The sequence below is a fragment of the Liolophura sinensis genome, chromosome 6, assembly GCF_032854445.1.
Source record: "Liolophura sinensis isolate JHLJ2023 chromosome 6, CUHK_Ljap_v2, whole genome shotgun sequence".
NCBI lineage: Eukaryota > Metazoa > Mollusca > Polyplacophora > Chitonida > Chitonidae > Liolophura > Liolophura sinensis.
In genome coordinates this window covers 41,247,748-41,319,836 of record NC_088300.1, presented here as the reverse complement: position 1 = coordinate 41,319,836, position 72,089 = coordinate 41,247,748, and the positions used below count along the sequence as shown (strand labels likewise).

Sequence of the window (72,089 nt, the reverse complement as noted above, 5' to 3'; positions counted from 1 at the left end):
ATTTCCTCAAAACAGGCACTTAAGTGACATTTTTATTCTCGATATAAATGGTGGCAAATGCCTCATTTTGTGATCAGATGTTGAAAAACAGATTAAACAGGAAAATCCCGCGCATTGCGTATAACTCAAGGATTGAATTTAATTATTGGTTGTTACATGTTATTATACTTTTGGTTATATTGAGGGATCTAAGTTGAAACAATATCAGTTTTGTGCTGAATAGGGCCAGCTGCGTTAGCGGCCAAGGGTGGAGAGTCTACCGACCGGATAAACACGGTCAGTCTGACAACGGGCATGACTCCATGTATTAACAGTGTCTTATAAACATCCTATAAGCTATCCCCGCACCGTAGAGTTGCGCGTCCCTATTTTTCATGTGTTGTGTAACCATTTCTTTTCCTTCTCTTATTTTATTGATTAGATGTTTGGATGGTCGGGTAATCATAAGTGTATAAGGGCACAACGAGCGGCTTGCTTACAAGGACATAAATTGGGATTCAAAATGGGGTTCCGTCTTGTCAGGCTTGGTGATCGGGGTAGGAAGTGGAATTCTTCGAGACCGACGGTAAAGCAGAAGTTACGGTATCCAGCGCCCGGGGTATTTTATTTAACTATTGGGTTCAAATGATTTTATTGGTATGAAATGTGAAGACCTATGCAGGCCCATTCAACAGGATCTCATGTATTTTGCAGCATTGATGCCACATTATGTTTCAGTATGGTCTGATATATTTCCTCGTTTGTTCTGGTTTGGACCTAACAACCAGAAAGCTGTTGAGAACATTCGCAGGAGGGTCAATAGAGTAGGTGCTGCCACAACTCTAAAGTGTGATGACAGGGTCATCAAACATGCGGAAATCTCTTGTGCAGATGTCAGTTTGTACCGCTTTGACTGTAAGCGGTTGTCAGCTCTCGGAAATAAAATTTTTCTTACCGCAACAACATGGGTTTGTGTGACCGGTTCAGTGTGTGATGTGTGCTCCATGTTTTTTCGACAGAAATGTATGGTTCCACAGGTATGGTTCCACAGTATGGGTTTGTGGTGGACCGGTTCAGTGTGTGATGTTTGCTCCATGTTTTCCCGACAAACATGTATGGTTCCACAATATGGGTTTGTGTGGACCGGTTCAGTGTGTGATGTTTGCTCCATGTCTTTTCGACAGACATGTATGGTTCCACAATATGGGTTTGTGTGACCGGTTCAGTGTGTGATGTTTGCTCCATGTTTTCCCGTCAGACATGTATGGTCCCACAACATGGGTTTGTGTGACCGGTTCAGTGTGTGATGTTTGCTCAATGTTTTTTCGACAGACATGTGTTGTCCCACAACATGGGGTTCGTGTAGACGGGTTCAGTGTGTGATGTTTGCTCCATGTTTTTTCAACAGACATGTATGGTCCCACAACATGGGTTTGTGTGAACCGGTTCAGTGTGTGATGTTTGCTCCATGTTTTTTCGACAGACATGTATGGTCCCACAAAATGGGTTTGTGTGGACCGGTTCAGTGTGTGATGTTTGGTCCATGTTTTTTCGACAGACATGTATGGTTCCACAATATGGGTTTGTGTGGACCGGTTCAGTGTGTGATGTTTGCTCCATGTTTTTTCGACAGACATGTATGGTTCCACAAAATGGGTTTGTGTGGACCGGTTCAGTGTGTGATGTTTGCTCCATGTTTTTTCGACAGACATGTATGGTTCCACAAAATGGGTTTGTGTGGACCGGTTCAGCGTGTGATGTTTGCTCCATATTTTCCCGAAACATGAGTTTGTGTGAACCGGTTCGGTGTGTCATGTTTGCTCCATGTTTCCTTTTAGTCAGAAAGTTATCAGGTCTACACGTGCTTAGTCAGTATGATATCAACTCTACATGTGCTTAGTCAGTATATCAGGTCTCCACGTGCTTAGTCAGTATGATTTCAGGTTTCCATGTGCTTAGTCAGTGTGATACCAGGTCTCCACGTGCTTAGTCAGTATGATTTCAGGTTTCCATGTGCTTAGTCAGTGTGATATCAGGTCTCCACGTGCTTAGTCAGTATGATATCAGGTCTACATGTGCTTAGTCAGTATGATATCAGGTCTACATGTGCTTAGTCAGTATGATATCAGGTCTACATGTGCTTAGTCAGTATGATGTCAAGTCTACACGTGCTTAGTCAGTATGATATCAAGTCTACATGTGCTTAGTCAGTATGATATCAAGTCTACATGTGCTTAGTCAGTATGATATCAGGTCTCCGTGTGCTTAGCCAGTATGATATCGGGCCTACACGTCCTTAGTCAGTATGATATCAAGTCTACATGTGCTAAGTCAGTATGATATCAGGTCTACACGTGGTTAGTCAGTATGACATCAGGTCTACACGTGGTTGGTCAGTATGATATCAAGCCTACATGTGCTTAGTCAGTATGATGTCAAGCCTACCCGTGCTTAGTCAGTATGATATCAAGTCTACATGTGCTTAGTCAGTATGATATCAGGTCTCCGTGTGCTTAGCCAGTATGATATCGGGCCTACACGTCCTTAGTCAGTATGATATCAAGTCTACATGTGCTTAGTCAGTATGATATCAGGTCTACACATGGTTAGTCAGTATGATATCAGGTCTACACGTGGTTAGTCAGTATGATATCAGGTCTACATGTGCTTAGTCAGTATGATGTCAACTCTACATGTGCTTAGTCAGTATGATATCAAGTCTACATGTGCTTAGTCAGTATGATATCAGGTCTCCGTGTGCTTAGCCAGTATGATATCGGGTCTACACGTGCTTAGTCAGTATGATATCAGGTCTACACGTGGTTAGTCAGTATGATATCAGGTCTACATGTGGTTAGTCAGTATGATATCAGGTCTACATGTGCTTAGTCAGTATGATGTCAAGTCTACATGTGCTTAGTCAGTATGATGTCAAGTCTACACGTGCTTAGTCAGTATGATATCAAGTCTACATGTGCTTAGTCAGTATGATATCAGGTCTCCGTGTGCTTAGCCAGTATGGTATCGGGTCTACACGTGGTTAGTCAGTATGATATCAAGTCTACATGTGCTTAGTCAGTATGATATCAGGTCTACACGTGCTTAGTCAGTATGATATCAGGTCCACAAGTGCTAAGTCAGTATGATATCAAATCTACATGTGCTAAGTGAGTTTGATATCAGGTCTACACGTGCTTAGTCGTTATGATATCAGGTCTACATGTGCTTAGTCAGTATGATATCAGGTCTACATGTGCTAAGTGAGTTTGATATCAGGTCTACACGTGCTTAATCAGTATGATATCAGGTTTACATGTACTTTAGTCAGTACGATATCAGGTCAACATGTGCTTAGTCAGTAAAACATCATGTCTACATGTACTTTACGAGTCTGATATCAGGTCTACATGTACTTAGTCAGTAGGATATCAGGTCTACATGTACTTAGTCAGTAGGGTATCAGGTCTACATGTACTTAGTCAGTAGAATATCAGGTCTACATGTACTTAGTCAGTAGAATATCAGGTCTTCATGTACTTAGTCAGTAGAACATCAGTATGCATGTACTTAGTCAGTAGAATATCAGGTCTACATGTACTTAGTCTGTAGAACATCAGGTCTACATGTACTTAGTCAGTAGAATATCAGGTCTACATGTACTTAGTCAGTAGAACATCAGGTCTACATGTACTTAGTCAGTAGAACATCAGGTCTACATGTACTTAGTCAGTAGAACATCAGGTCTACATGTACTTAGTCAGTGTCCTTGACTAATTCTCCGCACTAATTTTACTTTTGTCCAGATTTGTACATAGGCCTATACACATTCGTATAAGCTAGTTACTCCGCATTAATTTTCCTTTTGTCCAGATTTGTACATAGGCCTATACACATTCCCATAAGCTAGTTACTCCGCATTATAGGTTTGTTCACCTTAAAGATTACCTGAGAAATGTATGCTTGTCGGATCTCGAAGATATAAAACTGCATCGTCAGGGTCCCTGACTAGTTAAAATTATAGACATATCGTCTAAAAGCGGAGGAAAAACAAACACATTAAGTATGGCCATCCACGTCGTGAGTTCGCTGCCAGGGTCGAGCTCCGACTGAAATAATTTTTGTTATAGCCACGTTGGGAACATCGTGGAACACAAATGTGGTAAATTTTATCTGTGGACCCGTTTAATCCAGGTCCACAAAATGACCACAACTGTGCGTGTGTAACGTAAGCACTTATCCGATAAATCAAGGGAATCTTACTTCCAGATTACATATACGTGATCGGGAAGGTCTCCTGTGGATGGTTGTGGGTTTCCCCCAGGCTCTATCCGGTTTCCCTCCGCAACATCGACGTAAAACACCAATAAAATAAATAAATCTATACTTCCAAATCGTACTTGATCACATTTACCATAGAAACACCTCGACACATTTATCAGATTTATAGCTGTTCATTTTTTCACTAATAAATGATAGCCATCTGAACAGCACCAATGGTTCCGAACAGAATAATTCACCTTATCGTGACGAAGACCTGCCTTCAAACAGTCCAAAGTCGTTATCGTATCATTAGCAGAGACCAAAGCGACATATGGCGAGGTCGTTAGAATATCATTAGAGGAGACCAAAGGGACATATGGCGAGGTCGTTAGAATATCATTAGAAGAGACCAAAGGGACATATGCCAAAGACACAGTGAAACAGCATTAAAAATTCAGAGAGACAAGGAAGAAGACTTTGTGGCCAGATTGTTTTGGTAAGGACAACTGTACGAAGCCCAACTCGAATAGCACTACATAATTAATACGGAAATGTCAATAAATAGGATTAAAATAGGTGTTTACTATAGGACAGAAATAAATTGGAAGCTTCTCCTGGTTGGAGGTGCGGTGGATGGTTTGTTTAAGGCACTCTGGCTTCATCCACCCATAAAATTGACCGTTGTACAAGTGAAACATTCTCGAGTACTGAGTTAAACATTTATTTTCTTTATCATTTTGTGCATTCTCTTAATCAAAACCAGAGCAACGACGACAGTGTGGCATCTGACAAATGGTCACACGTATGCGATGAAATACGATCTCTGGTCAAGCCATCTCAGGTTTTTATTCCAGATGTTTATGTAAATGCTTAAATAGTGGCAAGTTACAAGGTTGCTGGCAGACCTTCCCACATACAGCTGGAGAGAAAGCCAGCCTGAGCTGTACTTGAACTCACAGCGACCGCATTGGTGAGAGGCTTGGGTCATTACGCTGCGCTAACGCGCTAACCACCTGAGTCACGGAGATTTGTATCGATGTTAATTGCAATACATTAGACGCCACTGGTCTAGAATTACTGCATTGTTGCTCTGTGCAATCTGGTTGAAAATATGACGGATAAGTACTGTCCACACACCTAGCCAGGACCTCACTACACAAGCCATGTCTGTGTCCCTACTCATGATATAACCTACATTCACCACTTATCTACGCCTGCATTTTATTTAGATTTCGAAGTCCCAAAAATTTACTTTCTAACTTTAGGCTGTTAATGTACTTTATCAGAGCGTGCGAACTCAACCCGCTGTTATCTTCGCATTTGGTTTCTTTGAATATGGCGACCACCAAATTGTCCCCTGTTTTAGTGATCGTGTTCGCGTCCTTGCTGTGTTTAGCCATCAACAGGCTGACATCCGGGTTTCTCGTGGACCGTCTAGACGGAAGTAAGGAAAACCTAACCTTAGATTTATTTTCTTTCAGTTGTAGGCATATTTAGCAGATGTAAGACAAACCCAATGCGGTCACTGCCTTTCTTGCACGACTTGGCAGTAACAAGGAACGTATCCCGCCTGAAATGATTCGGGTCAAATCTGGCCATTCCTGATTAGTCGACAAACTGGTAACCTAGTATGCCTACTCTTATATTACAAGAGATCAACACTGGTTAATCCAGACTGCACATGAAAAGGTAGACCTACCCCACTGACTGTATGCCTCAACTCAAAACCTATAAGCCTTCAGGATAATGAAAAGTATCTGCATATAGGGCTTACATGAGGAACATAAAACAAAACAGGTGGTTCATCAATACAAGTACATGAGGCGTAGCATATTGCCCAGCAATTGTTCGCAATGGTCACCCAGGTCCACGTTATGATCTGCGACTCTTACAGGAAAAGGCATCTAAAAAGTATGCATTACTAAATACATCACTTAAAACCAAACATAAGGATACTTTCATTTATTTCATTTTTGCACATTTTCGTGAAAAGAGATAAAGATGGTAAACCATTTGAACTCTGTGGTCGGCTTTATGGATCATTCTATCAGAGTATCGGAATACAAAAAAAAAAGACGTCACAGGGAGATTTTTTCAACTCTAATCGCGACAGTGAATGTTGGAATTACTCAACTTACCCAAGAGTAAAAGATTACTGAAATAATGTTCCCAAAAATTCCTTCTTTCTGGTGAACGTCAGGAAATAAAGGCGGTGTGACGTCAGAGTTCCTTGATACTGTCAGTATGGCTTATAAAGCCAACAATAGAATTCAAATATTTGAAAGCCTTTCAACACTCTCCAAAGAAATCTGAAAAAAAAAAAATAAAGTATTTTTACTCCTAGTTTTCAGTTGTCTGTATGATGAATCTTACTTGATACTTTTGCTTTCTTTCATTTTAACTTGTCGCCTATTGTTACGACCCAAACTGTCTGTATTATAAAGAGATGGCTTGTTCGAAATACACGACAGTTTAGCCGCACAAAAAAGTAACCAAAACCAGCAGATTTTATTTTACAACAATTTATTAGGTTTAACAAGAACAGATAACAAGACTTATACAAATACTAAAGTACTTACATGTACAACGGTGTCAAGTCCAAACGGACGCATATACTCCACAATGCTTAAAAATGTACAGAGGCAATATTCACAAGAGGGAAAATCCACAGTATAACTGAGTATATCACGAAATATACACAAAATTCCACAGACAGGGTCCGTGTACTAATAAGCACTGTGTACACAAGAGCAAAAATTAAATATACAAGTTCAAACTGAACAAGTGCTCGGTGGAGATATGATATAACAAAGCCAGAGGCTATAAAGACACCAAAATTCAGCACAAAAGGCCTACTAAAGTAACACACAGCGAAAGCATCCAAAACTCTCAATAATTTTCCTTTCTCCTCCTTTGACCTGCTTTCATAGGTCTTATATAGACTGGTGGAATTTTCTAGAATAAGAAAATTCTTGAACACTTCTTGTAAACAAACAGGCCCCGAACTGAGCGTATTCTGGAACATTCTAAGGCAGAGGCAGACAGCAGGCCCTGAAATCAGCATATGTAAACAGTGGCAAGCTAAATTTAGAAGCTGACGGCAGTTGTTCACATTACACCTATATATTCAGCTGTCTGTAAAATCAATGATATTCGCTACCGTGCACAGTACACAACTGCGGACTGTGGGGCATGCATATCCATGAAAACAAAATGCAGACTATTTATTCTAACTCATAATGATAAACTAAAACAGACAAAAAAAAGTTTTCGACGCCGAGAATTAATTCATTGCCTCGAGTGGCATCATAATTATTCAAAAACAAATGGCTTGCTTAACAAGAGTATTGTGAAAGTTTAATGTTGATGAAATTTACTACGTGGCGCTAAGAGCCATGCATCAACCTATGTCAAGCTATGTTGTTTATATTTTGTTTCCACAGCTACTGTGAAGTACATAGAACCCAGTATCTGTGTTGACAGAACACCAAAGCTGTGCGCTGTGGCTAAGAAAGCTCATCAGTGTAACAATACCTTTGTCCGCGAAAACTGCTGTGTTGCCTCGTGTCCGCTGTGCGCAGACGTGGAGGAGGGATGTGACGAGGTAAAAACTTCCGGTCTTTGCACAGTGCCGGACTTCGCACTGGCCTGTTGTAAAACCTGTCAGAAGAACACCACCCATACCACTCCCGCTGTCGGCGCTTGGCCATGGGATTGAGACTTAGAATAATGGTTGGTAGATTGATAGCCAATGACTTATTAATAAAGCATTGTTTTTGTGTGTGTGTGTTTTTTTCTTTTATTGTTTTGTGTTTTCTTCTGGAGATCTTTTAGGCTGATTTCCTTTCTGATTCGGTTGATTTATTGATTGAATGGAAAGAGGGCATGTCACGAAAAGCTTACATATTCTGTGCTTATGTAGCGGTCATTCCGAGAGTCGCTCATCACTCAGCTGATCGCACCTCTCACCAATACTGGCGCCGTGAGACCGCCAGTCCAGCTCGTGCTGGCTTCCTCTCCAGTCCTAATTGGGAAGGTCTTCCAGTAACCTGCGGGTTTCCTCGGCGCTCTGCCCGGTTTCCAACATAATGCTGGTTGCCTTCGTACAAGTGAAATATGCTTGAGTACGACGTAAAACACCAATCCAATAAATCAAATAAATGATGCTGGTAGTAGAAATGGTAGGACAGAAATGGTACGCTGTTGCACGCTTGACACCTGTTCCAGCGCTAATCCATAGTAAAGTTTCATGCTGTATTACACAAAGCTAAACAGTTTTTCTTTTTGTTTGTTTTTTTTTTCTTTGGCACTTACGTGAAAACCACAACTTGACTTCTCTGAAAACGTCTCAGAAATGTTTTTTTTTTTTTATTGGGGGGTGGGGGGGGGCTCAAATTGTGTAGTTTTTAAGAGTCCGTTTGCGCCATTTTAATTGGCTAGTCCAAGCCTAATTTACATACCGCATATGATAAGAAAACGTTTTAATTCCCACCCAACCATAGTCACTCCACCGAGGAGAAAACTTTTACCATGAGGAGAAAACCTTTACACTGAGTTGAAAATCTTTACTCATGCCTGCAGGTGTAGGATTTCCACTGAGTTTGTAAATTTTCTCAAAAGAAAAGAAAAACAAAGAAAGAAACGTACCAGTAGTTTACTTTCGTATATACATGTGTAGTTCTTGTCAGGATGCTATCGATTTCAGAAGGCGCTAAACAAGGGAGACAACTTAATGGATGAGATTATGTAACTATTTAACCATGTAACTTATCTCCCTTAAAACATGGGGGCGTTCTTTTTTTTTTTTTATAGCATACGTTTTGTTGCTATTTGCAGGAAAAAAATATAAAATAATTTTTTTTCGAATAAAATTGATGTAAATATCATGTAAGCCAATTTTGCACGAAGTCATATTTTGGCCTATCATTTAAATATATTTCTATCTGCCCGAACCTAAACAAATTTTCAAGATGGTGCTGGAAAGTACTATGGTCTGGTATGTGATTTAAAAGTGACTTTTTACAAAGCAATCCTTGACACAATTTATGTAGGATGTTACAAAAAGAAAAATAATATTTTATGTAGTTAGTCTTGGAGGTGGTTAATTTGAATGTGTGTGCCAGGGAACAAAGGAAACTGGCTGTGTGTAGCCCATGACTAAGCACGATAACAACAACAACGCCAGCATGAAGTGACAGTTAATGTCCACATGCCAACCCGTTAGGCTGCTAGGCGTATGGATTTCCTGAATTATGAGTCAGATGATGTAAAGTGCAGCATGTAGGTAAAAATGAAAGGTGATGTAAACGGGGAAGAGTTGTTGAAGACTTCGTCAAAATATTGTTTAAAATCGATTACGAGGTAAAAAGCTAACTGTGGACTTTTAGATGGACTCGGTGTGCTATTTTAATATTTTGACATCCATCGTAACACTGAATACATCACCACCTCTCAAACAAATCACCACACATCTGCGCACTCCAACTCCATAGGTCCGATTTCAGTGAAGACTGTGCTGACAGCACTCTAACTTACCTGCACTTAAACATGTTCATGTTTATGCCTTTTTGGTTTAAATTAGAGAGATTGAAGTTGTTCTTGCAAATGGCATGGGAAATAAAATACTTTTTAGAGAATTTCAATGTCAAAACTCATTTGCATTTTATATCCAGAAGGTAGGTCAGGTGAGATTTTAAAATGGCTGTCTCGCGGTACCACCGAAGTGCTAGTAATTAGTGTGACCATAAGGCAGTGAGTGAATTAGTTCCATTGGTATGGATAGTAAATTCAGATGATGGTATTAGAGATTCAAATGCACCGAGAAAGTGAGTTGTACAGGAGTAAGTGGATGGGCCTGGGAGATGAAAAATAAACTCTTTTCGGAAATGTTACGATGGTTCGATCAGAGTTGGATGGGAGCTGTCCATGACTACGCGAGGTCCTGTGAGAGTAGTCATCCAGGGCTAGGCGTTAAAGAACTTTCAGCATCAGAATATGACTAGTAAAGATTTTAAGGTAGAAATTCTTTCTGGAAATGTAATCAGAATGTGTTTAGCCTTAAAATGTGATAAGTTCAGTATTCTGTGGTGCTTTGAACTTAGGAATCTGCAAAATCGCCATTTCGTCCATTTAACGCCATGTTATTTATCACATCCTGCTCCGTGTAAGGAATCCAGATGCACAGAACTATGAAATGAACATGGGGGTCAGATAGGAAAATAGTTAGAAATTTATAGTTAAAAACAATCGTACTGAGATATGTTCCTAGTTCTTATGTATGACTAGTATTGATTACAATAAATACAGAAAACACAGACTCTGATATCAGAATCTGAGCATGCTGTTAACTAGTCCAATTTTTCTGACTTGAATATAGCAGATATTGTAATAAGCCAGTAGACATCCCTCAGTTCTAGTCAGAAGTCGATGTGAGAGTTTTCAAACAATGTTGCCAACCATAAATTACTCACTTTGTCCTTGTTTCACCAAAGTTCAAACGCTAGTCTGTTTTATTCTCTTCTTTTCTGCAGTCTTCTTTTTCCCTGGCAAGTCCATTTTGGACAGTATTTTGAGGAACAAAGTATTCAGCACCTCTCCTCCGTTCATGCTTTCACTTTTACTTTTGTGTACATGAACTGCTTACGTCACATGCATCATAAACCTGGAAATTCTAAAATTGTGCAAAATGGCGCAACTTCTGACTGGAACAGCAGCATACATGTACCATTATGCTCATCACAGAATCTGTGGCACGAAAGTTAGTCACAAAATGCTGTCAAGCTGTCAACATAAAAACTCAGTCTAGGGCATTTTTCTCCCACATGTAGCCTGTTGGACTTAACCAAGCCAAAGTACATAGCTCTGTCAGACATCTGCAGAGGAGAAATAGAAAGTTCATGGACTATTGGTAGCTGTTGTATTTTTGGGCCGTCACAAATGTCATGTAAGCTAAAACCTTACTATTGTAACCTACAGTGTGTTACAGAAGCTGGACGTTTTGATGATAATTCTGGTAATTCTGTGATGTGGTACATATCATGCTCTAAAGTGGTTCTCTTAAGTCCGCATGTATTCAGTCTTGACGTGATATGAAAAGGATGAGTATGTATCAAAAAATAATGCTGCCGCTTTTTTTTTTTTTTTTTTTTTTGCAGTGTGGACAACAGCGATTACATGAGAAATGGAGACTTCATTCCAACACGGCTCCAAGCTCAGCAAGATGCAGTCAGTCTTGTGTGTCATTCAAAGGCGAGGTCAAATCCAGAAAATAATGTTGGTTTGGTAGTGATGTCCAGGTAATGTAACCTGTATTGATGAGTACTCTGATGACAATGTAGCAGTTGGAGCTATACCACTAATCATTTCAGTAGAAGTCTTAAAAGCTGATATTTGGCTGATAATTTATTTATTTATTTATTTGATTGGTGTTTTATGCTGTACTCAAGAGTATTTCACTTGTACCATGGCAGCCAGCATTATTTTGGGAGCAAACTGGGCACAGCCCTGGGGAAACCCACAACCATCCACAGGTTTGCTGCAGACCTTCTCACGTATGGCTGGAGGGGAAGTCAGCATGAGCTGTCTTGAACTTACAGCTACCACATTGATGAGAGGCTTCTAGGTAATTACACTGTGCTAGCGCGCTAACCAACTGAGCCACGAAGGCCCCCCAGGCTGATAATAGTTGCTTTGATAAATTTTTGATGTAAAATACTGTTAAACATGTATATGAACAAGTGTTTATGGTATGGTCTACGTGATGCACACTATTTTTTCCTGTTGTTAAGGAAAGTGTTTGCCCCATTAGTCATACTGTTAAATGTATTCTGCAGTAAATTAGACTTGAGTAACTGTGAATGTATATTAATTTGTAGTGTGGAAGTACTTGCTACACTAACCTCAGAAGTTGGAAGAATTCTCTCCAAATTACATCAAGTTCAACCCAAGGGAGAAATTGCCTTTATAACAGCTGTACGAGTGGCACATGTAAGTTATGTCACCTTCATTATTCTTATGTGCATCATACATGATGTGTATCTACTTTACTCTATAGGTATTCCAAGAGAGCATGGTTTTGATTTAGACATATGAAATGATCTCTGTCAGTAAGCACATAGCATTCCGTGCTGTGGTCTGCGCCTTAGCAGCACAAATGTTATTACTCTTTCACAATGTGCAAGAGTCACTGTACAAAATCATGTAATTCTTCAACTGGCATGTAACTTATAGACCCCAGGGTTGTAATTTTTGTCCTTATCTGGTGATGTTTGTTTCCTCAGCTTGCCCTGAAGCACAGACAAGGTCGTAATCACAAACTGAGGATTGTGGTGTTTGTTGGCAGTCCAGTAGAGGATGATGAGAAAGAGGTGAGTACAAGCATTAGTGAGTAGATAGCATCTTGTGTATTTTCTTGTCTTTAATTACTCAATGTACTTAACAAAAGTGGTGGGAAGGTCTGCCAGAGCCCTGCAGATGGTTGTGGTTTTCCCCATGTCCAGTTTCCCCCCACAATAATGCTGGCCACCGCCCTGTAAGTGAAATACATAAATTACAAAAAGTGACAACAAGTCTGTTACAGGAACAGCTTTTTTTCTTATTTCAAGTTAGTCAACTTCAACTTCAAATACATGAAAATTCCTGAACAATTTGGAAAGGCAAAATTTGCATCATTGTCAACTTTTTTGTTTACAGTTGGTTAAATTAGCAAAGAAATTGAAGAAAGAAAAAGTGAATGTGGATGTTGTCAATTTTGGAGAAGAGGTAAGACCGTAGTTTTAAGTTTGTTTGAAGAGCATTCAATCACAGTTATATGAAAACCTTTTGAATGTAAACAAATCAGTTTTGTTAAAAATTGTGATAGTGTAAAGCTTTGGTGAACGTCATGTCTACATTGAACAAGTACATTAACAACAAATTAAAAACTGTTGTGCCTTTTTCAGAGTGGCAGGTGGATGTGTTCTCTTTGGTAATTGTTAAATTTACCCATGTATTTTACAGGGTGTGAACACAGACAAGTTGACAACATTTATCAATACTATCAATGGGAAAGAAGGGACAAGGTAAAGTCACCTTGCTGGTATCCTTTTGGGTCTTGACATTTATAAACTGACAAATCCTTGACTGAATCCATCAATTATCTTGACAGACTTGATGACTTTCAGAATTTTTGTCTGGAATGTCAAAAGTTTATTTAAAAAATCATTTAGGCAAAATAATCCTCATTGTAACTCTTAAAACAGTTCAACGATTCGAAGAAATATAAATATGTAAACTAAGATTAGCTTTTTTGCACCTTTGTGAATTCCCCATAAACTTTCCAATTAATAGCATCTGTAATTTAAGTAAACAGCCTCTCTCAAAGTTGTTTACCATTCCCAAAATGTGTTCTGCAGCCTTTGTAAATTTAGACTGTACAACATGTTTTTGAATCATGTGTATATACGGTAAATGACCTAAAGTTTTGCCCTAGAAAGTGTATCCCAGGATTCATTGCGTTGATACTGACTGAGCGCCGCGGGAGAGCATAAGGGGTGATCTAGGGCTTATACTAACATTTCAGGAATGTAATAAACAAGCTGACGCTTCAGTGAGCAGTTAGTCTATGCTCCTACCACCATCAGTTCATGTTTTCCTCAGTATAATCATAATAATACAGCTTGATTGTTTTATTATCGTTATTTTGTGATAAATGGGAATTTGGGAGAAAACTCTGTGCAGATAAAGCATGACTACCTTTACATATGTGGGGTGTCATGTCAAATTTGGATTTTTAAACTGCAGCGCTCTCTGTAAACAAAGCTGTAGCGGAATTTAGCAAACCACGAATACATACTTATAAACTAGGCCTTCCAGCAGACGAGATGAGGATGTCTCATTGCGATCAAAGCAACACCTACACACATGCGTTTGCACCATTTCTTGTTTGTTCTAGTGTAATTTGACAGACGGTCAACATCCGCTCCGCCCATTTCTTGTTTGTTCTGGTGTAATTTGACAGACTGTCAACATCCGCTCCGCCCATTTCTTGTTTGTTCTGGTGTAATTTGACAGACTGTCAACATCCGCTCCGCCCATTTCGTAAACATGAATAGGGGCCTCCGTGGCTCAGTCGGTTAGCGCGCTAGCGCAGCGTAATGACCCAGGAGCCTCTCACCAATGCGGTCACTGTGAGTTCAAGTCCTGCTCATGCTGGCTTCCTCTCCGCCCGTAAGTGGGAAGGTCTGCCAGCAACCTGCGGATGGTCGTGGGTTTCCCCCGGGCTGTGCCCGGTTTCCACCCACCATAATGCTGGCCGCCGTCATATAAGTGAAATATTCTTGAGTGCGGCGTAAAACACCAATCAAAAAAAAATAAATAAATAAACATGAATACCTGAATTACTTAATACTTAATTGAGTCCCCTCAGATGAGATTTTAGTCATACAAATTGGTTTTATCTACATGTAGATAGATGCAAGCCACTTACAATCACAGAACTGGAAATTTTCACATGTCTACCATTCGATTACATGATTTTTGCTGGTAGGTAAAACAGTAATTTTATCTGTCGCTGGCGACACGTAAATCAGGTCTGGGCAAAACTGTATACAGGAAATCATAAAACATTTTGTTTATAAAGCCAGTGACTGTTGTGCGAACTGCTAATGTGATAACAACTGTCTCCGGACTCACACACAGTGCTAGGGAAAAGGGGTAAAACTAAATTGTGCTAGTTTTCGAAAACCTCGTGTGGAGTATGGTTTCTATGTTTAATGGAGATTCCTGATATGAAAACACAGAAAAAGGAACTCTTCTGCAACTCTTCTGAACGTTCTCCTGTTATATGTCTGACAATGTATCTGTGTTGTGTATTACAGCAGTAACCTTGTCACAGTATCCCCAGGCCCCATGCTGTCAGACGCTCTCCTTAGTTCACCTGTGGTCATGGGGGAAGATGGCACAGGAGTTGTGGCTGGAATGGGAGGTAGCTTTGAATTTGGTGTGGACCCCAATGAAGATCCAGAACTAGCACTGGTAAGGGAGCCATATATATGTTACTGACATGTAGGTAGCTATATGTAAATGTGGTTTACTTCTGTGCAGACCAGCCCGGATAGCACAGTTGGTAGAGCGTCCGCTTCGGGACCGGTAGATCCAGGATCAATCCTTGATCGAGTCACACCTAAGACTTTAAAAGAGGAAGTTGTAACTTCCTCGCTTGGCGTTCAGCATGAAGGGGATAGTGCAACGACTGGTTGACCCGTATCAGTATAATGGCTCGGGTGGAGCGGCTTACTTGCCTTCGGTAAGTCGTCTCAGTGAAGCAGCACTAAATAAAAGAGCAGTGGAAATCCGTCCTGCAACAAGGAGGCACATTACACGTACATGCACCCTAATGATTCCTTTCTCGTCATATGACTGAAAAATTGTTGAGTACGACGTTAAACCCCAAGCACGCACACTTACTTCTGTGCAAGATAACAACTGTTGCATGAGCTTGTAAGTTTGGGACTTTAAGGCTCCTCTGGCCATGTCTGTTGAAGACTTCAACAGAATTTAACAAATGATGAAAAATGACCAGCCCACAAGGCTGATTTTAGAAACTAAACCTTCAGTGTTGTTGTTGTCAGGCCCTGCGCGTATCGATGGAGGAACAGCGAGCACGGCAGGAGGAAGAGGCCAGGAAGGTGGCTGCCTCCACAGCAGAGACGACACCGGCTGCTACTGGAGGTATGTATTCCTCGTTAGCAAATGTAAACCATGTTGAACATGCAGCTCTTTTACATATTCGTTTAAAATGCAATCAGCTGAATTTATTATCCACACGCATAGTTTGTTTTTGGGCTTTTATATTAGCAATATTGATCATTTTAAGGACTTTTCATTTGAAGAGAGCTGTTAAGTTTGAAGAGCTGTACAGTCTAGAGATCAGTGTCTAAGAGCTGTACAGTCTAGAGATCAATGTCTAAGAGCTGTACAGTCTAGAGATCATGTTTAACAGCTGTACAGCATGAAGATGTCATGTAAAGAGCTGTACATTCTGAAGAGCATGAAAAAAATGGAAATAAATAAGTCTGAGTTGTTATTCCATTGCAGACAAATTAACATTGTCTGATTCACGCCCTGTCGTCAGTTATCATTTATAAAGTGTAGGTGTTCTTGCTGATTAAGTTTACTTTTAGCTTCTGACATCTCCTCTAACATGTTTTGGTAGTAATAAAAGTTAGTCATCTGTGTTAGGGCTCTGAGTTAGTCACATCATACAGCTCTGTCAAAGAATTTGTTAAATCTTTCCTGGAAGCACACAGTATGATAGCAAAACTATTGAAATTTACACCACATAAGAATTAATAGCTTGTAGGCAACGAATAACACACAATATCTTAAGCCTGTCTGTCATGTTTTTAGGAACAGTTGAAGAGGAGTCTCTGGAACAAGCTATAGCAATGTCCTTGAACCCAGAGGCAGAGAAGATGGAGGGTGTCAAAGATTATTCTGAAATGACCGAGGAAGAGCAGATAGCTTTGGCCTTACAGATGTCCATGCAGACGCCAGGTACTACTGGAATACCCACAGGCACAGTAACATGGTTTGCTGGTCAGACTTTGCAGACATTTAGGTCTCAAATTGAGATTTATGTCAAACATTTTGGATACAAATGTGGAATAATGAACTTTGGCAACCCATACATAGTTACCTCCCCTCTTCCAACGTAACAACCCTGCATGCGCGATGTTTTTTGAGGAATTATGGCTTCAAGGACAGTGTAAGAGTTGCAGCAGTGATTTGAAATTTCACATAGACATTTGTTTCATTGTTGTACCACACGATCAAATATTGTCAAACCAGTTGTAAAAAATTGCATTAACACTTTAGCCAGGTTTATGTCTGATGTTGTCCTTTGATAAACAGATCTACTGGGACTTACCACCAAACTGTACTGCTAATGCAATGGATGTATTCTGAATAAAGTTAAAGATCTAGTATCATCCCTAATTTGTACATGTATTCTTGTTTAACATGACTAGCGGAGGAATCAAGTGGAGCCACTCCTATGGAGACAGACGAGGAAAAGAAACCGAAGGAAGAGAAGAAGGTAAACCACAACAGTTATTCACTGCCTTAGTGGAGGCCACCTGCATTTATAGTGCACAGTCTGTCAGGATATTTACAAAGGAAGGGTCACGGCAGTCATCAAGTAACATAAATGCATAGCTGTGGATTCATTTTAGTCACAGCTTCATGAATCTTCATTGAAACTGTTGTCACTGTTTTTAAGGTCTAAACGATAGCAATTGGTGCACACACCACTATCATTCTGCTGAGTATTAACTGGTACATTGCTCTGAGGCATTGAACTTGTACTTGCTAGAGACTTCCGGTTCTTTAGCCATGGTGAAATCCAGACTCAGTTCCTGCAGTTGAAACTTGCATCAGGAGATAGGGGACCTCTGTGGCTCAGTTGGTTAGCGCGCTAGTGCGGAATAATGACCGAGGAGCCTCTCACCAATGCGGTTGCTGTAAGTTCAAGACCAGCTAATGCAGGCTTTCTCTACGGCTGTATGTGGGAAGGTCTGTCATCAACTTGCGGGTGGTCATGGGTTTCCCCTGGGCTCTGCCTGGTTGCCTCCCACCATAATGCTGTCCACCATCGTATATGTGAAATATTCTTGAGTATGGCATAAAACACCAGTCAAATAAATAAATAAATAAAATACATCAGGAGATTGGTCTTGTACCTTAGGCCATCATGAAAGACATGTTCCTTTGGTGTTGCTCATCTGACTCTCCAGAAAAAATTTTTGGGGATTTTGATGATTTTTTTTTCCTCTCCATATTTATTTCTTCAAAATCCCTACTTTTTTTAAACCTAGAGTAAAATTTACAAAGAAAAAAAACAAAAGAGGAATTCCCCACCTGCGGAGTCTAAACGATCTAAACGATCTAAACGAGTTCCCCACCTGTCAGATGTCATCCATCTGACATTGACTCAGTTGCAGCCTTGAATGTAGCTCTTACTGGTTTGGCTACGGCTTTAAATCAGGATGTTTGGCACGTAGCTGGCAAAGGGCCTTGGTTCTCTGTAGGTACCCAGATTTTCTTTTATCCATCAACCTGACAGTCACATAATTGAAAATGTCACGAGTATGTTAAATTTACGTGTCCTGTGTTTCTGTTTCAGCCTGAAGAGGAAGATTTCCTAAATGACCCAGCCTTTTTACAGAGTGTATTGAGTAATCTCCCTGGGGTGGACCCCCAAAGTGAGGCTATCCGCAATGCCATGAGCTCCCTCACAGACAAAAAAGACGATAACAAAAAAGATGACAAGTCAAAAGATAAAAAGTAATGATTTGTAAAATATTCATCACCAGTTTGCCATGTTTGTTACTTTATTATCTTCATCAGCTACAGTGGGCATGAGTAGAGCTTGCACTCCAGTGTTTCTCGTGTTTATTAAGCTGCGAGTATAGCTATCTTGTGGAATTGAGTTATTTCAGTGTAGTCTTCAGCTATATTATGAAAATAACACGGTATGAATCTGCTCTTCATCATGTAGAACCTTTTGGTTTGGTGGGCTGACAAATGAGATCTTGAGATAGCATACATGTGTCATGGATTGCAAGTTGAATGGTGGAAGTAGACTTTTGCATGTATTTCAATGGTTAAAGCAGTAATAGCACATCAGAACAATAAACAGTGTTTGTTCAGAGAATACCTCTTGATTCCTCATTGTCTGTATAAAGATTCGTAAGAGGTGATTTGTCCTTTATATTGGCATATGTGATGGTTATGTGTGAGTCTACTACTTTCATGACTTGAAGTTGACAGTGTACATGTTGAGGTGATGATATACTCTCCACCTCTTGTTGAACTTCTCGGGGTATTTGAAAGCAAATTACTGTATGTCAAGCCAAATGCTCAATGAGCTTAATTCCTAAAGAAATGAAATTCTTGAACAGAAAAGTGACTTAGTGGAAATTCTCTATCGTTTATTACAAATTAAAAGTAGCATGTTCGTATCCATTCTCTGTTGTTAGGTTGCCACTTGGTAGTCAAAGTGATTGCCAAGTACACCTGTGTATGATTTTATTTAGTTGGTGTTTTCCGCCATACTCAAGCATATTTCACTGATGTGGCCAGCACTTGGAAATCAGTGGTTCTCTTGTGGTCTCACTGTCTCATTTGCAGTGTATTGGTCCGTAGCCCTTCATCATTAAGGGTTTGTGCTCCTTCTGGCAAAAGCGTTTGCAGGGAACTATTTGCATGCCATACAGGCTCTACATATATTTCACCTTCATGCTAAACCTGCATGTGGTGGGGAGAACATGTATGTTGGGACCATTGCTAGCCTCGCTACACGATGGTATGTTTGTGAAGATGCCAATGAACAATGTAGTTACGCATATGCTTTCCTATCCCCCTCTAGTTGGTTTGTCAGGTAGGTAGGCAGGTTTTTGGTCTGGCCGTTCCTTCAGACAAAAATTCTATAATTCCACATTTTATAATTGTGAAATATATGTAGAGCCTGTATGGCATGTAATTGAATGAAAATCGCTAAAGCATGCAGCTAACCTTAGAGCTCGTGAAAGGGAAAGCAAAGATCTAGAACCACTGACCTCCCCATTCTCCAACACCCTGAGGACACCTTGCCTGTAAGTAGGTGTTGGTAATTTCCAGGGATAGCAGGTCACTGTACCGCGATAGCTATCAGCTTTATTGTACACGTGCAGCTTGTGTAAACGCGAATGTTTACTTTGACGCATCGAGTGGCGATAAGAGTCATTTAATATAAGTCGAAGTTCATACCAAAGCTACATCTAACCTATTTTGCATATGACTACTTGCAGAAGTCAATGTTTTCTTTCTTCTGTAAATGGTCAAAGATGATTTCTTCAATTTTGTCAGTGGGATGGATGCTGTTAATTAGAGTGAATGTTGATTGGGTCTGTAGGGTAGTAGGAATATTGTGTGGATGTATAGTACGTGTGGCAGAAACGAAAACATGCAGTCCTCTTTTAAGTGTCTGTTCCCAATTTTTTATAGCAAATTTCGCAGCATCTGAATTAAGTTCAATGAGAACAAATTGCTATACAAGAATAATAAAAGAAAAAAGTCCGCCCGGTCTGTTCTGCTGTATAAATACATGTATGTATGACGTCGGCATGCAGCAAACCCGGATTAAAACTCTCTAATTTACGGCCATTATTGGTATATAATGGTGCCTGTTTGTGCAAGTGCACGAATACAGACGTGCCTGGACCGAGAGATATCTGAAATATCCATAATATAACATAATCATGCTTTGTTGGATTATAGTTAAACTATAGCAAGGCTTTTACCATGGACATTATAGATATGCCACACATAGTGCAGTGGAATGTATTAGGTCCACATGCCTGTATTAATCTGTATGGCGTTATTTACTTCTGAATGCAGGCTCTATAGGCCTAATGTGCATATGTGCAAAAGTGAAGCGTGTATTCGGTTATGAGCAGAAATTGTATAGGCCTACTATAGAACCAGATCTAGGTTTTCTCTCGTATAGCTACACAGATACATGCTCCCGTGATACACGAGTTGATGAACGTACCGGTATCTGTATCTTACATTATTGTACCCAAAACCTCTAACAATAGTGGTCAGGGATAACGCTGCTGGTTGGAAGTGTTATGTGTATGTAGTTGAGTTTCAGTTGAGAGTTTACATTCCAGCTGAGGTCGCTTTTAGACAAACACACAATAGCCTATGCCGTGCTGTGTCGACCTCAATTGACCATCTGCCGTACGGAATGTGGAATGTTAATTCACAAGCTATTGTTTCCCCAGAAAAGGTCGAGAACCAGTGTAGTCGTCAATCGGCTATGAAATTGTAATGTTCGTGCGGCCTCGACTGTACCCCGGCCATCATAAAGTAGGCATATCGAGGGTACTGCTAAGCTTATACATTTGATTATACGTTTACGTCCTGGAGAGTCCATGGGTTTATACAGGTTTCAAGACAACGGGTGTTGACAATCTATCGTTCAGTGGGGAATATAATAAGACCAAAATCATGTTGTGAATGGTGTGTTTTTGTTATTATGACTTTCGGAATTCGAATCCTTTCGATCACCGATGGCTGTCTTTATGGCCCAGTCTTTATTAATTTGGTATACTATGGCAGCCGTCTTCATCTTGTCCATGCTTTGTTGAAACTTTCCTGTCAGAGCCAAATCGAGAAGTGCTTGTCGCGTAATTTGCTAGCCAGTTTATAAAAGACGGTCTGCAGTTTGAAGTTCTTAAATGGCACTAGCTGAAGCACTAAAGTTTCATATATGCATGTATATACATGCTCCGTGTTGCCCTTGGCAAGGTTTTGATGGCGCTGGACAAAGGACAATGTGGTCATGGCCGTTTACGTATATTGCTTAATTATGACGGTTTTGGTGTTGTACGCCGTACTCAAGAATATTTCACTTATACGAAGGCGGTCGGCATTATGGTGGGAGGAAACCGGGCAGAACCCGGGGAAACCCACGACCATCCGGACCCTCCCATCTACGACCGGAGAGGAAGCCAGGATGAGTCGTACTAGCCTGCTAACCACCTCAGACACGAACTGTACGTGAGTGGATATTCCATTGATTATCAAGATTATTCTAACTTGGTGTTGTCGACAGCGGGTCGTGGCTAAGTGGGTTGTATTGACATATACAACACGGTGTCTTCCAAACCTACACCTTGCTGACACCCTGTAAGTAAACATTCTTGAGTATGGGGTAAAGCAACGTCAAATAAATATAATAAAATGTATAAAATATCAACATTCATGGTTACTTTAATTTGAGCCTATAAAAGGTCATTTATAGGAACTAGGAAATCTTCTGCACGCATGCAGTTTTGTATTTGGTATATAGTTGTACCACACTGTGCAGGTGAATGGTATCAATAGCATTTCACGGCCTGTTTCTGTCCATTTCGAGACTAATTCAAAATGGTTTACGCCAAAAACGATTCATCAGCATGTATTCATAGCATGCATGCAATGTATAACGCTCAGACTGGACGGGTAGCCTTGAAATTACGTTAGGTAATGAATCAGATTTGCCAGGGCAAAGCACCTGATTCGGCGGCTCAATTCGACCAATCAACCCAGTACGTAATTCCCTGTCCGTGCGCGGTTTATGTGAATGACTTAGTAGCTTTTAGTTATAGTCTCTGCTAGTGAATTTATTTGTCTGAAAAAAACATAAGTGCATGTTTGGTGACAGTGTTTTCACGAATTTTGCTTCCGGTATAGCCCCATTTACAACATCGCTGAGATTTGTATGTACATTTCTATGTACGGCATGTCGATGACTTCCCAAGATCTTTTAAAAGAGATATTTCTGACTTCACAAAATTTGTTTCACCTCCTGTTTCTGTACACATATATTGTAAATGTGGCACCAGTATTCCATGCATCTCGCAACTCTCATCTCTTATAAGGAAAAAACGCAAAATTAAATGAATTCTGTCTCTAATAAATACATCTGTATACTACAAAACATTAATGTATGTGTTTATTCTTGGTACCTTGATTCGGTGCTTGAATTTAAATAAATTCTAAATATCTATGCAGCTTGATATGCGGGGTTTTTTTACGCCTCGCTCAATGGGGATGTTTCGCCATGTACACGAAACTTGAAAGATGGTGGAGTACAGACGTAACTATTAGAAAAGATCCTGTGTGAAACCACCACAATTCACCACGGGTGCACTAAAAATGAATCTGCTAACTTTAACAGAAAGTCTGTTGTCTGAGTGATGCTAGGATGTATTGCGCTATAGTGCAGGAGATTAGTGTGTTAAATATAACACACATCCTATTAATTCAACACAAAGATTCCATCAACAGGACTTACAGAATATTGTGTTGAATATGACAGAATATGGTGGTATAATAACAAAATACATTCTAGCATCACTCAGACAACAAACTCTCTGTTAAAATTAACATATCAATTTTTGGAGTGTAGTACCTGGTGAAATTATTGATGACGATAGAAGCCATATTTAGCGGATGTAGCAGGAACTTGATTTAAACACGCACCATGTGTCAGTATGGAGTGGGAGTACAATTAACGCCATCAAAGGCAGCTTCCGTCAGACGCTCAGCACAGAATGACTTGAAATTGGACAAAACAGAATATTGCATATATACGTGTTTTGTGGTTAACTGGATGTCAGCCAAACAGGGCAGTCGAGCAAGGGCACGCGTTTCACTCTGTGCATAGTTTCCTTCATCGGATGTGATGCTCTGTGATATTTTGGATCCTTCTGTACTTAGGCCGGGTATGACCCGAAACGAGCAGCCGCAGTAAACACGTCCATAATGGTACATGAGCATCAACTGTGTAGGCCTATAGGTTCTTACAGGATACATCAGTGTTTCATTGGGCTTGTATGATAATTTCCTTTGATGCTATCTCGAATGGCACGCGAGCCTTGGTCCAAAGGGACCGATATATTACTTGTTATCTTCACCATTAAATCGAAGCGAACGTACCAAGTTCGCTTCTATTATGAAACCTTTAGATTGACAGCATTTTGTATGAAGTGAATTTCGATCAGTTCTATTATTTTACAGCATATTGCATGTGTTTGGTGTGCACATATATGTCCGCACACTGTGCTATATAGTCAGGAGCCTATATCAAATAAATAAATACATAAATAAATAAATAAATTAGGTACCGTTCAGGACCATTTAGGTACCGGCCTACATACAGAGAATCGCCCCCATTAGACATAGGCCTATACCACTATATCCATGCACTGCTTGGACCACAGAGGTAAGCTTAATAGTTGAGGCACAGATCGAGGATATAAGAGTTGTACATGTCAATTCTGGGCCATGCACTTGGCTCCCATTTGTGTAGTTTTATCTGGTCCCTATACATGCCACACTATTTATACTTACCTTTCGCCTATTTGGTCGATCACATCATACATATTTATGCAATCACTGTTCCAAACCACAAAACTTCAGCTCGAACCAAATCCAGTGAAATCTGGAGATAATTAATTTAGACAATCAATATACGCTATATAAGCTGGGCGGAAAAGTACCAGACAAACTTTATAACGTATCGAAACTAGCATCGAATCAGGGAGACGTGAACCGGTACTCTTGTCCTCCTTCGTTCCTGTATACCTTGACATGACCTTCTATCCAGTTTTATGAGCATTAATTGTATGAATTATATAATATTCCCACTTTGTACACCGGCCTACACGACACAATTGTATTGCCGCTAACACATGAGACGAGCGAAAAGTTGCCAAGTGATAAGTTATAAAACTTCAATAAATTATCATTGGATATACAGTTTTTGCTGGATTAAGCCTTGCGCTGTCTTAGTGACAACAACTCTTCATACAACATATATTTTCAAACGTGATTAGTGCTGGAAACGTGCGAGCGATAATTCTACATGTATAACAGACGGTTTGCTATTGATTTGCAGACCACAAATTCAGAAAAGCATACTAAAGAAAGAGGCAAATCCACGATGGGACAAAATAATGTAGAGTACCACCTATTACTTGTGGCGTTTTATGCCTCCAGACCTGACCAATCAAATGCAAGATGACCAATTCCATTCCAGTTTCAATCTATGTTAAGTACACATTTCACTTCTATGGGAAAATGGTCCGCTTCGGGACCGGTAGATCCAGGATCAATCCTTGATCGAGTCACACCTAAGACTTTAAACGAGGAAGTTGTAACTTGCTCGTTTGGCGTTCAGCATGAACGACGGGATAGTGCAACGACTGGTTGACCCGTATCAGTATAGTGGCTCGGGTGGAGCGGCTTACTTGCCTTCGGTAAGTCGTCTCAGTGAAGCAGCACTAAATAAAAGAGCGGTGGAAATTCGTCTTGCAACAAGGAGGCACATTACACACATGCACCCTAAGGATTCCTTCGTCATCATATGACTGAAAAATTGTTGAGTACGACGTTAAACCCCAAGCACTCACTCACTCACTCTGTGGGAAAATGAGATCGCCATGCGCTGAGTGTTAGAGTGTAACTGACGCAACCAAGACAGCATATAGGGTCGGTTCTTTTTCATTATGATTCCCTTACCTTTATGTGCCTTGGACTTTTGTATGCAACAGTCAACCCGTCCTTAAGTGCCATAATGCAATAAAAACAATTTGTTTATTCTTAGCCACTCGTAGCAATTACCTGCTTCTTTTGTGTTCTGCAATTTCGCCGGAAAAGGTAACCCAATTATTGATCAAACCAAGAAAAGATTAGCAGACGGGTTTTCTGTCCTGGTTTAGAGTAGGTTATATATAGATACACACTGCATATAGAAGCGGATCTGAATGCACGTCTACAGCCCGAGGTCTCTTGGGTAACAAGTATTGATTTTTGTCATCTAGGACTATCACATTATGTATGTATGTAACTAAACTTGAGTATCACTTGTCGTATATTTGTAGTCCGTCATGCACATACATGTATAAGGTGTTCATCTGGGGCCGGTTTCATGAAGCTCACATAGCATAGTAAGCCCTTAACTACAATGGTAACGTATGTTGTAGAGATATAAAGTGCACTTAGCTAAGGGCAACTTAACACTAAGTAAGCTACATGAAACCGACCCCTGGATTTTAAATGAACGAAAGGCCAATTGAAATGTGGCAGTTTATTTATTTATTTATTTCATTGGTGTTTAGGCCGTGCTCAAGAATATTTCACTTATACGACGGCGGCCACCATTCTGGTGGGAGGAAACCGGGCAGGGCCCGGGGGAAAGCCACGTCCATCCGCAGGTTGCTGACAGACCTTCCCACGTACGACCGGAAATGAGGCAATAAATGCAACGAAGCTGTTCAAGAAGATCCATTACAAATCGTATATAATATCTGAGACTCATAAATTAAATATTAAGATCAAAAAGTGTGATAAGAGAAATAGGAATTTATTAAAGAGGTAGAGACAGAGGGAGACTTTATAGTGTCCCAATGGACGTTGCAGCAATAATACTTCTGCGTTCATTACCGTTATCTTAGTACTCCTTTGATACACATGTATGGGGTATTGTAATTATCAGAAACCTTTGAATCAAAACTGAAACATTACATATAGGACCTATTGTATATATACATTATACAGCAGTTGTTGGTCATAATAAACAATTTGAATCTTTTTCTACCGATCACCACATTCATTTCTTCATCAACAACTCAAGGAAGCGCAATCTCCATACGATCTTGTAATGAATGCTTAAGGGCGTGGTGACACGTGTGCCATATATACATGAAGACGCATAGGTCTATGTACACGCACAGTGCGCTGATTCATACATGATTTTGTGGAGTATCCCTCCTATGAGCTATTTTATTGACATAACAATTAGGTCAGATTAAGACTAGAGCTCTTAGTTATGGACTCCCTGTTTGTACAGTCTATGGTCATGTCATCCTGACCCAATCCAGTTTTTATTTCGCTAATCCTGCATTTCACTCACACGACAAAATCTCGATTAAGACTATACGGTGAAAGGAAACAAAGCAGACATCAAGGGAAACGGTAACATGACATCAAGCCCAGGTATGCTGACTACAGCCAGAAGACAGGGCCTTAACTGGATTTGAACAAGGGACCTCATGATCATTGGTTATACCAGTGCAATACCTACACAGCACAGGAAAGCAATATGGAGATCGAGTTGGACTAAATACAGGATCATAACATTTCAAAAATTAAGAACTTTTAAGAAGGTCAAGAAGAGATACATCGATTAGCAAAGAAAACAAATTCTAGTAAACGGTCGCAGTCAGTTGCAACGCTGATCTTGGAGATGCTGGATTAGTATATAGGTTAGGTTAATATACATGCATATACATATGCATCGGATTTTACACGAAGTTTTATTGAAATAAATTTTGTACACGACGAATGACCTCATTCCCCCTGCTGCATATATATCTTTGGGCAGGATCAGGTGTCGAGTGCCCTCATTTGAAACAGAAAATCTCATGAGGAGATTAAGTGTGTCTAATTATATGTATATACTTATACCTGGACTTACAAGTATATAGCCTTCTACATTGATATGTATACATGTAGAATAGGAATAATGTGCGTGCACATGTGCGTGGGCGTGCACAGGTATGTAACCATCTCTGACATATCCCCGGTATGATACACCCGTAGTTTGTACCTTGTTGCCCTGCCTCCAGTACGACCTCTGATCAGAGAAGCCCTGTGTTCCCTGTTCAGTGACATTGACTAGTTGGCTAAAACATTGTCGAAACATACATTTGTATACTAGCCGTCAACCAGTATTTTCGTTCAAAGTCAATAATCGCAAAGCCAATTCTCAAAATGACCTTTAACACAAACCACCAAAGAACTAAGAAATTATATTAAGTACCAAGTCAGAACGGAATCATGTAAAGTTTTCAATGACGTTGGAAAGGCGAAAGGTATATTCTACATGAATGAGTGAAAGTATTCAAATCGCGTGTCATGCATAGTATAAAAGTTGTCGATAATAAAATATTTATCTCAGTTGCGCTTTGATTGCAGCTGTTCATATATCCAACGCGGAGATCCAATCAACACGATGAAGATGCATCCGGGTTAAGCCCCGGGTTAAGCGGAATTCGACACACTCATAAAGCAGAGTGCCAGAGAACCTTGATGCTTTGTCCATATTTACTTACATTGCAAAACGTTTAAAGGAATAATCTTGACACACTAGTTTTTGCAGTAATAACTTCATCAAATCGTCACCTAACCCACGCACAGGATCAAACAAATGCTACAAGGCGAGACATGTTCACACCACTGGCAGGATCCTTGGGTCACTTTCTCACTTAGTCACATAATGTTTTTGCTGATAATGAAGCTATATGCATGGTCACCAGGGACGTAATTTCCGAAGGCAGTCACAAAAAATAGATATATGATGTTTTCTAAGTGTATATGTATCCTTGGGATTTAACATTTAATTTTTCAGTCACATTACGACGAGAAGTCATTGGGTGTGTGTACATATATTGTGTCTTCTTGTGGCAGTGCGAGTTCATGCCACCAAAATGTTATTGAAGCATCATGCCAAAGACATGACACCCCACTAAGTCACATTGTACTGACACTGGGTCAGCCAGTCATGTTTTCTTGCTCTAACCCGTCACTGCTGACAGTCAAGCGAGGCGTTTTGAAGTCTGGTGTATGACCCTAGCCGGGTTTGACCCCGGAGTCTCCGATTTCAAGGCGGACACTCTTACCAGTAGGCCAAGGAAACGGTCTATGGTGTTTTGTGATAGTGATTCTAGGGCGCTGTTGGCGTATAGGATGATTTGTCAGCTGTATTTTCGACATATAACGTGTATTGCTTCCTCAGTAAGACTATACATGAAACCTCACTATCAAACATCACACTTTGCTTTGATGACATAAGTCAAAGGGTGCACTTTGAAATGTATACACTTAAAAAAAAATAATCTGTTAATTTTAACAGAAAATCTCTTATCTGAGTCATCCTAGAATGTATTCTGTTATTATTACACAATATTCAGTCACATTTAACATAATATCCTGTTAACCTAATAGAATCTTTATGTTGAATTAATAGAGTAAGCGTTATGTTTAACATAGCAATCTGTTGTAATCGTAGAATACATTCGAGCATCACGCAGTCAACAGACTTTCTGTTAAAATTAACAGATTATTTTTTGGAGTGTGGATTTGCCAAATTCTTGAGGACGACATTGATAAATGTGCATCTATATATACACTAATTCTTCAATTTTTTCAACTTCCTCAGCAGACAATATTTTGAAACATTCTGAGAGATTGAAGATTTACTTTACAGCAGATAGATTGCTGCAGTCTGTAAAGTGCAGGTCACGGTAGGCTACTGACACGGGTAAAGGTGTGAACCGAACGTTTTTTTGCCGTGTACAGCTGGTCACAGTGACAGGAAAACAGGCGAAAGGAGGGTCAAACGTTGACAATGTAAGGGAACTGCGGGTCGCTGCGGATCAGTGTGACATGCATTTGAGGAGATAATGTGTTTTTATAGGCATTTGCGGTTCGCATATGTCAGTATGAGAGCTTCGACATTTATGAATGCCAGCTGTACAAAAACAAACCTCATATGTGTAACTTATAGTTGATGTACATGTACAATATCTGATATTGTATCACCGCTTGTAGGAATACGTAATGGTGCATATATATCTATACGTTCAGACTGTCTTATAACTGAAAATGTTTAGTCATCAGTGTTGTCAAGAGGTAGGCCCAATTTTTTCCCTTGACATATCTACATTCATGTGACAAGGTAAAGCACTGGTCGGTGCCTAGTGAGGTATATTGACGAGAGGCCGTATTTCACCCGTTAAGTGTGAACCAGGATTTTGTTTTTGTGTGTCAAATGTAAAGACAATGCAGCATTTTGAGTAATTCTAGACCAGTGACGTCTAATAAACTGCAATCAACATCCCTGCATTTTTGCTTAAGCCATGGTGCCATGGGGTGTAATTTGCCACTGTTTAAGCATTTACATGGAAAGTTAGAATAAGACCCTAATGGAGGTAAATTGACACGAGGCCATACTTCACCGCTCACGTGTGACCACTTACCAGCTATCACACTGTCGGCACTGCTCTGGTTTTACTCTCTGTGCCGTACGTCTTATATGGTAGTCTATCTGAAATACATTTATGGTCCTCAGGTATCATGGTTATACCTGATTTATGAGTCAGGTATAACCATAAAGCTGATCACCGCGTGATGTAAATCAAATAATCTCAGTCTGCAATGCCGTATAAAAGCACTAAAGAATGAATGAAGTATATTCCTTTAAAAATAAACGACATTAACAACATATGCTTCAAAGAGCAGCAGTTGCAAACGTTGACATAAACGTGTGAAATGTCTGTGTTTTCGGTGCACATGCAGTCACGTGGGAGAATACACGTACATGCATAGTGTCTTGTACTGTTCAAGCATCATATATTTTATTATTACGTGTACGTCTGTTTCTGGTGGTTCCAGGGCAGGGAGCAGTATGTGTCAACTTCCCGGTACCTTGTGAAAGTGGGCGCCGCTGAGGACATACGCCAGTATGCTACACTGAGATGCCATTGCCTACGTGCATCCTAACTTCCTTAAAGGTCTAATTAAAACGTATAAGCTTATACTTTCTTCTGTAAGGCACTTTATTATCTCTTGGCAATTCACAATTCGGTTCGCAGCCATACAAACACGCCATGGGGTTTGCTAACCTGTTTTCCTTGGTCGGCGTACAGATTCTGTGAGCTCAACGTTGATATACTGTTGACCAATATATATCACAAAGAGTCTAAGATTTAAATCAATGTTTAAACCCTAAGAGCATTAAATATTTATTGTTTGTATAAGAAGTACATGTATACCAAATTAAGTCAATAAACAATGGTAACAAATTTGTCATTAGCATTTGTCATAATTTGACAACAAATTGTCGAAAAATTCCGAAGGCGTATAAGGGAACAAATGTATACTTTACGATTTTCAGTGCCGTTTTCTTCCAGATATACACAGCATTTCTATAGACACTTCGTGGGACATGCATAGACTCACACAAACAAAACTATCAAAAAAGAATACAATAACACTCACACAAACAATCACGAAACAAAGATCAAAATAAAATAAAATAACACATACTTCCCTAGAGAACAACATATAGTGCAGTAAATCAGCCCATAGGTATATTTACCTACTTATTTATTCGTTTGATTTGATAGTATTCAGGGTCGAATATCTACCAAATAGCTTTTTTACACACTTATAACACGTCTTCCGCCTCCCAGCATGTCATCAGTGGAAACTACTGATCGCTTGTCTCATTTAACATGAATCCATCCAAATTTCTTGTTATAATATAACTAATAAAACTTTTAGTCCCAGGTCGAATGTTGTTTGGAAGTTGTCTTTGTGATCGTGGAATATCCATAGGTTGACGACTGATGTACAAATGTCTGATGGTCGTGGGTTTCCCTCCACCATGTTGGCCGCCATCGTGTAAGTGAAATATTCTTGTGTACTGCATAAAACACCAATCAAATAAATAAATAAATAATAAATAAATAAATAAATAGATAAATCAAACGCCTAGATCTTAACCGAAGGCAAAATATATGGTAAGGTTGGAAAAGCCTCCATCCGACATGCATATAATATTAAATGCATGCATGTCACATGCATGCATATCATTGGCTGAAATGGGCTTAGTTTGGATTATTGCCGAATATGAAGGCTAGATGTAATATATTCTTGCATTTTTTTGAATAATAGTTAGGGCTTGTATATAGAGCATTTCTAAAGGACACAAAGGTGTTTATTCATTTGTCAGCAGAAAGTCGTATAAATCAGTGTTGCATAACATATAAACGTATGTCCATAAGCGTGGTTCAAAGATAATGGGGTGAACATGCATGAGTAATATTTCACGGATGGTTGGCTAACTTTAACTATGACAGGTAGAAGGTGGTATCGTACAAATTTATATATCTCTACAAACGGCGAAGAGATCTGGACAAATTGCCTCACCACTGGAGATGACACAGCATATATACTTATTTTTATAACGATTTTATTCCACCTGTCCCATGTAAGGACACAGGCTTTCAGCCAAGACAGTTTGTGGATAGTGTACTATTTGCACCTAGTCGGTTTGTTGGCATCATGCAAAGTACCGAAAGGCCAAAATGGATGGATTAGGACGAAGGCATGGGAACTATACATACACGCTGTGAGCAAACACTGTATATGCGAATGTATACATGTGATATGAAATTAAAAGATGACTTGCATGAGTACATTTGCATTTACAGAATATATTATGAATACATGTATGTTAAGGTTTATGAATTATAGAGTAAAGTCAGTCATTACATTATTAGGGGTACATTATTTTCATCATTATGTATATTAATAATGAATTAATTTTTTAAGCATATACCACACATGAGTACAGTGAATTGTTACCACCAGAAATGTATTATAGGAGAAAGCTTTACATACAAAATTATATATGCTGAATGTGCGATGCATTTCACCATTATTATCTGCGCTTGTCGTATAAAGAGAAAACTAGAACACATCCTGTTGAAGTCTCACGTATGAAAACAATAGGCCTATAGTTAATTTGGGTGTTCTTTAAATCCGTTTATACGGTATACATTAATGTACATTATTGCACGTTTGCATACTTGGCTTACATATTCATAAATACATTCCCGGAGATACTGCCCTCCCAAAACCTTCTCATGAGCATGACAGACCTTGCTTATTCCTGCACAAGATGTTGTGATTCTCAAACATGAAGGGGTTCATCAAGTTTAGAGACAAATTAGGTCAAAGAAGTTTTGGAAATGCATTTTTTTGTGCACAAACAAGTGTATCTATGGATGTTCCGGGTCAATAATTGCAAGGCCAAATACCCAAACCACGTTTAACAAAACCCACCAAAACATTAAGACAGTTTACAAAGTAGGACATTTGGATAGAATCATCGCGAGTTCAAATCCAACCATGCCGGCAAATATAGCCCTATATCCTGTTCCCCCAGTTAAATGTATGCACAATTAAACAAGCTCATTTTGCCGAAGCATGGAACAGTTTCCAAAGGCATGGAACAGCTTCCAGAATGGTACAGCTACACAGCTGAACCGTTTCCCAGCGAGACATTTTTTCCATGCAGCTGAACAGTTTCCCAGCGGGACTGTTTTCTTGATGGAGAGTTTCCCAAGCGGACAATTTCCCAGTTTCATATAGCTGTACAGTTTCATAGCGGGAAAGTTTCCCATGTACCTGGACTGTTTCTCAGCTGCACAGTTTCCCAACCGGACATTTCCCCAGATATACGGTTCCCCAGCTGAACAGTTCCCTCAGCTAGACATGCATGGAGTTTATAACCGGACAGTTTCCCAACTGTTCAGAACCGAGATTCATATGTATTCAAGATTCAAGAGTCTTTGTCTACCATAGGCCTATATGTGTTTGTAGTCTTAATAAGGATTCGACTGTAAACAAGATGGCGTATCCCATTCGTATACATGCCGTCAACCAAGATGGACGTTCACAGGTCAATAATCGCGAGACTAATTCCAAAACAACCTTCAACACAAACCACTAAAGATCTAAGAAATACATTGAGTACGAAGTTCGTACGGATTAATGTAAAGAGAATCATTTCATCAATTTTTAATGATGATGGAAAGGGGCAAGGGATGTTCTAGACGAATGAATTGAATCAGTATCCAAACCATGTACCACGTATGTTAGTGTTTAAGCTGTTGATGACAAAAATATGAACAGCGCTTAGAACGCTTCATATTTAACGTAGCGATATAATTCAACACGATGAATATATTCAGCCTCTAGCTCCAAGCAAAGCGGAATCAGCCACAGTTATGATACAGAGTGACACAGATTCTGGACATAAAACTTATGAAACTTACAGCGAAGGTGTTTGATGGAATAACCTTGACACACCAGTTTTTGCAGTAATAACTTGTGACGTTGATTGAAATCAACACACAGGATCTAACAAATGGCACAAGGCGAGACACGAACACGCCAAATACAGATTCCTTCGGTATACAGCTGTCCAAGAAAGGACAGTTTACAATGTCAAGATTAATTAAAACTATGCCTCTGGCCTGACAGGAAAGCTTTTTGGTCTTTGTACTTAAAAGGACTTCCTTCCAGAACAGACGAGGACAATCAAAATTAGGCCTACCAAATCATAAAAATTAAAACAAGCAATAATTTATGTTTCCCTATAATTAAATACAATGGCAGTAAATTTTCGTATTATTAAAGCACTAAAATAATGTAGGCCTATACATCAGATAAAAGACCATGAAACACAGCCATGAAAGTAGTTCCATCATTTTTTTTTTAGAATTTTTCAAACCAAATAATATGGTTTAAAACACCACATTCTGCAGTGGTCTGCAGTGACCTAGATGACACCAGAGAGGTCACATCCATATTTTTCACTTGATTTTGGTATATGGCATGACATTGTTACCGGCCTTGTAAGCAGGCCCATGTGGCCAACTCATCTACATATAAACACTTTCATGACAATCCACTGAAACTTTGCCGCATAAAGGAGTAGAGCTGACAAAATTTTATTCCAACAGCGTTTTAAGTCCAACAGAGGCATACAACCACAAAAACTCAATGCAAGCACTTAGACATATTGTTCCCAACACACTTGCCAAGTTTCATGATAATTCGTTGATTACTTTTAAAAGAGTTGAGTTGACAAGTTTTCATTCCATAAAGGCCCAAAGTCTATTTTCGACCAGCGATAACTTGGAAAACAATTTGATGGAATGGAAAAACAATTCTCACATACATCTACATATGGTACATGAGAGGTGGGGAGGGAGCAATGTTACAGATGGCGGAGACAAATTTGATTATATAACTTCCTGGAAATCCCCAAACAACCTATAAAGAAAGTATTAAAAGATTACACACGAAGTGGATGCTTTTTTCACTGAGACATCCAATGTACGGTTTACTAATTTCTAAGTGAATATAAAAACCAATCTTAGCGTTGAATGATATTTCTAGTGTATTCCAAAACAAATTAGGAGATATTTACAGACAAACTTATGTATTATTACAACAAAAATATATTGGTCGTATGAGATTTTGCATGAAACTGTACTGGTATATATATATATATATATATATATATATATATATATATATATATATATATATATATATATATATATATATATATATATATCTGAGAAACTGGCTGGTTCGGAAAATGTTCATCTTTAATTCTGGGGAAAATATTCGTCCCCGCACAGACTCTGTACACGCATGCGCCAGCTCTTTTTTTCTGCATGAGATCATCCTTCAAAGCCTGAAACTCTTTTTTGTATTTCAAGCTGTACTTCTAAATAAAGGGTCAACATAAAATCAATTGAAACAAAATAACAAAACAAAAAGCTGCTGTTAAGCGGGTCGGGCGACATGAGGTCTTTTGTTATGACATCCATTATGAATGAATCATGCAGAAGTCTGTCTGCAATACTTAGCCTACAATACGGCCGTTCTCATACACGTTATAAAGGGGCAGAGCTGGGCGAGTTCTATTTCGCTCGATCTGATATGATACAGGTAGTTGAGTGAACAAAGGAAACAAGGTAAAACATGCAACCCATGTGACCGAATGCTATATGTTATAACGCGTACGTGCAGATGCGCCTTTGTTGACTGTGTGGTGAAAACAAAGACACATTGTTGCTTATATATATATATATATATATATATATATATATATATATATATATATATATATATATATATATATACCTACTGGACTCCTGTATACATTACTAAAAGGTGTGTTGTGATAATGTCACGTCTTACTGTATCGTTGTTCAGCTTATATACATACATTTATTATAAACATAATCAAGGATGGAGCATATGAAGATACGCGACACAGTTAAACTATGTGAATCCCAATTTAGGCCTGCTGTATATAGGCCCTGGGTTTGTGACAATGGGTTAGGCTTAAATGTTAAAAAAAAACACACCCAAACAAACGTATTTAATGGTTTTATTAACACTCAATCTCGTGCCATCAAATTATAAGCAACAATCAAACAAAGATACAAACTGGATGACAGGATCTACCAAACAAGCCCTGCTAAGTTCAAAAATTTACTCGTGTACCTGAAAGTCACCTGGAATTTTTAATGTATGCTGATGTCATCCGGCATGGCTATTCTACTTCCTGTGTAAACCGCCGCCCTCTACAGAAAAGGAAACATCGTCACATAACATGACGCTGTATCTTTAATTCGACAGTTCATAGAACCAGTCGAAAGCTATATCGAATAAATGGCTTAACTGTTCCCTAGAATGAGTGATTGGCATTCCATTACTGTGTCTCACTTGGGAACTGTGCGCTTAGTCAGTCGAAGTCATGTGGAGTACGCACGTTGGAGGGAACAGCCAATCGCCGGCCACTTTCCTGTCTGCCATCGCTTGTATATTTGCATAATTCCGATGCTTGTTTGAGGGTATCTGGGTCACAGCTCGTTGAGGTTTGGGAGGAGTGAAACTTGTACCTTTTGCCGATCAAATTAGGTAAGTGTTGCACTGTTACACCTGATAGTCTGTGATTACTGCAGGCACAAGGCTGTCTTGAAATTTTCCCACATTTTGCTGCATAACATTGCTGCGATGTACACCGCCGGTCCCAGACGAAATATCACCGGTGTGTCTATGTTGGTGACTCAACTCTGCCGGTGGGGATGATTTCAGCGTACCCTCCATGTGTGTCCACCTCATGCACATGACGCATATAGCGTCTTGGTAGCTGAAGTTACATGCAGAAGACAGAAAAACTTTGCGTGCTTTTGTCACTGGGAAATATTCTTACATGTCTCATGTAAGCGATGTATCAGTCAGTGAGCAAATATGTCGAGCATTTTGAGCGAGGGTGGCGCCATCTTGAAATGGTAGTCTAGAGTAGAGGTAGCCATTTATTGCTACTCTTGGGTCAGTCTAGTGATTTGATAAGCTGTTACAGACACATATGAAAAAGCAGCTGACCCAATCTAAAGAGTACCAGAGCACATATTACTGAACGATTGAGGAACGCAGTTAGCAGGCATTACTGCATACTTGTGCTTGTTGAGAGCTCAAACATAAAATGCGAGACATACATATGTATTAGTTGATGCCTGCATTTGGTTAATTTCCTCGATCTTGGGCAACGAGTGATTGCATTTAATATGATTTTTAGTTAGATGTAGGGTTGCCAAGTCAGTGTTGATCGTGGCTTCCTGGTACAACATGTAGACTAGCCCAACACTAAGCTGGACGTTCCTACCGTAACACCCAGCTTCGCTCATATGCATTTCCATGCAGACAATTTCACTAAAACATCGGGCTGCAACCCTACCATATTTTTGCTATCTTCCGTTCCTCAATACAAACAAACCGTAAACATGTCAAAGCCGGCATCAGTAAACCATCTTTCATCATATGGTTTTATCATACCAACATTCTGTTTACAGGGCATGCAATTCTTAATGGAGAACCCCAAAACCTTTATTTTCATACTAATTGTTCCCTAGACACAATATTTTTGCAATGTTAGCATGTAATTGCATTTTAAAAAATTGCATGCCCTATTAACAGAATGTTGAGTGGGATAAAATTTTCGTGGCCCATCACCCTGCCCAAAGTTAAAAAAAAAAAATTCAAACATGGCAGACTTTAGTTTGGTTTGCCTGGTGCGAAAGTTCAGATGGCTGGATTACCATTGAAGGATGGTGTACCGATGCTGGTTTTGACCTTTTTATGGTCTGTTTGTATCAGGGAATTGGTGGATAGCAATAATAAGGTACGGTTCAAGCTGTTCTTTGAGTGGAAGTTCATATGAGCAAAGCTGGACATCACAGTAGGAACATCCAGATTAGCTTTGGACTAGTCGTAATAATGTAATATCAACCACTGGTATTGTATTGCATTCTTGCTGGTGTGTTAGCAGTTAGAGGGGCCACTTAACCGCTTAATCATAACATAAATAAGCAACTATAAGTAATTGACAGTTGGCTGCCGTCATAAAAGTTTGATATGAAGGCATCTATGCCTTCAGCAGAGGTTAATGGAACTGCTGCACAGTTAGTACATGTAGTTAATGTTAAAATTTCAGATTTAAATAGAGTTGTTTAGCAAACTATCCATGGATGTTTGCTACATCAAAGGAATATGTTTAATACTGTTCTAAAGTAGAATATTAGAAAGAATGTTCACTATATAACAAAGATGTACATGATTGGTTAGTTTCATTGTTACTTTCATTAAACGGTATACATGCTGTAGTTGTAATGTATGCATTAATATAATATCTGTTGGCATGAAACTCTGGTTATTACACATGTCACGTTGGCCTTTTAGTTCATATAAACTTCAACAGTTCAAACACTTCAGGATTTATTTCTGAAATCTTTGCTATAGTATAGCCTTGATAGTCAGTTCTGTATGAAGAGTTGACACTGAAAGTCTGATAATCATAAATGTTACTTATCTTCACCCTCTCCCTTCCACTTTTCTTGTACCCCCCACCTCCCTCCACCCCACCTTCAATTACCACATGCGAGGGGCTTATGCTTACACATGCTGTTGCACCAGTGGGGTCATACCTGGACCTGCTGTTTTGTTTGGAATTTCCTTCTTGAAGGCTATTGTTTGCAGCAGATGGAGGAAGTGGTCTTGTCAGCCATGAGACTTTGACAGGCCACTTATCCTCATTGAAGAAGTTTTCCTTTTGACAGCTTTTCAGACCCCTCAATTGTCCTGCCAATTCTACCATCCAGTGGTAGATTATTAGGATAATAATCTGCACTTTGCCCAAGTATACAACATGTACTGCATATAGGTGAATCAACCCTTAAAAAGTTACACATGAAACAAATGCATTAAATTAAAATTGTTTAAAGAATTGTAGAAATGATAGATTACGTGTTAGCATAGGGTCATTCGTGAAATTGTTTAGTGTGAAAATGACTGACCCCGCTGGCTGAGTTGGTAGAGTGTCTGATTCAGGGCGGTAGATCCAGGGTCAGTCCTGAAGAATCAGAATGAAGCATGCCAATCAGAATGAAGCATTGCGGTGAACTGCCCAAACTTATTTCTACCCATAAGTAAACAATCATTCTTAACATTTTTGTAAAAGGTTACATATATAGTGTTTGTTGGCTTTGTCACTGTTTTCTTTCCATATACACTCATTGTACATATAACACATATATGTATTACAGAGGTTATACTAGGATATTCTGTATCTATACCCCTACAGGAGAAAGCTTGGTATTGACATAGTGTTGGTGAAAGGTTACTACAATAACAACACTCATATCATCATTCATTTGAAGGTGAGGTTATTGTTGCAGTTATACAGCGTACATGGATATATTTTTATTATGTAATACATCTGTGGTTTGTTGTCACATGTCTGTGGCATACACTGGACACCTGCTAAGCTCCAAAAGCATGATGTACACACATAGGCATTTGTATATGCCACATAGTACGGTGCATGTTCATGTAGATAAATTAAACAAGTCCCGTGGTTGAGCATAAATTGATGCTGGAGAAAATAGGAAAAACAGCAGAAACTGTATGTATATCACAGGTTTGTCTGGGGGGGATGACAGTGTCTTTGAGATGCCATATTCTGACAAAATTAATATGGTGGAGTTAGGGAGAGGGGGAGAAAATTGGAAACGAGACAGCCTGATTTAAAATTCTGGCTCAATCTATGATGTACATTAAGTGTTTCATCAGCCTCCAATCTTATTAAAGTGTGTAATGCACACAGCATAATGATACAATTCGAAAAAAACTCTTTACACATTCATTGTCACATGGTTTGAGTAGTTGAATTGCCCTTAAACAATCCAGCATAGTGTTAGGTGTGCTTCATCATGTGGTTTGCTGCACATCCCTCTCAACTACATCTGCATGTAGCACAAGCGCAGGAGCTCTCAGCTCTGTGTCTAAATATGATTTTGTGATAAACATCTGTGCATTAACCCTCATTTGTCTGCTTTTATGCGGAGCAGCCCGAGTGACATCCTCCCTGTTATAATGAGATTTTCTGGTTCACACATCTTGTTTGAATTGTAGTATGATCTTGCCCTCTTTTTCATGCAGTTATCATAATTATATAAGGATCATTTTTATTTTACAAGCAACATTAAGTGTTTCTAGGTTGTTGATCAAAATACTTTTGCCTTTATAATTACATGTAAGTTCAGAATTGTGAATAATGTGGTTTGCCACGTACAAGCAGCATCCTGAACAAAGAAAAGAAGTGATGGTGGGAGTACACATGGGGTTGCCTAAAGACTGCATGCACAGTACAATCTATACACGAATATATCCATGTCTACCCACTTGTCAGGCAGAAGTTCACAGCTAAGAGTACCACATGCAGCCAAGCTTGAAGCTAATCCCTTTGTGTGAAGGTTAGAAGAAACTTGAGAAATTGTATTTATGCATACTTGATGGAATTTAAAAGGGTAAATGTTACACCTGTGTGAATGCCTCAGTTTCAGCTGACTTTGCTTACTTTATGGCTACTATATGTCTTAGGCTGAGGAGACAGGCAGTGCAGATTATCTCTGAGGCCCTAATAACAACAGATTGTGGTTCTTACCTGGCACATGGTGATATCATAGTAGTAATTAGCATGTTGAAGACAGAGATTTTCCACATGGTCTACCATCTTTTGGAAGTGAATATACTTATACATTGTAAGAGAATAGGATGAAGTTCACTTTGTCTGCAATATTTTATTGAATAAGATTTAATGTACGGTACATGTATGTACTATTCTGTACATTACTAACAAAGCAAGTTATAGGTTTTCTTCCTCCCATTTTAACAGTATTAAAATATTCATTTATAGTACTTACAAGAACACACACTTCACTGGTAGTTGTCAGAGAATCATTGGATTTTAAAAGTGCATTACATGTATATATTTATGTATTATTAAGATGTGTATGGCAGGGTAGGACAGTGACGTATGTTCCAGGGTTAGTAGGCAGGTCTCTTAAAGAACACCTGTTTCTTGTTTTCTGAAACTTGCATACATGTAGCTGAACCAAACAGTTCAGTTGTGCTCTTTTTATTTAACAAAAAGACAATGTAACACAGTTGTTTTCATTTAAGAGAGATTTTTTGCATGAAAGGCTTCCAGCCTGGGGCTAGTAATTTACTTTCTTTTGCAATACATGTAACTATTCATGAATGATTAGTTGAAGGTTAAATATATGAATATCTAACTGATATGCTTATTGGTATAAGACCTAGACATGTTTAGTAAATGTTGTCTGGTACCGGTGTCTTGGCAGGTGTTTGCAATCTGGAATACTCAGGTGAATTCAATAGCTGTTGCAGCCTGGAGATGTGGGGTGAGTCCACAAGCGTGCTCATCTGGCATACGAAGTGGGTGATTTGGCGGTTGTCCAGTTCTATCCAGTCTCCAGTACTGGGTTATTCTAAGACGAACTGAGCTTTAAACCTACCATCTGTCTCAGAAACCCTCTGCTCTAAGGTGTTAAACTCATTGACAGTGTTTGCTCGTCAATATTTATAGACCCTTGTAAATGTGTTGGCCTACATAGACGTCCTTTAGGTTGTAATTGTACATTTATGTCTGGTTAGACTCTCTTCATTTATGCGTCCTTTTTCATCTGGGTTTTATATCTAAACTGCAAGCAGAATTTGTAAATTCATTACATAATTTACCTGTGTATGTTTATATTGGTTACTTTTTTTTGTTTATATCATTATGTGAAGCGATGTCATGTATATTATATATATTGCAAGTTCTTTGTTGTAAGTTGCAAGTACCTGTACAAGCTCCATCGGCCTGTTAGGAACTTGTTTGAGATTGGTAACACTGTCTTATCTGTATTTATGAATTCTGTTCTACAGAAGAATTTCAACTTTGTCATGCGAATATGCAGTATAATGTGTAGACACACTACATGTACATTTCATTTTGTTAAAGGACGTTTGAATGAGGGCACAAATCTTTAGTTGTTTTAATGAACTTTAAATCTATGAACTCCATGAAATTTAAAGTAAAAATAAATAGTAGATGTAGGAGGCATTTGCAGCAGAAAAGTTTTTGTCAGTTTGCCTATATATGGCACACTTGTCTTGTAGATATGCAGGTATTAAAAGCACTAGACATTTTAATTTGTTTACAGACATGAGTACTGTCTTGTTGAGAATTGCATAAAATCATAAGAAACTTTACCCTGGTCACACAGCTCACAGTGTGATGACTACCCTATGGAAATTAACGTTATATTTTGTTATTGGTTTTGTCACAACATTAGTTCACTTGTTCAGATTCCTGTGCTCCAATTGGATGATTTGGTGGGGGGTTGAGTGGGGAACAAACCCGGATGAAATATGTTTTGATGAGTAGAAGCAGGACATGAGGCTCATCAGTGTATAAATTATGAACTGAGGATGTATTTTGCTCTGAACAGTCGCAGCTCTGAATGAAGCGGGATGGTGAAAACTTAAGGGGAAAATTTTACCAAATGTAATGGAGATACACTGTAAGGGCTGACCAACATAATGATATAACAACAGAGAAAACAAGATCTAATATTCATTGCCTTAGGATGCGCTGATTGGTCAATCCTGGGGTATTGTTAATATATACGTATGCGTACATGTATATGTAGCGTATCAAACCAGTAACCTACTTTCTGTATAGGTTGGGAAGAAAGGATCGGACCAAGCTGCAGTATGAAGAGTAAAGTAATGCATAGTTGCACTTAAATTGTATGTGCAAACTGTAAGATTTCGTTGTGAAGTGTAAAGCTTTCACAGTCCAGTTTATTCATTATTGTAGGGTGTACTGTTTGTCTGAGAATCTGTCGCAGGTAGTTGCACGACGTCTGATTTATTTGTGTTCCTCTTGAATAATGCAATCCCAGGGGCTGCAGCATGCTTTCATCACCATGCTAAGCCCTGACCCACATTATGTCCTGGTTACTTAAAGATGTAGTGTGAACATTCAGTACCTCTTTGCAGTGTAGGTGGACTTGTTTGACAGGCTCGGACTTTAGGTCATGTCATGAGTCATCTTATTGGCCATGTAATTATTTGTTTGAAAGTAAATATTATCATCAGCTCCTATTGTTTCTGTGCTAACAAATGATGATAATACACACATGTATAGCTCGAAAATTACCCAGGCAGGAGATTAGTTAACTACTGTACTTTAAAGCCTTATTTACCATGCATGATAATAAAGTTTAACTGTGTGAATGAGATTATTAATGAGATCTATATGTAAAATATGTCCAAGGTTTCTTGTTTAGGTTTGTTCTCAATCCATCAGTCAAATATGACTGCTTGTAAATTATGTAAATGCATGCACACTGTATTTATACTGAGATGTTGCACAACCTGTACATGTTAAAATGGGTTTCACGGTTATGAGCAAGAAGGACAGGTATATGTATTTAATCACTGAACACACCCATGCACTTGGTTCAGTTTGTTGGTGTTAGGCACACCCTCCATTGTTTTGGGCAGCTGATAGTGTTACAACAAACTGGTCATATTTTTTACCAAGTGAAAATGTATTATTGTAATTCAATTTGTTTATTCAAACACATTCTGAAGGCATTAATCTGTGTAGACTGTTAAAAAAAAATTACACCTCTTGTGAAGCCCTAAAACCAAGCAGTCCAGCCAATGTAGTTCTGTCTCCAATATCAGCATAAAAAATGTGTGTGAAGTGCACTGAAAGGGAAACGGGTAATGAATGAAAGTCAGTACATGTACAGCTGGATAAGCAAATGATAACAAAAAGAGAATGAAAGTTCCAAACTAAATATACATGTATGTGTATTGTTTTAAGTTCAGGAGCATAAATTATGTATAAATATACTTGTAGATCCATTATTGTACATGTGTGTTTGATGTTCGTGTACTGTACATGTTTAATAAATATTTCCGATGTGATAATCTTGTAATACTATAAATGAACCATGAAATTCCTTAGAGTATTGATCCATTCAGAACAGAAGAAAGATATTGAATGTACATGATTTGTCTCAAGGAGCTGGAAATGGGGGATGTAAGTGACAAGGCAATATGGCAGAACTCTGAGTGATTACTCCTAGTATGTGATTGCTTGCTATTGCTGTTGCTCCTACAGTGATTTGTTGCACACCACAATGATGATCACGGCACGCCTGCCCTTATCAAACCTCATTTTAATAATGTTCAAAGAAACTAAAGGTCATAGACTTGTAAGCTACGTGTACGTGTATTAACACTGTTACAGAAACTAAGATGATACCTGTGTTTGTACAGTACCTGTGTGTTATGGAGGACACCACATGCAGGGACAAAGTGCATTGATTGTTCTGATTGAACACCGTGTTCTGTTTCGTCACATGGACTATCGAAATGGCGGTCCCATTCCAGTTTTACAGGGTGTTAAAAAACATATAGGTATTGTACTGCCATGAAGTAAGAATTCACAGAATTTCTATTACTAGCTGGCCATCCTGAACTCTCGAAAACTTTTTCTTTCCTGAAGGCAAATGTATTAGATATTCTACAGTACTTTTCTGTCCTTTTCCTTTATAGCACACAGTGAGAACATGTAAGTAAAAGGGACGCCCTTTCCTGTAGCTGACTAGTCACGATCGGAAGTGGTCTCTACACCTACACATTCTACATGGACATGAAGCAAACATAAACAGGGGGTCAGTCTAATATATGGTGCTGCAACGCATGAACTACAGTATCAAAAGAGTGAAAGGCTCTTCTAGAGGTAGACATAAGGGAAACACTTGCTCAGCCTTGGTCATAAAGTCTCCAACTTTTTATTGATTTCAACCAGCAAATATGAAGTGCAGATATCTCTTGTAGATATCTTTATGAATGATATTGATTTATCTGGCACTTCAATGCTAATAAATTCCATAGTTTTGTGCCATTCCGTTTATGGACATTACATTTACGTTGTGTATTCAGATATCCTGTGAAATTCTTCTTGCTGCCACGTTATTCGGTTCACATAATAAGCAGAGACCTGTTAATGTGTGTATACTGTACAACATGGATAAATTTATTGTGGAGAACTTGAAAACCCATGATTATTCACTGTTCCAACCCATGGTGTCGTTTATAATAACATGAACTATTGCAGAATTTGTCTGCACAAGGCAAGCCTGAATGGTAAACCTGAATTGCAGGAAGCACATCCAGACTGAGGCATTTTGTCAGAGTAGGCTGTGTTTATTTTCTCCTAAGGTTTGCAGTTTGCCATGGCAACCTGGATTTCCCCTCTTCAACTCAGTGGTGATAAATATCAGCCGTAAACTTTTTATTTATTTACAGCCATTGTTATGTTGTAAAATTGGTTCTTTACTTCATTGAAATCGAATGCAATGTTTATCAATTTTAACCTGTGTCTATGTTCAAATAGTTTAGGATATTGGTTGACTGTTTATCACTCTACATCAGATGCATGGTTTCTCCTTTATGTGAATATATGTCATATTTACGGTAAAACCACCAGCATAACACTTTGGGTTTTTTTATAACATCTTTCACACATCTGGAAAATTGCTACAAATTATGATAAATGTCACCCAGATTAAATGTGTGCTAAGTTGCTTAATAGATCATTTCATTTGCTTTTTAGATTGTAGAACTAGTTCAAATCCTTGTTAAATCTCGTTTGAACTTAGTTGCACGTTTACGTGTACTTCTTGTACACCTTAGCTTTTGAATAACGGATGCCTAATTGTTGCAGCCAATATTATAAGGGAACACAAAGTACAGTTAACATGACTTTTGAGAAAAGAATGAAGAAAAAAAGAAATTACACACAAAACATTTGTCAGGCCTTTTTTGTGTCTTTGTATCTTGTAATTTTACATGTACATCCAGTGATATTTTGTGGTTGAGTCCTTTCAGAACCCCATGCCCAGCGTTTACATGTCTTTATCTACATGTAAAACTTTAAGGATTAATATATTATTAAGGATGAAACAGTTTTGTAAAATGGGCCCCAGGAACAATATGTATCCTACAATAGTATGATACATGTTGACCTATTATATAGTGCACATGTATGGGACATACCTCTGGTGTTCGAAGAGTGGAGTGTGTACAGCACATGTGGAGCATGTTTATTCTTGTAATTCATTTCCCCATCAGGAGCACATACAAGACTGCTGGCTGTGATATTATGGAATGAGTGGTAAGAGTGATTGGAATTTGGCATCCATCTATTGAGACAAATCCCAGCTACAGGCTTAGTTCTATAAATCAAATTGTAAAGTGGGGCCACAGGAGTGAGTTAACTCCTGATACACTGTGTATGCTTTGTGTTAGGAATAAAGGCCAGTAAATCTCCCGGTGATGAGATATTTGGTAAGGAAGCCATGTCTGTTGACAGTGTAATGTTATAGGGGTTAGAATTAGGGAGTAGTCTGAGGATGCTGATAGCTGACCATAAGCTGCTTACCAGTATGTATGGTGATATCTAGGACATAGCTAAGCCTCCACACAGTCTCTGTTTACAAGTGCCTACCATAGATACCCTGCTTACAACATACACTGTATGTAGTTATGACAAAATTGGCAACATGTGTACAGTTGTATTTGTATCTGCATTGTTTGGAATACATGTGGTTTTTTATTTGCATTTATACTAGATCATTAAACATCAAGGGTTTCCAAGATTTTGACATTTGGGAGGATGTCCTGTACTAGGGTAAAGAATTTTGTTGTTAGTTTTATGTATGAACTTCACATGGTGCTGTACCTGCTGAAACAGAACATGGAGAATTCTTAGTACAGCACATTTTTTGCAATGAAGAAATAGATTATCATAATTGTGTTGTAGTTCTGGCAGCCCCAAAGGGCTTAAGTGTCCACGTACATACCGTGTACATTTGCTCAAGATGTACTAGGATTGGTACTCCAGAAGGAGTGGAACTGTGCGCTGAAAAGTCTGCACACTAAGATTTTGCAGTTCTTAGTGCTTCCTTATGTTCCACTTCTTACATCATAACGAGAACACCTTTCATCTAATTATGATAGTAATTGCATCAAAGTACTTTTGGAACACCTGTGGGAATAAAGGCAATAATTTTAAATTGCTAAATTCTTTTATCCTGTAGAACATCTTTGTGGAATTTTCTAGTGATGAAGCTAGTATTTTGTGATGGAAATGGCCAATCAAAAGGTCATTTTACACATTCCAATGTAAGTTGTAAGCATGTAAATCTTATAATTTCAATTTCTGAAAAAATAATTTCAGAATTTATTTCACGTTATTCAAGTGTATAGTGAGTAGGTTTAGTTAAGAAATGATGTGGCTATTTGTATGTCCCATTTTCTGGAAGTGGAACAGTCCACCTGCCAGCTGTCTGTTCCATGTTGTCCATATCAGTGGGCTTGCATATATGTCTGACCTCTGAGGGTCAGGGGCTAGCCATACATCAGCATTCTAGTCTGCACAGTACTATACTGTAAATACCTTAATAATCACACCCACACTCTTGTTTTGCATGGTCCAAAATAGCTATCCTCTGCCATACCTGTATGTATCTTCATGAAGTTCTGCACATGACAGTTGTACATATATTTAATACAGTGTATTGCTGTACGTATGTTATGGTGATTTTGAGGACATTTTCTTAGAAAGGAAAGAAACTGAAATGCTTGCTGGTGTGGGAGGATGGGGTGATACTTTATAATAACACAGAATTTTGCTGTGATTTGGATAATGTCATACCCGTATCAATTCACCCCAATAGTGACCATGGACATAATAGTGTAGATCTTTATAAATATTTCAAATGGATCAATGATGAGGAAGCGAGATGTCTAACAAGTACATTGTACGTGAAAGCTGATGAAGTGTCTTGGCTATTTTGATGAACCTAATGGCCAAGTGAACAGTAAATGTAGGTTAAATGCTACTGTCATTGTCTCAGACCACATTTGATGGTACACATCAGCACTGGCAGTGTTCAGTGCTCATATGATACAAGTACATGTCTTTGTTGTTTGTTGCACCCAACATTTTTGGTACATTCACATCCAATGATGTAAATGTGTTTATTTGATTGTCGTTTTACACCTTTTCAAGAATATTGCACTTGTACAATGGAGGAATGGGACAGTGAGACAAGTTTATGGATGGAAACAACTGTGCAGTACACACATGTAGTCTGTGGCTACAAAGCAGTGTACTTGCAGCCCTGCCCTTATGCATTATTGCCCTCCCGCAGTCAGTCATCTTAACCCAGACTTATTGTAGGCCTTGTGTAAACTTAGCTGAACCAGAAATATGTTTTCGTCTGACTATAGCTATGTTATTTCAGGTATAATGGAATAGGAGTCCAGTAGAAAATAGTGAATGACCTGTCAAGCTGTTGTACATAAGCTTTGAAATTGTTTCTTGTTTGCTACAAAAACAAGAAAGGTTAAACCAAATTACTGTTATTAGCATTATAAACTATACATGCACGCAGCACCAGTGTTTAAGCCTATATATAATTTTATATGTTCATTTGATTGGTGTTGAATGACGTATGCCATTTACGTTTATGGATCAATCAATGGAGGAATCAGAAGGTATCAGAGTGAAGTGATCTTGAGCAGGTACATGTGTACAACACAAGGCAGATATACTGGTAAACCCATGTGCTCTCTTGGGAACAAAGAGATAATTTAGTTTGATTTTTAATTCTCATAACAGTATAAAAGTCATGAATATGATCCACATTAGTTTGGTATACTTTTTTCTGTGTGTAATGATTTTAACAAAAGTGATAGTAGGACCCATAAAATACCTAAATACAAGAGAAAGGGGACAACAGTGGAAATATTTATGTACAAAGAGCTTTGAAGTGCAGCATGCCCCATTTGAAATGAAGGTATCATTAGGTGAAAATTAAAATATTATATCTTTGCTGTTACGCGACCAACCCTTCGGAGAAAGACCCACAACCAGAATTTTTTTTCGTTTTTTTACAGGTGCCAAATTTTTTTTTATTTAAATTCATTTCTTTTTTTTTTTTTCTTCGCCGATCATTTGAAATGTCACTCTGTTTATACAGGTGACGGAGGCTCTTTTGAGATGTACAATTTCCGAAAATCCGGTCAAAGAATGGCTTATGGTATACGTGGAGACTGCTGCCATCCTTAGCGCGGACTGTGTGTGCACCCGGTTATGACATTGTATCTGTATTCAGCTACCCCATCAACAAATTTCGCAGCACACACAATAATTAATGTCCAAATCCACTTAGTACATGGTCTGTCCGCAAGATAAGACATTTATGCACCTTTTGCAACCATTGACACAGACCTTTAGTCCAGATTTCCTCAGAATGTCTCAGTCTGCTTTGAGCTACTCACCGTGTGATGCTGTCTTCCTGATTGGCCTAAATAGGTTCATTAATCACGCTGACGTCTATTGAGAACCTGACGTCATGTAAAAATATATCACAACATTAATTAAGTTTCCAGTCATTAGAACATCTCAGCAAGGTGGACAACGATGTTGTTTTGAAATCTAATTGTTGAGGGAAGTAGAAGTATGAAGTGACAGATGCTTTTAAAATGACAAGAAATTGACGCTGTGACTGTGAGTTTTTTCTTTGTACCACCTGTGCGCAAGAGCCACGTGCGAAAACAGTAGCTGCAAGTTTGCGAGTAGGGCTCAGAAAGCGGGATATAATGCATGTACCACATTTAATTTTTGGCGTTACTTGTAAATGAATATGCTTCATATTTATGTACAGCCTGGCATGTATCTCTTATTGGACATTGCATGATGTTGGTATCTAAATATTTAGTTAATATAAATTGCAGCATGTGGGATAACGCAAGCTGAAACCCAGCAGGAACACAAACATATGCTCATCATATATATGTACATGTATATATTAAGTGCAGTAGATGTACATGTATCTTCTGGGTAACATGAGGTAATTCAGAACTCTACCTCCTTCTCTGCACATATGTACAATCACCCGGGTGTAACAGCTTCATTTGCAGCTGCAGGCAGTAATAAGTAACAGCCTTTGTTGTAGAGGGATGAGCTGTAGGGGTTATTGATGTGTAATATACAGACAGACACTGATCAATAGATCACCATGCACCACGGCCTCCATGTGGTATGTCCATCCCACTCTGACACATCATCATGAACACCATCCTAGGCCGTACAAGTGGAACTGGGTGTGGAAACACTGCTGGATTACCAGTCGCCATTGTTAACAGACGGCCAATCCAGTAGGGAGCTGCAGTAGTGGAATTGTGGTGCTGCCAAGTTATGCGCTGTACATGTGTGTGCATAGTAGTGCTTATACATGTACCCTTGTATGTGTAGTAATACATGCTCATGTATGCTGACAGCTAATGCTTGGTTTATACATGTTCCACTGTTTCACATGCTGTTGTAAAACACTACAGGTTTTGGTGGCCATGTGTTTTACTGGTACATGCACATACAATTTGTGAAAGTTTTTTTTTTTTTTTTACATACATTAGTTAACTCCAACACAATGTATACATGTATGTCAGACTGCAAATATGTATATATATATAAAAAAAATCAGTTATTGTATACAAGAATAAATGTCTGTTGTGGGCAGAATTTATGTGTGGAACTTGTACATGTACTTCAACAAGTAATACAGCTGAATTCCAGGCAATAGTTTCCTGCTTGTACATGTGGTGATTGGTCAAAATCTTAATATACATTTGCAGTATTTATGAGCAGATTTTTTTTTATTGTTTCACACATTTCATGTCATTGTGAGCATGTAAGTGATGTGCATTTGTCTAATAATGATTAAATTTCGGTACCTGTGTAACAAAATTATTTGGCTTTCCTGATATCTGATATCTTGAAATAATTCATACCTTTCTCATAATGTATCACATTGTTCATACAACTTGAGGTGTCTGTTTTCTCCGACCACAAACATGCTTCCAGGTTGGACAGACTCCTTCACAAAGCCATCCTTGTTCAGTTGTTTGCAGTAGTGAAGATGCGGTTATTTGATACACATACAAGTACATGTATAATTCATATAATTCAACACCTTACATGCTTGTGTAGAACTGTAAAATCTTTGTGTACAGCTGTGTGTGTTTGTTTTTTTTTTCATTGTTGTACATGAAGAAAGATAAGATTGTGTGTTTCAGGGTTCTGATTTGTTACCTGTACATTAATTTTTAGCTGTCGACTTTGATTTGTCTGTTATGCTTTAATAAGTAAAGGACATTGATAAGAAAAATTACTATCACCCACTCACACTCAGAATATTCTGTTGCAGGGCACACTGATATCCCGTAGCTGGCTTAGCCGTTGCCTGGCGCTATGACAGACTCAGCCCCCCAGATGAACGGGCCAGCCAGCCCTTCCGGCAAGTACATCGACTCCATAGGTATGTATATAGTCATTGTCTAATATCTGGCAAAAACAGTGTATGTTGTGCCCATTCATGACAAAAACCAGTATAGATTGTGCCCATTCATGACAAAAACCAGTATATATGGTGCCCATTCGTGACAAAAACCTGTATAGATTGTGCCCATTCATGACAAAAACCAGTATAGATTGTACCCATTCATGACAAAAACAGTGTATGTTTTGCCCATTCAAGACAGTACATTATGAAAGACCCATCTCTGTACTATTAGGCTTGTATGTGATGCCAAAATGAAAATAAACTAGAACTTTCCGTTATCTACATTTATGTGATAAGCAGTGAACTTTTGGAGGCGAAAAGTTCAAATATATATATGCAAGGTTTTCAAATGCTGGGCATTAATCCAGGACGTCGGTCTGTGAGCAAGGAAATTCACCACTATTGGCCCACTGATTCACAGAAGTCATCTGGATGGAAGTACACTGGACAAGGCATTCTTATGGATATACAACTTATTGGTTTATTAACACGTTTCGATGTAGGTACTAACATCGTTATCAAGTGAATGACATCAAAACATAAATGGGTTTAAATATAACAAGTAGGGAAACAAGTGTCTACAATAGAACAAAAGACATATATGGTCAGTACTGCTTATGAGATTAAGGGATAGGGCTCGGTGGCATTCCTGGTCGGCTTTGAGGGTTAATAGGTCGTACGGTGAGGGGCATTTCCCCTTAGCGTATGGCCTATTATGCCATGGTTTTCATGTAGACATCATCTCTACATGTACATGCCATGGTTTTCCTGCAGACATCACACATACATGTACACGCCATGGTTTTCCTGCAGACATCACATGTACATGCCATGGTTTTCCTGCAGACATCACATCTACACGTACATTCCATGGTTTTCCTGCAGACATCACATCTACATGTACATGCCATGGTTTTCCTGTAGACATCATCTCTACATGTACATGCCACGGTTTTCCTGCAGACATCACATCTACACGTACATTCCATGGTTTTCCTGCAGACATCACATCTACATGTACATGCCATGGTTTTCCTGTAGGCATCACATCTACATGTACACGCCATGGTTTTCCTGTAGACATCATCTCTACATGTACACGCCATGGTTTTCCTGCAGACATCACATCTACACGTACATTCCATGGTTTTCCTGCAGACATCACATCTACATGTACATGCCATGGTTTTCCTGTAGGCATCACATCTACATGTACACGCCATGGTTTTCCTGTAGACATCATCTCTACATGTACATGCCACGGTTTTCCTGCAGACATCACATCTACACGTACATTCCATGGTTTTCCTGCAGACATCACATCTACATGTACATGCCATGGTTTTCCTGTAGGCATCACATCTACATGTACACGCCATGGTTTTCCTGCAGACATCACATCTACATGTACATGCCATGGTTTTCCTGTAGACCTCACATGTACATGCCATGGTTTTCCTGTAGACATCACATCTACATGTACACATCTTTACCATTTATCCAACCGTCTGATCTTCTTTCCCAGTTTCTGTGAAAACAGTGGGTATGCATTCATGTAGCTATAGGCTGGCCATATGGTCTCTGCAACTTATCTGCTATGCCCTGGGGATAAATGGTCAGGAAGTTAACCTTTCTGATCAGTACTGGTCAGCAGACCCAGTCAATAGACTCTGCTGTCAATATACTCTCAGTCTGGCCATTTTCCATATTTATAGCACAGCTTTATGTACAGTACATGTATTAACTCTTGCCCATTGGGTGAGTAAAATGGCTCTCTTTTACATGCACGATTTTTACATGTGGGATAAAAAAAAAAACAAAAAAAAAATGTAAGCACGGTATGCCTACATATTAAGCAACTTTCAAATCTGGTGTAAATGTTTCTCTTGGGTGAAATTTTATGTAGAACATCACATGTTGTGCATTTAATTACGAAGTGTATCTGTTCTGCCTTTGTCCTGTGAGCTACTGGTTGGTCTACATGTACATATATGTACAGTATATATTTATGCTTCTTATTGGTTTAAATCGGCTTTCAGGACAGAATAAGGTTTACTGAAGTTAATGTACATGTTTTATGTATTACAACAATATTTACTTGAATTGTAGGGCTCTTATTATATACTCATGGAACAATACCCATGAACAGGGTTGATATGTCCATCTCTTTAACAGCTGAAAGAAGGGGAAAAAAAAAACAGAAATTTTAATTTAAACTGTTACACAGAAGATATGCAGCATGTTTGTCTATGATTGTTTCCCCCCCCCCCCTCCCGAAAGCTAACGCTGAAAGTTGTATGTAACCTTCAGAGGTTAAAGCATGCTTACAAACACAAATAATACTTTTACTTTCAAGTTTGTCAGCTGTGAATCTCATAGAGGGCCCAACTATCCACACATGTACACGGATTGATGTACAGTTCACAGTGTACAGTGTAATGGTGAGAAGCCTGGTAATTCTCAGGGTGCTGTGCCAAAGTGATTGACCCAGGCCACAGTGGAGAGCATAACCTCTGACCTTATGGCTGAGTGCTGCTAAATGACTTCCTGTGTTGTGAATTCAGACCTGCTATGCATGTGTACATGTTCTGTCAATGTGACTAGTACCAGTATACAGAAGATCATCACTGTGGTAATGCAGTATACATCCATCATGCGAGAGATAGAAAGACAACTTGCAAATGAATCCTCTCACTTCACATTACATTCACTGAGTGAGTGTATAGGCACCATTTGTATATATTATAGATGTACATTGCCTGTCAGGTTTTGACTTCTAGAAATAAAGCCTTCTCTTACAGTTCATTGCCATCATGTACTTGGAGGCAAAATATTCAAAATTTCATGGCTGTGAGTTTATTTTTGCTTACAGATCATGATTATGTTCATTATGTTCACTCTTTGATACATCATTTATCTAAATGTCATTGATAAATAAGTTGGTTCAAAACTTTAAGGAAACCTGTAAAAAGAATAAATAAGCTTATAAATAGTTATGGTACATGTAATCTTCAAAGTTTCTATAACTTATTAAAAGAACATGTGCGTTCAGTTTGGCGTGGCTAAATTTGTTCAGTCGTGTTTTAAGCTTTTTAAAGTAAAGAAAAAAAATGATAATCATAGTTGTTGTAATTTAGGTGAGCAACTGCAGCATCAATTTTTGTGATTTCATATCGACATGTTCATATCAGTATTTCACTTCATTTCGCCACAAGCTTGGAAATATTTACTTTGGTGCATAATATGATTGGCAAATGTTTTAACTACTGCTTACATTATTAAAAGGTTGCAACTGCAGCTTGTTCCCAGACTTGCACTAAAGATAATCACTTACCCTAATTCTTCTGAAATTTGGGACAGATATTAGTAGTGCTGTAGAATATTTCTTAACCAGCCTTTTGGAAAAGTAAAGATATGAGTACGTTGTTCATTAGATGGTGTAAACCGTGTGAGAAAAAAGAAACTCAATTTTCCTACTAGAATTTCCTACATATATAATTGGCTAAAATGAGCAGATGAGGTGTCCCAAAATTCAGAAGAAATAGGGTACATATGAATTCATGGACTTTAGTGAAATACTGGGAGTGTTTGTATTTGACTCGTTTATTACCAGGTGCAAGGTAAAGGTACTGTGAGTACAGAAATTCGAGTAATAATGTTTTAAAGTACCATTTGCTTGACTAGTCAGCTATGTATTAAGCATTTTATGTACCAGCTTGCTTACTTTCTTTTTATTCTTGAAGACTGGTGGTACATGTGTGTGAAACACATTCAGTTGGTTTCTGGTTGGGGTTGTGAGTGAGATTTGTATGTAACATTTCTTCCATTTCAGATCCAGATGACCCAGAATACCAGCGAAGTATGCGCCGTCCCGCAGATGTCAAGGAAGATGTCCAGCAGATGGAACAGCGCAAGCGTGTGTCACTTGTCCTCAATAGCCAAGCTTTTCGAGAGGAGCTCGAACACGTAGTGGAAGATCACCTGAAATCTGGCCAGAACCCAGCCAGCCTATTAGCCCTTCAACAGATCACAGACTTGCTCCTGCCTCACATGAGTGTCAACAAAGGTGTCATCTCCAGGGGATGTAGGTGTCAGGCATCAGGCCCAAATTCTTCTGACTTTTACTGGACCTTGCACCCACCAATGCAACATGAAAATAATCTCACTTTTATCAGTACTTTTATTTCAGTATCCAAACCATATAGCTCTCTATTTCGGCAAGAGCACATCTTTGGATTAAACATTAGACTACAACTTCTATAATCTTGAGACATTTTGTTGCGTACAAGGCTGTGTTTTTGTATATGTATATGCATACCTGAAAAGAGATGTTCACATTTTGAATATTTTCCACTGTGTGTTCCAATACATCATTTTATTACATGTTTTATGTTGATAAAATTAATGAATAACATCATACATGCAACATAATTATTATAACTTCAACATTATTATTATAACTTCTTACGAGCAGTGAATTGTCGTGAAGCAGAAAGCTGTATAAGTTTTTTTTTTTGGTTAATTTCAGCTACACCAGTCATACCCATCAACGATATTCGTGGTGTTGACTCTCTTAACTACAGCAAGGTGGAGAAGCTTATCCGGTGTAAATTGGCTGCCCTCTACCGATTGGTCGACATTTTTGGCTGGACCCATGGCATCTATAATCACATCACAGTAAGCTGATTTGAAATTTCTATAAGGTTAGACAAATCCATATTTCTCAATATTAGAAATTCGATTGGTTTTTTTTTGTTTTGTTACTCTTCATTAATTATTAGCATTTGAAGTGTACATTAACGTAATGTGTGTGTATTAGCCAGCATGCCACATATATGAAGTGTCTTTATGAATGAAAATCTCCTTGCTCCTTCAGGCTAGAATTAACCAGGAGCAGGAACACTTCCTCATCAACCCGTTTGGTGTTCTCTATGGGGAGGTAACTGCGGGTAGCCTGGTGAAGGTGGACATGCAAGGTGAAATCCTTGACCTGGGCACAACAGCCCTGGGGGTGAACAAGGCGGGCTTTACACTGCACTCTGCCATCCACCAGGCTAGGCCTGATATCAAATGTATCATCCATCTCCACACCCCAGCTGCTGTTGCTGTAAGTCATTCATAAATTCCATGCCGTACTTTTGTGTGTTATCAAATTTTCAAACTTAAAATCCTTGACAGCTGTTTTTCATATCCACTGATGTTTTGTGTACAGCAAAGAGGTTAATTATGGAAGGATGAAATCTCCTGTTTATTGATATTGAAAGTTTATTCTCAGATGAAATACAAAGACGGTATATGTTAAATTTGATGTATGTACTGAACACCATGAATTAGCTACAGGTGAATCAACTTTTTGTTACAGTGTTCTTGTATTAATGATGTGTTGTAGGGGTGTCCTCTTTATACATGTCTTGCTTTTCAAATTGAACTGATGAATGCATTGCGCTGTATTTTCTTTCAGGTGTCTGTCATGAAATGTGGATTGTTACCAATCTCACAAGAGGCTCTTATCTGTGGTGGAATTAGTTACCATGACTACAATGGAATTTTAGTGGACAATGATGAAAAGGAAATTTTAACCAGAAATTTAGGACCAGTGAATAAGGTATGGCTAAGTTGGACATTAAAGTGAGCAGTTTAAGTAAAATGAACTACACTCGAAAAAACCTTAATGGCAAATATAAAAACCCTGGAAGTAAATCCTAGATATCAGCACAGCTGGTAACCTTGGAACTGTTGAAATGGTAGTTTACATGAAATTTTTAATTTAAACGAACAATCTCAGGGTCCATGGTTCTACCATTAGGGAAGTTCCAACCAACCGGAAGGTAGATAGCGCTTATATATCACCCTGTTACGTAATCACATTTAACCACTGATTTCTCTCCCCAGGTCTTGTTCCTGAGGAACCATGGAATTGTAGTGTGTGGCTCTACCATCGACGAGGCATTCCATTATGCCTTTAATGTAATGGCAGCTTGTGAAACACAGGTAGGTTGACCGGCTTCACTGTATGTTTGCATTGTCTGCTTAGTTTACCTTTCTGTGCCAGCACTTCAGAACACTTCAGAATTCGTATCGTATTTTAAGTTGTCTGGATATAGGTTTCCACAAATAAGATGTGGTGTTGCATTTGATGTATAAACATTAAAGCATTTCAGCTGGAGTAATCAGTTAGAAACTTTGTGATAATGAATTTTGGTTAACTTATTTCCTTATTTGAATACACGTGTACATGTCGTGATGTAAAATGTTCATCAGGCAAGTGTATGTTTGTGTATTTATTTATTTGATTGATGTTTTATGCTGTACTCCAGAATATTTCACTTATACGACGGCGGCCAGCATTATGGTGGAAGAAACCTAGGCAGAGGCTGTGGAAATCCCCTCGATTAATTGCAGGTTGCTACTAGACCTTCCCATGTGCAGCTGGAGAGGAAGCCAGCATGAGCTGGGCTTGAACTCACAGCTACCACATTGGTGAGACGCTCCATTGTGTCACTCCTGTGTGCATGGCCTGTTTGTGTGTTTCAGATACGTGCAATACCTGCAGGGATTGATAATCTAGTACAGGTGAGCGATGAGCCGAGACGACAGGCGTTCCTGGTGGGCAGTCAGGGAGGGGGAGGTGTGGATATGGGCAGTGGAGGACGCAAGTGGAGGGTCGGGGAGCTGGAATTTGAGGCCCTCATGAGACTACTAGACAATGCTGTAAGTGTGACAAACTTCCAAATGAATGCCAGACCATCATAGTTCCTGGGTGCTGTAATTGTTCTAGACAGACAGTAGTAGTGCCGAAAGCAAAAATTACATGTTTTCTGTATTTCAGAAAAGTGAAGGCACATGCTTTTTATTACATGGACTAACCAAGTGATAAAAGAGTAACTGTGTACTGTTATCGTTACATGTATATATTGGTTAGAAAGGGTAGAGCAGATGTCCTAAAAATTAGAACAATTACAGTAACTGATGTAGATTTAGTTGGTAGGTAAATAATATTTCCAGTTATATACAACTAGATATTTGTTAAAACTTGTGAAGTATGATGGGAATAGTAGAAGAAAAAAAAAATAAATAAAGTACACCGCCTTCATGGAATTCCATTATTTGAATCCTATTGCTGAAATACTAACAACCATGTTACTTTATTTATAGGGTTACAGAACTGGCCATGTCTACCATCAACCAATCATAAAGCGAGAGAAAAAAGAAAGGTCCAATAGTGATGTAGAGATCCCCCCATCTTCCAGTTCCTTCACATACGTCTTTGATGGAGACTATGAATCTTCTAAATACAGGTATGTAAGTTTTAACAGGAAAGTGACTTTTACTAGGAGAATATTGATAAATAATTTATCAGCAGATTTCTGGCAAATAGTCGGACAATATATGGATGTGGAACTTGTCTCTCAGTACATGTATGTGGCTTTGTTTTTTCTGTGAAACAAGTCTGGTATTTTTCTCTGTTAGGTCCCCTCTGAAGGCAGCTCTGGAGAGGCAGAAACAGCAATATAAGGCTGGCTGGTTGAATTCACCTAACACATACGCAAAGCAGGAGATAGACGAAACTGGCACAACAAACCCTAAGAAAATCACACGGGTAAGAGCGTGTCTTAAAACGAAATTTGTTATTGGCGGCAGCATTTCAAGTAGTGTCTCTGTTTGAAATTCTGATTAGCAGAGTAAACTTCATTTTGACAGTAATATTATTTCACACATACCCACGCGAAAAAAGAAACGAAAGACAAAAAAGTTCATACTCTGTTGTATGTTTATGCAAAGTAAAACTGTTACATTTTAGTGATTTGTGTGATTGATTTGTGAACATGGTATAATCCGTGCCATTTGTTTTGTCCAGTGGGTACCTGAAGGTTCACCGACTAACGCTGGTAGAGCAGTGAAGATAGAAAACCCAAACCAATTTGCCCCACAGGGAGATAACCCTAAAGAATTCAGACAAAAACAGAAACAGGTTTGTATGTATGGCGTGGGTTAAACAAGATCTAGATTGCAACAAGTACAGTCATTGTACTGTAAGCACTTGCACTGAGCTCTGAATTTTCTCCAGCTGGTAGTATCTCCAGGCTCTGAGGGCAGGTTTTGTTCTGTCCATAAACCACAATTGTCTGCAAAAGCAGTGAAGTGAATTAATAAAAGGATAAGATAGGTCTTTCTTCATAACTGATACATAGTGAACATTGGTACTCAGTAATTCTGGAGGAAGTGTGAATATGTGTGTGTTTGGTTGTGTATTAATTTTCATGCTCTTTCTTTGCTAGATCAAGAAGGATTATTATGAGGAGAAAGTGTCCGCTGGACCACAGTCTAAAATCCTGGAGGGTGTCACATGGGACGAGGCACAGAAAATGAAAGTAAGAGTAGAGTTAAGTCTTATTATGATAAATGCTTTGATGTACATGTGATGAAATCTGTTGATCGGTATGGTTTTTTATTTGAGATGTTTATGTCAGGGGTGGTCTGTTTGTTCTTTTTAATGGTTGTGTAACATCATGAACATGATAATAACCCACGTAGGACTACAGGAGTCTGAAGCAGAATATAAATTGTGCATATTTTTGCCAGAGATAGCGTGCATCCTGAAGGGTAAAAGTGGAGCTCTGTGTCTGTTTCAGGATGGTAACTTGAGTGGCACAGCTGACCAGGTGATTGTGTTCGGAGCTGCCTCCAAGGGTATCATCCAGAGGGACCATCAGCACAACGCTGTCGTCTACAAGTCACAGTACACTGCCAACCCCTTCGAGAATGTGACAGAGGACGAGCTAGAAACTTACAAGCGTCAGGTAGAGGGCAAAGGAACTGGGGATAATGGTGAGCCTTTGAGGTCACTTATTATTGGGAAACAATACGTCTGTGGGTGAAATTGTTGAGTATATAAAGGTGCCCTAACTGTTAAAGAAGCTAAACGAAGAACACAGGTTTAAAATAAAGACTAAAGTCTTTTAACTGGATTGTCAGAGCTCTGTTCATCTGAGAACAATGTTTTAAGGTTTGTCTGGAAGGTATAACGATGCTCTGCTGGAATGCAAGTTCACCATCAACAGTAATATTTTATGATCTCTACTTGCTTCTAAAGATGCATTTTTTTCAGGCAAATTTCTGGGTTAGTGCCGAAATAGGACTACTGCAGATTTGGTGTCTCCAAGAAATCATTGTCATTTCCCGAAAGTTGAAAATTCAACATGTTTAAAAACTCATGCCTTTTTAAAAATGGGCTTTTCTTCCAGACTTATCTCCTGGCCCAGATGGTAAACTGATTTCATCAGACGAGAGAATCCAACAAATTCAACAGTCACGAGATGGCGGGGGAGATGCAAGAAAGTCTGATGGAGAAAGTAAGTCTTTTGTCACATGTACTCATAGACAGTCTTACTGTTTTTGTGGGTCTTTTCCGCTGTGTATAATCATTGGAAATTCACAGAACTCGCGATGGCTCAGTGCACTGGACGATATGGCTGCCCCATGCATTTACGGCAAATCGAACTTGAGGTCTTGTTAGAAGGTGACAGTGTGGATACGCTGTAGCCTAATGTTAGAACAGGTAAATGAAGTGGCTATGATTGATTTGCATGAACTTGAGACGTTACTGCTCGTTCAGTGACTGACCTCTGCCCAGAGCATGGGTTAAGTACATCACTCACTTGTGATACAGAGTAGATCTGCTTGAGTGGACAAATGTGTGATCTGTCTTAAGAAGAATCAGTCTTCTGGCATTTATGCTCCTGCTTTTCAGAAAGCTCCAACAAGGTAAATTAGTCTGCAACACAAATTATAGAGAATATGAAGCATTACAGCCCCAATTTCCTCTGTCTCTCAACTCTGTAATGACAGTTAAATTGTTTTGATTGAGTTGAAATGGTGAAGGTTGGAATGTGGAGATTGTCATGCATTTAAAGATGTTGTGAAGTGATAGATGAGCCTCGTCATAAGCCTTTATTCAGTGTTGTGGCTGTAGTTTATAGTGATAGTTGTTCATGTTAACAAAGATCTTCTGTTGCATGTGATTGTGATTTTCTCTGTATGTGTATCTTGTGCATGTTGTGTTTAGCTAGCCCAGTGTTTGTGGAATCCAGTGTTGATACCGAGGTGCCCAATGGGGCAATGCCTGAGAGTCCCCGTCGTCGCGAGCCAGAGGAAGGCAGACAGGAGGGTTAGTATAAAACTTTTCCGGGGGGTGGGGAATATAAGAGCAGGGGTATGTCCAGTTTGTATATATGGATATTCAAGCTGTATGATTAGCTCTCCAGGTACAGTTTTCCTTTCCACAAAGGCTCACATATGGTATATATTCCTCAAAGGCTGGACTATCCATATCTGAAGCACAGGTGTCTAACATTGTGTATGTTCAGTTCACATACATGTAGTGTATATGACTGACATTCTGCTGATGTATTGTACACAGTTGACATATTTTCTTGACAGTGTGAGAGTTATTACTGTAATGTTTTTGAAAGATCAACCCATTTCAGCATATGATGGGGCAAATCAGCTTTTATGTTGCCAGAGATTCAGAATTTCATATTAAAAAAAATGTAACACTGGAGACCTGATAATTTTGATTTGGGCTTTTTAATCCCATGAGTCATCAGTTGACCTCTGCGTAGTTTATTGCTTCGTCTATTCTAGTCTGTTCTTAACATCAGTGGAAGATATAAATGCACACATGTTTTACATGGTTTCGCTTATAAATTCGATTGTTGTGCTCAAAACTTCTGGATCATGTTACGTATTTTAAATGGTGTCTATAACTTGTACTTTCCCCTTTGAAAACTACTTGTTTTACCATTTAACAGTCAGTAATTAAAGTACCCTTTGTATTCAGACATTTGCAGTGTTTGTTGTACATGAAGTTGTGTATGTTCTGACCTAACAAAGTAGTTGTTTGTGTACCCTTTAAAAACCTTCTGTGTATAATCCACTGCTTTACAGTACTGTTCTATCCTTCCCTTGAACTGAGCACCATTTCTGTGTCGTCAACTGCAAAACTGTAATGAATGCAAGCTACAAACTTATGGTGATAAGTTTCCTGTGTCATGTGACAGTCTGAATGACTCGTATCTTTCTCCACGATTTTGAATGCCTGCAAGTGATGAATTTTTATCAACAGCACAGCGAGGGCGGAGACGCTCGAAAGAAACAAATATTGATGAACCTTACCCTGTACCTGTTCCTAAACCTGCACCGCGATCAGTGGGTTGGTACACTGGCTGTTATATAGTAACATCCATATATTTGTGGTCTTAACCCTGCACCTTATGATCACCCAGTCACTAACATGTGTGTCCCCATCATCTGTGTCTTAACATCATTTCCCTGTAGACTTAGCTGTAACATGGATGTTGGCTTGTCATATACCATTACTAACAAATTGTCACTCCTAGAAAAACTTATCCAGCTGAAATTGTACTTCGATCAAAGACCTGTTTTGTTTAAATCTTGATTGATGTATGGAAGTGGTAACAATTGAATCTGTCATCTTGATCAGTAAACAAAGGTACTAGTACCTGTACAATGAAACTGTCTGGATTTGTTGGGCGTGGCAGAATGTTACATGTACAGTTGATATACATGTGGATATTTGTTAGACGTATTACAATGTGTATTCTTTTGTCATATCATTATTTGTGTATCATTCATGGTGTAATCTGTGATTGGCAGAGGTTGAGGGATTGTTTCAACCATGAGCTAGTTTTCACATGGAAAACTTCAGGAAGAAATTGGTCCTACAGGTCTCTTTGCTCTTCACCCATTAGCACCTCAGATTTTGTTTGCTATGAACCTGTTACTGGTATTCCTTGTTTATGGTCTTAAAAGTATTTCCAGAAAGTCAGAAATGTGGGGTGTCCAAACAGCCCTTTGTGTGACCATTTTGTTCAAAGGTTGTAGAGATTTCATTTCTTCAATCTCCCCCATGTTACAAGTGCTAAAGACATGGTGTCCAAGAAGCACTAATTTTGTACTTCACTCTCTAAAGTACATTTATGTCTAATTATGACAAACATTAATGTGACCAGCTTCAAAGGTTTTCCCACTGGCTCTCGTTTGACTGTAACAAGGCCCTGACTAAGAATGAAACGGGCGTAATTTCAGCCCTTGATTGTTCAGTACATTTGTGTGAGTTAAGTGTTCCCTTGAGAAGGGCACGGGCTTGCTGTGGGCACTAAGGTTTCCTACACTCATAAGCTTGAATGCCTTCTTGTAACTACAAATTCTAGTACAGTAAATTGGATGAATAGGTATTGAAATCCCCACCCACCGACCCCAGTGAAACTGATGTCCTGTAACAGAGCTGTTCTTTAATGCAGTTTTTTTCTTTAATATGTTCCAAACCAATACATCAGTAAGATCATTTCTATCCCGACAACATACATAAATTTGGTTAATATAAGATATACTACCCTTACCATAGCTATATTCTGTTACAGTTGAGTCTTAATAAGATACAACCTTACGTGTTTGTAGTTCCAGTACAGCATGATCGTATTAAATACAGATTGAATGTATCTTGCAACCAGCGTTGTCCTCCTGTCTTCGGACAAAAGCCAAGTATTTGTATAAAAAATGTGGCAAGGTCAGACATCTTTTTTGATGTCTTTATGAATACATGTACATGTTTGTGTATTGCTGCTACATCATCTGCTTTCTCAGAAATCATGTCCAGTTTGTTAGCCAACATACTGCATGTGCAAATTAATTGTCATGTGTTCCATTTTCATGAAGCAATTTGGATCATTTCTCAATTATTCCATTTTTATATCACATAAATATTTTTCATTTTTATTTCATATCATTGCTTATTAGTTATTGCTACTTGGAAGTTCTCTGGGTTTCATCACCACCATTATTCTATCATTCATGTTTTTACTCCATTCATTGACTGACACATATACATAATATAGCATAAGAACATTGGTTGTATTTTGAAGCTAATCTATTTACCAACATATGTACCTTGGAATAGGGCTTTAGGCACAGATTTTAGATTCACACCATTCCTAACTGGTATTTGCTGTGTTTGTAAAATTTAATCATGCAACATGTATTAAAATCATTATTTTATAATGATATGTAAATTAGGATTTTAAAGACATGCATTTACCACTGCGCTGCATTAACTCTGCGCTGAAATTCTGTTAAAAGTACGCAACATTTATTGTTAAAATATGAGATCCCAATGCATAAAATGTTAACAAGACATCTTGAGAGACAGTAGTTTATGTATGTACCTCGTAGTAAAACATATATTGTGTTAACAGGGATATTAACAAACTTCAGGTGAAGCATGTACAAGTTTGCTGTGTTTAAAATTGCTTTTGAAAATGATTATATTTTGCGATGTTTAGTTTTGTTGCGTTTTTTGCTGTGCCAGTTTTATTTGAGTTTTGTTTTGGCATGCCTCCAGAGCCTGCACGACAAGCCCCTGTCCAGCGCTCTGAATCAGCCCGCCACCCAGAACGCTCAAGAGATCGTAAGTTGCATGGTCTTAATCAGAGCTTCTCAGTCACGCTTGCTCTCTCCTTGGCTTCAGCTTTTGCATGACTTTAAAATATGCATCCCTTGGTAGCATGTTCATGTAGTCCTTAACACAACGTTTTGTTTATTTGCTGGCTTAATTTTTATTTGCTGGCTTAAGACACCTGTCAGATTCCAAAAAAGTGCTCAAGTTTTCTGTACGAAAGGCTTTTTTTCTTACATTAAAGGCTAGTGGACATTTAAGCACATGCCTCTTTTAAGCACCAACTCTGTCCAACAACATAAGCAGCTTCACTACTTACCTCCTATGTTTCTTCTGTATAAGCTATCCTACTTCTTAACCGTTAGCATAGTTTTTCTAAGGAACTTCAGCACCTTAGACAAACATAAAGTCATACAAACAAAAATATTTTGCTGAAGTACCATGTCACAGTGTACTGCATAATTGAAAGTAATGTAAGCTTGTTGATGTGTTAGAAGGCAAGCAGCAATGGTCGTATATATTTGAGTGAAACTGTTCTGCTGAATAATGCTCATCTAACACTTCAACACACCACTTACAAAGTGATGCTAGTCAACAAATCTGAAAAAGAAAAAAAAAATGTATTTTTCAATTTTTTTTATTTTAGTTTTTAAAGTTATGTAACCTGTGGATACATGTGAGCTTTCCCTGGGCTCTGTGTGCTGTCCTCTCACTGCCCACCACCATCGTATTAGTGAAATGTTCTTGGGGTATAACTTAAATCAAATTAATAAATTTAAATTTATGTGGACAAAGTTTATGGGTAGACCAGTTCGTGTAGGAGCACATAAAATCAACCTTCATTGTCAAGCATATTTTCTGCACAGCTGTACCACTATTTGCACAGAACTGAAATATAAGAAGAGTGTATCTTAGTTGGCTGCCTCTGTCCCCCTGAAGTAGTTCATGTAGGTGTAGTTCCACCCCTCTTTTTTCTTTTGCTATCTTATTTCTGCTTGGCTGTTAATCATTTTCATTTTCAGTTAACAATTTCTAAAATTATTTGAAGCTAAGGATAAGTAAGACTGGAAGTTGAATGCAGTTTTAAGTACATAGCGCTCATTAGCATGATAAATGCATAATAATTTTGTTGGCTTTGTGGCCTATATAATAAAAGAATAAAAAAATCCTATGAAGAGCTGTCAAGTGACTTGTTTTGCTGGCATTTTTTGCATGCATTTTTTTTTTTTTTTTTGTTGGCTTATGAGCTAATTTGCATGGTTTTGTCTTCAGTTATTGACGAGTTACAACAGCGTGGTGTTGATCGGTCGCAATCTGAACGGCGGAGGAGATCTGGTAAGATCTTAGATCTCCTGTTCACGAGCACGCTGTGTATGGATGTGCTGTTTACAGGCAACATAATCAGTACAACCATGGAGTTTACCATTATATTATAGGATAGGCCTTTAGATGTGCACAACACAGCATAACCTTAAAGCAGGCATAATAGGGTTTCTGTAAAGCAGCATCTAGAAATGCATGGCTACATGAGTATATCAGAGATACCTACAGTGCTGGTTGCATGTTACATACTATTGTGTAGATGTTATATGTTTTAATAGATATGTGTAAAAGTGCAGGTCTTTGCTTGTGATACTTTTTACCAGAACCTATTGGGATTTTTTAAAATTTGTCCACAAGTTCAGATTTACTACCACAAAGCTGTTACTTCAATTAAAGGCTTTTACAAATTTAAAATTTAACAAACTTTGATGATTCTTAACAACTTCAGTAATGTGACACTCTGCTGTCCGGTTGTCTATAGGAGGTACAATAGTAAGGAATTGAAAATTCAAGAATATTTGGTCATTTTGAACATTTTTTCCTGACTTTCCAAGAATCTGCTTGGGATTCATGGCAGTAATCAGATTTATGCGAAAAAGAATACTTTTTCTAGCATACTGAACACAACAATCACGGGATAGAGTGTACATGCTGCAGAGAATGGTGGATTGAGCAATCGCATTATGGAAGAAAGTGACAAAAATTATGAATGACATGCAGTAGCAATATTACAGCAGTATCGTGTCCAAGTAACAAGTAGCATTGTTATGTTTGTTTATTTTACCAATAAATAGATTTGACAAGAATGCCACACTGCCATGCCTGTTGTTTTATATCTGCTTGGCTCTGACAACAAATATGGATATTAAGGGTTAGGGGAACTAACTTGAATTTCTGACAGTCGTGCAGTCCTCATATACAATTGAAAATCTTTTAGGTTGGCTGAACATGTACAGCAATTATCTTCAAGGTGAAGTGCATGACACACATGTATTTGCCTGATAAAGCTACCAAACTTACCTGCATTATGTGTATCCTGATACATGTATGTTCTTGGTACTTGCTTGTCCTGTGACATAAATAATGTACAGTTGAGTAACAAAGTAAGCCATGTATAAATTATCCATGTGTATCCTTGTTCAAGTGTCAGTGTTATTTAATCTCTGTTTATTATGAGATAAATCTGTATTTCTGTGGCGAGGACACTGTATGATTACATTCACAGACTCCTAGATGATGTCATTCACATATACATGTACCTACACCAGAATGTTCTTCTATAAACTCCACTTTTGATTTTCTGAGAATACCATTCATGTATCAGTGTTGTAAATATATATACGCCTTCACCAGCGTTTTCCTCAACAGACGGTTTGGTTTATATATCTGACATTTTACGCCTGGTAATTGCTATGTCACAGATTCTAACAAACCATTTTATTTCAGAGTAACTGTACTCTTGATTTTCAAAGATATGGTTTCGACTTTCAGTGATGATTAAATGTGTGTTTTAAAAGGTATATGCAAGATGTCCGTAAAATGTGTTTGAAAGTTGTGCGCTATGTTTAAACATACAGGTAAAGTACGTCTACGTGTAATATGGGTGTAGCTGTAAATGTTACCTGTAAAATGGGTGTAGCTGTACATGTACATGTAAAATGGGCATAGCTGTACATGCAGTATGGGTGTAGCTGTACATGCAATATGGGTGTAGCTGTACATGCAATATTGGTGTAACTGTATGTGCAGTATGGGCGTAGCTGTACGTGCAGTATGGGTGTAGCTCTACATGTATATGTAATATGGGTGTAACTGTACATGTGTATGTAATATGGGTGCAACTGTACATGTAATATGGGTGTAGCTGTACATGCAGTATGGGTGTAGCTTTATATGCAATATGAGTGTAACTACACGTACATGTAATATGGGTGTAAGTGCACATGTACATGTGAATTGTGTACACATGTAGATGTAAGATGTGTGTAAATGTACATGATCTTCTGTCTGTGATTGCAGGAGGTGAAGTAGAAGGCAAGCCTGGTTCCCCGACCAAGTCGACTGACAGTGCTAGCGGTGGCGATACCCTGGATGAGAGCAGAGAGGTCAGTGTCCTAACCATCCAAAAGGGCATTTTTTGTATTGTCACAACTCTATTTAATACCAAGTCATTAGGATTGTCTAGTTTTTACCAACTCAATTTCTGGGTATTATTTCCCTTCAGACCTAATACAAGGTTACAGATAATATTTCTTCTAGATTTGAGCAACCTACGATGTGAGTGGAAACTGTAAGGACTTTCTTAAAAATGGGCAAGTTAGTCAAAAATGTAAGCATCAGACATTCTCTTTATTGTTTGCTGATGTCATATTTAATCCTTGAATGGATGAATGATTGAGGTTTAATGCGACATTGGCACTAAAAAGATTGATACATGCTAATCAAGCTATCATATCTCTAAATGTGTCTTTATTTTCATAGGGCTCCCCGACCAAGGACATGCCCTCTTCGCCCACAAAGGAAAAGAAAAAGAAGAAGAAATTCCGAATGCCCTCATTCTCAAAGAAGAAGAAGGAAAAGGAGTGAACTTGGACAATATGAGCGTTGTCTGCCGGCTAGCCTGTGACCTCTACAGCTTGATGCTTGTACATTGTACTCTCCTTTTGACGGTTCCCTCTGAGCAAGGATGACTCTATGCTGGCTATTATCTGCCATTGCTATACTATGTGTGCATTCTGTCTGGACTGACAACGGTCCTATTTCTCCTCTCCAGCATTGACTGATTGATATGTTTGGTGAAGGCTGTGTGGTGTGCTAGATGTTGGGGGGATGGGATGGATGGGGTGGGGGGCTGATTCAGGTTTTACATGTAGGAAAACTCTGTACTGCCAGGGTTTGTTTTTTTAATGACTGTAAATTTGTCTGCAATTCTCTTCTGTTTTTTTTTTTACTAGTTCTTTCCTCCATATTGCTTGCTTTAGACACGTGTAGAATAGGTTCTTTACTTCTACAGGTGTTCTAAGATCACCTACAATTACTTATCTATTGTTGTGGTTGAATTCGTTTTAAGCTCAGCAAAATGAATTCTGAACACCATTTGACTGACAAAGCTTTTTATTAATCTTGGGGTTCTCTCATACATTAAATGGACCATTAGGGATATTTCATAACTTGCCAAACATCATTGAGATGAATTACAACATGCTTTGTTGTGTCACTTGGCATGAGTGTGCCAAGTTCTAAAGTCACTCTTCCATTTTGAATTCATTCAACAGGCAACTAGATTGTGCATCCGTGATTATTTTACTAGCACCTTGATGACCCTGTTTTAGCATATCGAGAGAAGAATATAAATGTAAGAGGTGTTTGTATGCTGTGGAAATTGCAGTGTTCATGTTTTAGCCAAAGCATCCACATTGTTCATTACAAGTATTGTTTAGTGGTTTCCTGTGTTGTTTTGCTTCATAAATATAGCAAAGGTGATCATGATTGAGAAAGTAGAGAAATGTGCTTGGGAGTCAGGTTTTGTTTCTCTTTTCATTTTGTTTAGCATTTGTTGACTCCCAAAATGATGCTCAATATTTTAAAATAAACTGACTTTGATATATATAGCTTTTACTGTAGTCACAATTAATCGAAAAAGAAAATGATCACCATTATATAGATGTATTAGGAGAACATTTAATATGATATGATGCAAATTAGTACTAGCGTAGTTTTAATGAATTTGCCTTCTGAAATGAATGTATATAAACATGAAAGCCTAAAGTGTTAGATGTACTACATTGTACCGGGTTACTTCACTCTTTCGACTTCTGCTTATAAACTGTACCTGAACATAACACAGATATTTCATTATGACAGACCCTTTGCGTCAAAGGACAACTTATGGAAGATGGAATGGTGAATACATGTGATTGTTGTGGGGTTTTTTTTTGTTTGTTTGTTCTTTTTCCATTTTTATGTGAACCAGGATGCAGCTTTGGGCTTCAGTGAGAATTTTTAACCAATTTGTTTCCAAATGACATGCAGTTAAAAAGATGTGCGAGTTTTTACGCATGTGGTATACAGTTGTTAGTTTGTATGTGTTGATGTTTGTTCTTGGACTGTATTGGGGGTTGGTGATGTCCTTGTGAAACAGTCTATGGCTGGTACAACATTTCGGTGGGGCGCCAAGATCTGAATGGCTCCTTTGTGCGGTTTTTGAAGTAACCTCTACAAAAATGGCAGTGCACATAGCCATTATTTAGTAACCAACGATGTATGAGGAAATGTTATTTTGTTTAAATCTTTTTTTGTTTTCTTACCATATTTTTTTTTATTACAGATTGTGTATAGAGGTATTTTTTAAAGTTGTTGTGTAGCCCCTTGTGTTGTGTTGTCAGGAAACCCCCTGCCATCAGCCATGTGATCACATCCGAACACTGCTGACTGGGCAATTTAAAACTAACTAACCAACCAGGGCAGCGGCAGTGAGACCTGCTCGCCAATCAAGGGAGCTAATCTAGGTGTGATAGCTGACCCATGTGTCATTTGTACAGTAGAATACATTCAGAACTTATTTAACCTTAGCGTATCAGTACATGTAGTTTACAGTTCTGTACCCATTTCATCAGCCCAAGCTGGTATACAAAATTTTATTTTTTCAATTTGTTGTAGCAGATGGCATTTAGCAGTATAAGAAGAAAGGCAGGAGATATTTTGCATTTTTTTCTGCTATTTTGTAATGAAATATTTTGGAAGCGTTTAATATTTTAGTTTATTATTAATTTCGGCTCTTGTCCCCAACTAGGTTAGACATGGGAGTTCAAATGGGGGAAAAGGGCTGAATTGGCATTGAAAGCACAGCCAGGTGTATACAGAGGTTTACTATCCTTGCTTGAGCCAGTTGGATTTTTGGCCTTGTGTACATTTTGATGCACACTTTTAGGTTATTTTGAGGATCGTATCAATCGAATGATTAATAACCAGGTGCCGCCTTGACACTAGTGAAAGGCAAACAGCCTTGAGCAACTCCGGAGAAAAGTTTCTCTTTGTATAAACCGCCTATTCTGATGCTGATATTTCTGAATTTGCCCGCTGATTGTAGTGTAGTCAGTAGTCACTCAACCGTGTATTTGTACTTGTGAACGTCTCCAGTGTTTTTAAACAAGACAATGCCTTTGGTGTAGGTGGACAGAACATTGACTAGGATGAGGAAAGCAGAGTTGTCTCCCTCTAGGATATCATGGCTACATTCTTCCAGAAATCCGCTTGGCATTTGTCAATGAAATGCATAGTATCTGGTAAAGAAAGTCACCAGTCTTTGTTCTGTCTGTCTCTGAAGGCCAGTATATGGTGGTTCATTCGTGGTGACGTCTTCAGTTCGTAGCCTTGTCTTTATATGCCTATGGTATACTCCAGTGATGTGATCGCACAGCTTATTGTCAGAAAAGTCAAACTGCCTCAATAAAACGTAACCACTCAACTTCAATTTTAGTATTTGTCCATCTTTTCTTTTGAATGAATTTCCCTGTTGTTATGAAATGTTTATTTATTCATTGTTACATCAATGACGAGAGCACTTTCGGCGACATGGACACACCCTTCCACAAGAAGACACACACCTAAAAAGACTCCTTGTCATATGACGGAAAAATTGTTAAGTACGTCATAATACCCCAAGCATAAAGACATACATTCAGTGATACTTTTAAGAGAATGCATCCCAAATTGTCCCTAAGTGACTGGCAGAGCTACTTTTGAGTCATTATGTGATAACAGAAAAACATAGATTGATGCACTCATGGATATTTCTTTCACCAAAAGCGTCCTACGAGAGACTTGCATCTAGAAAAACCGGGATATCAACGAGACGTGTTTGAGGAAGATAGTCTTGGAGGTAAAATGTGGCTTGCTCTTACTTGATAAAGGTATTTCTGTGTGACAACCGCTCCATGCACAAGGGTTGTCTATGAGATTTTCTAGGAGTAGAAGTTAACATTTGG

The 72,089-nt window shown here is 38.7% G+C and overlaps 2 protein-coding genes across 10 annotated transcripts; both read left to right on the top strand.

The window, feature by feature from the left end:
- The first annotated feature begins 9,202 nt into the window (after nt 1-9,202).
- LOC135468063 (26S proteasome non-ATPase regulatory subunit 4-like) lies at nt 9,203-18,933 on the top strand. The gene is made up of 11 exons (XM_064746092.1): nt 9,203-9,235; nt 11,394-11,534; nt 12,114-12,225; nt 12,519-12,605; nt 12,931-12,999; nt 13,237-13,298; nt 15,096-15,252; nt 15,849-15,948; nt 16,627-16,773; nt 17,247-17,314; nt 18,401-18,933. The coding sequence occupies exons 1-11, from the start codon at nt 9,210-9,212 to the stop codon at nt 18,563-18,565; spliced, it is 1,134 nt and encodes a 377-aa protein (XP_064602162.1). The 5' UTR covers nt 9,203-9,209; the 3' UTR covers nt 18,566-18,933.
- A 17,313-nt stretch (nt 18,934-36,246) lies between these two features.
- LOC135469214 (protein hu-li tai shao-like) lies at nt 36,247-71,575 on the top strand. 9 transcript variants are annotated; one of them, XM_064747786.1, is made up of 20 exons: nt 36,247-36,384; nt 51,171-51,281; nt 55,138-55,389; nt 55,834-55,982; nt 56,182-56,412; nt 56,767-56,910; nt 57,198-57,296; nt 57,840-58,016; nt 58,461-58,603; nt 58,776-58,905; nt 59,164-59,277; nt 59,585-59,677; nt 59,939-60,134; nt 60,551-60,658; nt 61,372-61,473; nt 62,431-62,517; nt 64,726-64,791; nt 66,052-66,114; nt 68,122-68,207; nt 68,584-71,575. In XM_064747786.1, exons 2-20 carry the CDS (start codon nt 51,215-51,217, stop codon nt 68,686-68,688), a joined length of 2,412 nt encoding a protein of 803 aa, XP_064603856.1. In that variant the 5' UTR covers nt 36,247-36,384; nt 51,171-51,214; the 3' UTR covers nt 68,689-71,575. The 9 variants fall into 9 exon arrangements, with proteins under 9 accessions (XP_064603856.1, XP_064603859.1, XP_064603858.1 ...); XM_064747787.1 differs by lacking the exon at nt 36,247-36,384 and adding an exon at nt 36,644-36,688; XM_064747789.1 differs by lacking the exon at nt 62,431-62,517.
- The last annotated feature ends 514 nt before the right edge of the window (nt 71,576-72,089 follow it).

Coding starts and splice junctions, on each gene's coding strand:
- LOC135469214 (XM_064747786.1), top strand. CDS start 51,215: ATGACAGACTCAGCCCCCCAGATGAACGGGCCAGCCAGCCCTTCCGGC. Junction 59,678..59,938: donor ACGAGGCACAGAAAATGAAA/GTAAGAGTAGAG, acceptor TGTCTGTTTCAG/GATGGTAACTTGAGTGGCAC. Junction 60,659..61,371: donor AAGAAAGTCTGATGGAGAAA/GTAAGTCTTTTG, acceptor TGTTGTGTTTAG/CTAGCCCAGTGTTTGTGGAA.
- LOC135468063 (XM_064746092.1), top strand. CDS start 9,210: ATGGTGCTGGAAAGTACTATGGTCTG. Junction 12,226..12,518: donor CAGCTGTACGAGTGGCACAT/GTAAGTTATGTC, acceptor TTGTTTCCTCAG/CTTGCCCTGAAGCACAGACA. Junction 15,253..15,848: donor AAGATCCAGAACTAGCACTG/GTAAGGGAGCCA, acceptor TGTTGTTGTCAG/GCCCTGCGCGTATCGATGGA.